General features: G+C 33.2%; 7 protein-coding genes across 9 annotated transcripts; 4 read left to right on the plus strand and 3 right to left on the minus strand.

Moving 5' to 3' along the window:
• The first annotated feature begins 4238 nt into the window (after positions 1 to 4238).
• LOC108343220 (auxin response factor 3) lies at positions 4239 to 10161 on the plus strand. The gene is made up of 11 exons (XM_017581351.2): positions 4239 to 5216; positions 5550 to 5606; positions 5934 to 6116; positions 6268 to 6352; positions 6442 to 6532; positions 6608 to 6772; positions 7245 to 7364; positions 7454 to 7529; positions 8583 to 8742; positions 8834 to 9750; positions 9822 to 10161. Exons 1-11 carry the CDS (start codon positions 4884 to 4886, stop codon positions 9837 to 9839), a joined length of 2205 nt encoding a protein of 734 aa, XP_017436840.1. The 5' UTR covers positions 4239 to 4883; the 3' UTR covers positions 9840 to 10161.
• Positions 10162 to 20652: 10491 nt separating this feature from the next.
• Positions 20653 to 21483, plus strand: LOC108342423 (glutaredoxin-C9). Its single transcript, XM_017580199.2, has one exon. The coding sequence runs from the start codon at positions 20857 to 20859 to the stop codon at positions 21256 to 21258; it is 402 nt and encodes a 133-aa protein (XP_017435688.1). The 5' UTR covers positions 20653 to 20856; the 3' UTR covers positions 21259 to 21483.
• Positions 21484 to 27638: 6155 nt separating this feature from the next.
• Positions 27639 to 40114, plus strand: LOC108343307 (uncharacterized). 2 transcript variants are annotated; one of them, XM_052879723.1, is made up of 15 exons: positions 27639 to 27728; positions 27820 to 28084; positions 29131 to 29292; positions 29491 to 29556; positions 29702 to 29845; positions 30000 to 30113; positions 31148 to 31249; positions 31334 to 31519; positions 32653 to 32742; positions 32813 to 32947; positions 35354 to 35476; positions 37247 to 37332; positions 37406 to 38018; positions 38184 to 38261; positions 38653 to 40114. In XM_052879723.1, the coding sequence occupies exons 2-15, from the start codon at positions 27845 to 27847 to the stop codon at positions 39688 to 39690; spliced, it is 3177 nt and encodes a 1058-aa protein (XP_052735683.1). In that variant the 5' UTR covers positions 27639 to 27728; positions 27820 to 27844; the 3' UTR covers positions 39691 to 40114. The 2 variants fall into 2 exon arrangements, with proteins under 2 accessions (XP_052735683.1, XP_017436992.1); XM_017581503.2 differs by lacking the exon at positions 27639 to 27728 and having other exon boundaries at positions 27764 to 28084.
• A 4228-nt stretch (positions 40115 to 44342) lies between these two features.
• LOC108342179 (NAC domain-containing protein 73) lies at positions 44343 to 47937 on the minus strand. 2 transcript variants are annotated; one of them, XM_052879724.1, is made up of 5 exons: positions 47728 to 47937; positions 47403 to 47588; positions 47063 to 47252; positions 44909 to 45244; positions 44343 to 44728 (listed from the first exon to the last, which is right to left on the minus strand). In XM_052879724.1, the coding sequence occupies exons 2-5, from the start codon at positions 47550 to 47552 to the stop codon at positions 44652 to 44654; spliced, it is 753 nt and encodes a 250-aa protein (XP_052735684.1). In that variant the 5' UTR covers positions 47553 to 47588; positions 47728 to 47937; the 3' UTR covers positions 44343 to 44651. The 2 variants fall into 2 exon arrangements, with proteins under 2 accessions (XP_052735684.1, XP_017435389.1); XM_017579900.2 differs by having other exon boundaries at positions 44343 to 45244; positions 47728 to 47935.
• A 7921-nt stretch (positions 47938 to 55858) lies between these two features.
• Positions 55859 to 57495, minus strand: LOC108342329 (serine/threonine-protein kinase-like protein ACR4). The gene has a single exon (XM_017580087.2). The coding sequence runs from the start codon at positions 57475 to 57477 to the stop codon at positions 56341 to 56343; it is 1137 nt and encodes a 378-aa protein (XP_017435576.1). The 5' UTR covers positions 57478 to 57495; the 3' UTR covers positions 55859 to 56340.
• A 2745-nt stretch (positions 57496 to 60240) lies between these two features.
• Positions 60241 to 62823, plus strand: LOC108341925 (uncharacterized). The gene is made up of 4 exons (XM_017579611.2): positions 60241 to 60488; positions 60841 to 61333; positions 61858 to 62102; positions 62218 to 62823. The coding sequence occupies exons 2-4, from the start codon at positions 60885 to 60887 to the stop codon at positions 62457 to 62459; spliced, it is 936 nt and encodes a 311-aa protein (XP_017435100.1). The 5' UTR covers positions 60241 to 60488; positions 60841 to 60884; the 3' UTR covers positions 62460 to 62823.
• Positions 62824 to 66861: 4038 nt separating this feature from the next.
• Positions 66862 to 71126, minus strand: LOC108342935 (receptor-like protein kinase HSL1). Its single transcript, XM_017580847.2, has 2 exons — positions 68316 to 71126; positions 66862 to 67955 (listed from the first exon to the last, which is right to left on the minus strand). The coding sequence occupies exons 1-2, from the start codon at positions 70924 to 70926 to the stop codon at positions 67564 to 67566; spliced, it is 3003 nt and encodes a 1000-aa protein (XP_017436336.1). The 5' UTR covers positions 70927 to 71126; the 3' UTR covers positions 66862 to 67563.
• Positions 71127 to 71270: the final 144 nt, after the last annotated feature.

Below are 71270 nucleotides of genomic sequence, written 5' to 3' on the forward strand. Positions count from 1 at the left end.
TTTTGTTGTTGTTAATTTGAATATTTTAGAATGAACTGTTGTGGTTTTATTTGCTTTTTCACACTTTAAATTTTGCTTAAATAATTTGAAATCAATTATTTAAATTATTTTATGTAATGTATTATTTACTTATACTTTAGTGTGTTTCTTTAAAGTGATTTATTATCCAAACTAATTTGGAAGTTTAGATTTTGCAATATTTAGAGGTGATGACAAGAGATAAATCACGACATTACTTCATAATTCTAATTATGTTATATGTGTGAATATTTGAGAGTGATCAATGAAGTTTTAAAAAACATTATCGTTTTAATATCATATTTCATGGATTTACAAATACAATGAAAAATGTATTTTTGCTTTCTTTTTTTCAGAGCTCAAAATGATCTATAGTATACATAGTTCACGACGAAGAACCTATAATAAAAAAGGAAGAATAATTTTCGTATTATGGAATTGTGTGAAGGAGGTAAAATTGATTTTGGAGAAAGTAAAAATTAATTTCATATAAATGCATTATGTTGGAAATTGATTCTATTATGCATAAAATCAATTTCATATAAAACTCTTATTCAATTCCCTTTTCATTCATTGATTTAATATCTTTTGTTTTTCCACCAAAGGAAGTTATGTATCACTCAATAAGAATATTTTTTTTATTAATAATTTAATGTCCAACTTTGATGTTTTTTTTCATAAAAAAGTAAAGTAAAACATTTTCATATCACTAACACATAGATATAGGTTTCATTTGAATGTGTATTAAAACTGTGTTAATGTATGTCGACTTATAAGTGGTATATCACTCTTTATGAATGTGGTTGGTGTTATAAAGTTGAATTTCAGACAAAATAATTTCATTTATTTTCTTCACACAAAATATTTTTATAATAGCGTAATGAGTTGAATTATATTCAACTTACATTCGACTTATTATCTTCACATTTTTAATAAAAATTAATCACACAAATAATCATCAATAAATAAATTATTAAAATAAAATTTAATATTCCATGTAAATAAATTATTTTCTATAAAAATTGAATATTAAATATTTAATATATTTTATACCAAATATATTGTATTTTTTATTTATTTTAATTAATATTTTTTTTTAAATCTTATTCATTAAATAAACTTTTTAAAATATTTTTAATTCGTTTAAATACCATTTTATATTATTTTTAACATTAAAGATGATTTTATAATATTAATTTTCTATTTATTAAAACTCTTTTTTTAATTAATCACGTTCACAGATTTTAATAAATCTTACTTTTAATTTTATTTATTTTCACTTTCAAATATTTAAAAAAAAATAACAAAAATTTACCTCAAATCTCTTCTTATCTATTTAGTTACTCTCCCTCACAAAAGTGTATGTTAAGAAAAGTAATATAATTTATCAAAATTAATTGATGACAGTATACTTATGAAAAAGGATTAAGATAGTATGGCAGCACATGAATGGTGTGGAAAATGAACTGTTTTTAATGACGTGAATGTTGCATTATTGCTTTTGAAGAAAAAAAAAACTGAAATAAATAAGAAATTATCGTAAGAAACAAAATAGAAAAATTAATTTTAATATCTATATTTAAAAATTTGTATAATATTATACAGGTCTACATGAGTTTTCTTAGACTTTTAATAAGATATTTTACGAGTTTGGTATTTGATTTTTTTATTATAAAACTGTAAATATTCCTTCTGTTTTTATATTTTATTCTGATTGTCTTAAACTATTCATCACAATATTAGAGCGTTATATAAATAAAAAAAGAGAGGTTAAATACATACATTAATAAAAATATATAAAATGAGTAAAACCAATTCAAATTAATTCAAAAAAAAAATTTAAGTCAAATAATTTAATAAATTTTTTATATTTAATTCAAATGCATTTTTTAATGAACAACCAGTCATAATTAGTTATTATTATTAGTTTGTTTCAAATTCATTTTCTATAATATTAATTGTAAAATAATTAAAAAATATATAGTTTGGGTTACTTAATAAAAATTGTCGATATAAATTTGTTTTATGAAACATTTTTAGTTCTTATAAATTTCGGGTTAGAAGTTGTCATTCGAGGCAAACTATCACGTTTTGTAATACTAATAGACAAACGGGTATAAAGATAAAAAGTTGAATTATAATACTATAAATAATTTTTTAGTTAAATAATCGGTTTAGTACAATATTACCTTTAGTATAACAAAAATATTATCATTTTAGTATAAAATATTTAATTCTATTAATTTTATTTGAACTTAGAAGATTTAATGTTTGTACAAAATTAATCTTAAATAAACCTTTTAATTTATTTTTATAAAATTTTAATTTAATTATACATTAAAACTAACTTTTTCATAAACAATCATATTTATATCAATATTGATATCAATAGGATCGTGGTCAGTCATGAACTCAACCATCAACCATCTTTTCGATCTCACATAAAATAATCAATGGACTGATTGGTTGAAATGCAAGCAAAATTAGCCGTAATAATAATTACACCAATTCTAAGTTAGAAATTATTATATTGATCGTAATTAAATCAACACCAATGATAAGTCTATTATAAAATGTATAAATACAAGTTTATATCGAAATAGTTAATTATTTTATTATGCATAATTTATTGCTAAAACATTTGGACAAACACTGCAGAAAGTACTCAACAGATTCATAATCTATAAATACAGATTTAATATTCAAATAATTAATTACTTTTATTATGTTTATTGCTAAAACCTATGGACAAACAAACTTTAGTATCAAAGTACTTCCTATACCAAATGATAAAAACAAAATGTTAACCTAAACTTAAAATTTAGGCTGTGTTCGTTTGGATAGATTTGGAGGAGATGATTTGAATGAATTTGAGTGGATTTGAGGGTAATTTTTTAGTTGTTTTTTTGAGTGGATTTGTGGATAATTGAGAGTGGATTTGGAAGTAAAGTTTGTGAGAATTAGTGTAGGATTTGATTGATGTGATAGATTTTAAAAATTAGTTTAATTGGTAAAAATTGAAGATTACCAAAATGCCCCTAAGTATAAAAGTAATATAAAATGTTATATTTAATTGTAAAAATGTTTATAAAAAAAAATTATGAATACTTTATAAAATTAATGTTTAAAAATTATAAAAATTAAATAATCAACTTATTTTTAATAAATTAGAAAATATAATATACCTAATTTTATTAAAATGTACATCTTTTTAAATTATAATATTAAAATAATTATAAAAAAAACTGAAAAAATATATATTGCGTAACCGGTTACACGTTGGCGTAACTAGTTACGCGTTCGCGTAATTGGTTACGAGTTCGCGTAACCGGTTTTGTGTGTGGAAGCAAAATTATTCTTCTCTGTAACCGGTTACACTCTGCAGTAACCGGTTATTAATGTGTTATTTTTGGCTGAAGCAAATGGGTATATCAGTCTTTTCCTCGTAAATCATCGCAAATCCTCACATATTTGCGAGATGAGCTGAATAGTGGAATCCCGCAAATCAGCGAATATCCATCTTACCAAATTCGCACAAATCCACCAAAACGAACGACCTTGCTTTTGGAAATCCGTCCGCGGTAATTCACGTGAATAGTATTTTTCCTCCAAACGAACACAGTCTTAGAGACTGTGTGAAGAAATACTTAACATTGAATCATTAACCGAAACATATTAATTATTTATTAAGTTAAAACAAAAACAATAAAATAATCGAGATTATAATTTTTTTTTCATTATACTAAAAAAGAAACATGTGAATATTTTACAAAATGAACTTTTTAGTGAAATATTTTTGAATGTATCTCCTAAAAGGTTTTTGCATTAAATTAAAGGACATTTAAATGATAAAATGATGTTTATGTAATAAGATAGTGAATTATTGAGTTGGATAATGATAATTGTAAAAAGTATCTGCATGCAGAAGGAAGGGTGGGAGAGAGGTGGAGTGATGAGAAAAAATGGAAAAAAGAAGAAGTAAATTTATGGCATCATGTGATGTGGAGGTAAATAGGTTAGCATAAGGGAAAAGAGTGGGGTCTGGAAAGAGAGGGAGGAATTAGAGAGAGTGAGAAGAGAAGATTAAGCAGAGATGAGAGAGGGATAGGTGTGAGATTTGGTGAAGTAGAAGAGGACAGAATAGACATCCGCCCGGAAATACAGGGATGCCGTACACTCTTAAATACTTTTTATTCACTTCCCATATTTTATTGCCTTTTAACCCACACATAACCTCACAAACTCACCCACTACCACTACTACAGTCTTTCTTCTTCTAGCCTTGTTTCTTTCTTTCTCTCTCTCTCTCTATCTCTCTGCCACACATCACACCCAACAGTCTCAGCATAGCATAGCATAGCATTGCATTGCAGCAGCGGCAACTGCACCACTGCTCCTGCTTCACCCCGCAGAACAACGGGCAAAAGGGCCCAAAAAACACATAAAATAAAACAGGATGGAATGCAAATCTACCATTTTTATATCACTCCAACTTAAATCTCACTGAAAGCTTGATTTGATGCTACCCCAAAATACACACACCTCCCTTCCCAGCCAAAACATAAAGTAAAAGAAAAGAACCCCAAAAAGAAACAAAATAGCAGAGAGAGTGATAACTCATAAAAGGTTAGTGAGAGAGAAAGAAAGATAGAGAGAGGACAGAGAAAGAGGGTCTCTTTCTTTTTGGAGTATTGGGTCACACCCTCTTTTAGCAATGCCAAAGTTACTCAACTACACCTCACGCTCTCTGAAAATGCTGCAGCAGGCATGAGACCATTCATTGAAATCTTCCCCTCCTCCCTCCTCTTCCGACCCTCTCCTTCACTTCTTAGATTTCTTAACATTGCAAACATCGCTTTCTTCCTATGGGGTTGATCGATCTGAACACCACCGAGGATGATGAAGCTCCATTATCCGCTTCTTCTTCTTCTGCCGCTTCATCTTCTTCTTCTCACTCCGGGATAAGCACTTCTGCTTCCACCTTGGTTGGTCCTCCTCCTCCTCCGCCTCCTCCTCCTTCTTCCGTCTGCTTGGAACTGTGGCACGCATGTGCGGGACCTTTGATCTCTCTGCCGAAGAAAGGAAGTGTTGTTGTGTACTTGCCACAGGGACACTTTGAGCATGTTCAGGATTTTCCGGTCACTGCTTATGATATCCCAGCCCATATCTTCTGTCGTGTTCTTGATGTCAAGCTCCATGTAAGTGTGGTTCGCTTCGTAACTTTTTTACCCTTCATCGGACAAAACAAAACCAATGTGTCGGCTAAGGAGTTTTTGTTCCTTTTTCCCTTTTCTTGAATTTGGTTTCTTTATGGGGGTTTGTATCTGGGTTTCTGTTTGTCTGCTTGCTGAGAAAGTTGATGTTTTTCCTTGTCTAGTTCAACGATTTACGAATGAAGGAGCGACCCCTTTGGTTTTGTCTCTGGTTTTGGTTCTTTTGGATGAGTCATGTGTAAAGGGAAATATGGGGTGGTCTGTTTTTGATTTTGCATATATATTTTAATGTAATATGGTTGTGCCTTTTCTGAACAGGCGGAGGAAGGGAGCGATGAAGTATATTGCCAAGTGTTGTTGGTTCCTGAAAGTGAGGTGCGGTTTCTTTATGATGTTGATTTTACTTAGGTGCAGTTTGGGTCTGGGAAGCTTGCAGAAAGAAAGGCATCTCAATCTGTCCTAGTCTTTCGGGTCAGATGAAATATGACTAGCTAGTTATGATGATTTTGTTTGATTGAGCAGAATGTCATATCTCTCGAAGCCAAGGAAGACACTGTGTTGTGTTTTGCTTTCCTTCCAAATCCATATTACTGGCCCTTTTGTTATGATAAGATGTAGTGTTATTTTATTATTAAGCGAATGGAGTGTCTTTATTGGCTGATTTTAGTTTTAATTATGCTCGAACTCGACACTTCCTTACAGCAAGTGGAGCAAAGGTTGCGTGAAGGCCAAATTGAAGCTGATGGGGAAGAGGAGGACACTGAAGCAATGGTGAAGTCAACAACTCCCCATATGTTCTGCAAGACTCTCACAGCTTCAGACACTAGCACTCATGGTGGATTTTCAGTGCCTCGCCGAGCAGCTGAAGATTGCTTTCCTCCTCTGGTAATTACTAATTACAATGCATTGTTTGTGCTCAAGAGTTTTGCGAGCTGGTCTAATTTGATTTATCATATTTAATATCCAAATTTCAAGCTTGTTTGTGTATGTATTTTTGTGGTAGCATTTTGAATTTGTACTCTACTGTTATTTTTAGGATTACAGTCAACAGAGACCTTCACAGGAGCTCGTGGCTAAGGATCTTCATGGCCTGGAGTGGAGGTTTCGTCATATATACAGGGGTATGTCACTTGTTAACATACTAGTATGCATAGCATGCTGAACACTTTGAGTTGGGGGTTTTATCTTTTATCATTATGCAAATGAACAGGCCAGCCACGAAGGCATTTGCTAACTACTGGATGGAGTGCATTTGTGAACAAAAAGAAGCTTGTTTCTGGAGATGCTGTGTTGTTTCTTAGGTATCATGACCTGAATTTGTATCTGATATGAACTTGTATTCCTAAACACAACTAACATTTTATAATATAAATCAGGGGCGACGATGGAGAACTGAGATTAGGGATTCGTAGGGCAGCCCAGTTGAAAGGTTCTGGTTCCTTTGCAGTACCTACTGGTCAGCAATTGAATCCTGGAACTTTCATGGATGTTGTTAATGCATTATCTACAAGATGTGCTTTTAGTGTTTGCTACAATCCAAGGTATTTTTCTATTAAGTCACTTGTACTTTTCCCAGGAGCTAGTCAAGGGAATCCGTAAATATTTCAGTTCTATGAGCAATTGTGGAGTGTTTTATGTTGGTATTAGATGGGGATGGGTTTCATTGCAAAATATAATGGTGAATTTCCCGATTCACTACAGCTATTCTATTTTAAGGTGCTAGAAAGGAGATTTGGTTTAATAGAAACAGAAGACCTGCATTGAATTTCCCAGAAATTCCTAATGGTTATTGAATATTTTACGCTTTAAAATTTCCATGCATTCATTTGTATATTTTAATAAGATTAAAGTAAAAACTAACAGTTCACTTGTTCCATGCACTGGAAGGTTTTTGCCAGAGCTATTCTTTAGGAATGTTATTTCTTTAATATTACTGATTCAGTACTTCTCCGTCAGTTTTCTCTCAATCTCTCTTAAGAATGTCTTGCATACTTTTTTGCTGTTCCTTTGCAGGTTTAGCTCTTCAGAATTCATCATACCTGTTCACAAATTCTTAAAGAGTCTTGATTGTTCTTATTTAGTTGGAATGAGGTTCAGGATGCGTTTTGAAACAGAAGATGCTGCAGAGCGGAGGTTTGTTAAATTATCAAATATCGTACGAGTTCATGCTACTAATGGATTACCTATCAATTCGTGATCTTGATACAATTTCTATTGAACAGGTTTACTGGATTAATTGCTGGAATCAGTGATGTCGATCCAGTTAGATGGCCTGGATCGAAATGGAGATGCCTACTGGTATGTCAGCTTTGGTCTCACGTCTTTCTTTAATTTTGTTATTGTTCACGTACACATGATTGTGTGTTGTAAGGTTTAAGGCTTGATATTGTAATGTTTTTGGTCATATCTGAGCTCATTACGAAGATTAAGTCTATACTCGTAGGATTTTCGGCTGGGGATTCTCCATAGACTACATTAGTTTTGCACTTCTACATTATTGAGCTTTTCACATTCGTTTTGGATATATAAGTGAGCAAGGTAGAAGGAGTACTAAATATGATTGCATTTTCCTCCCCGTAACTGACAGCTTTCTTATTTTTGTTTCAGTACTTTTTTTTTTTTGAAGAAGCTTTAAACAAATATCAACTCCTTTATTGTTCAATCTGTCCTTATTTGATGATTTTTGTTTTATTGATGGATATTTACACATTCGTTTCATGGATGAACGGGGTTTGTGAACTCTGCAGGATGTAAGAACTTCCATGGACCTGCCTTTAAACATATTTTTCTCAAATAAATGAAAAAAAACTTTAGAAGAAACTATACACTTGGATTTATTTAAATTACGCATGAATGTAATGAGTAGTATCCCCCCAGCCCTTTAATTGTGTTGCCTTTATTCAGGCTATCAGCTTGACAATTATCTTTTGAAATTTGAATTGTAAATGATAGTTTACCTATCTCTTTTTTTAGCCATAATTCATCGTTTATGGTATGTAAATTTCATTAGTGTGTTCCATGCCTAGCAGTGGAATACATGTTTGACATGAATCCGTCACAGCCAACGTTGGCTTGTCTTTCAATACTAATAATTTGAGTGGTTGGTTAACTTTCTCCTGCCAACTGCTAACAACATATCTGTATATTGCAGGTCAATGTTTGATATTGTTCTTTAAACTTGTTGTTTCTGCAGAAATCTCAAGCATTCCTTTGTTTTGTATGTCAATTTGTTCTATCTCAAAAGATTTGATGTTCTCGTCATTCATAATGGACACAACCTTAGTTTGCACTGTCACTACCTCATTGTTGATTATAAATTGTTGAGCCATTTGTTCTTAATGTTTTATACAGGTAAGGTGGGATGACATGGAAGCTGCTAGGCACAATAGGGTTTCCCCATGGGAAATTGAGCCATGTGGTTCTGCTTCAAGTTCCAGCAACATGATGGCAGCTGGTTTGAAGAGGACCAGGATTGGAATGACTTCAACGAAGATGGAATTTCCTTCTCCCAGTAAGTCACTAGACCAATTTTCTTGAAAGAGAAGTATATAATTGAGCCATGTTTCTCGGTGCAATAACACTGATAATTTGTTACTCGGCAGATGGGATTGGAACATCAGACTTTGGGGAATCATTAAGGTTCCGGAAGGTCTTGCAAGGTCAAGAAATTTTGGGTGTTAATCCTCCCTTTGATGGTATTAATGCTCAGAGTCCCCGGTTATATGACTTAGGGAGGTACTATATTGGTCCAAACTGTCCCGGGATTCCCCCAACGGGAAATAACATCAGAATGCAGCATGCAGCATCTGATTTTTCCTGCAATGGCACAGGCTTTAGTGAATCTTTCCGGTTCCAGAAGGTCTTGCAAGGTCAAGAAATTCTTCCAAGTCAACCATATGGAAGAGCATTGTCAATAGAGGAGGCTCGAGCTAATGGTCGCTTGGGACATTTTGATGGTTATCAGTTGCTTAACTCCAGAAATGGGTGGTCTGTACAGATGCATGACAATGCTCCGCATTTGCATGCATCCGTTACACCTTCACAGGTGTCATCTCCATCATCTGTGTTAATGTTCCAGCAAGCAGTTAATCCAGTTTCTAACAGTGATTATAATAATAAGAAACATAGTAAGATGTACCAAGGTTTATGCGCATCTGAAGTGAAAGCTAGAACATTTGCATCTCCCCCATCTGATGATCTTACTTTCTCTAGGCGAGCTCCGGAAAGGGCTAGTTCTTTAGGTATGTTTGATGTTCGTAATCAGTTGGGTAGTTCACAGTCACACAATTCTGTGTCGGCCCTGAGAAACAATCAAGAGTTGGTTTCCTCATGTAAAAGTAGTTGTAGACTCTTTGGTTTTTCATTGACTGAGAACACACATGTTGCAACCAAAGAGGTTGATGCCTCTACCATCACTTTACCAATTAATGCTGGACCTTCCTTTACTAGAATTGTTGAAGATGAGTTTCATCCTAGCAGGACACTCCAGAGCAAGGCGGTTGGAAGTAACTGCACAAAGGTATCTTATCTATGAACCTTTACCATGCAGGAGGATGTAATTGTTCATCTAATGCTTCCTACTCTATGCAGGGTGTGTTGCAGTATTGAACTGTGTGCCAGCTAATACGACTCACTGGAATTGATAAGCTGAAGAGTTGGTCCATTGTTTGCTCTGGTTATGTGCTTTGCTATAATATATCTTTGGATTTCAGTGACGAGGAAAATTGTTGTTTGCTTGATTTAGTTAATTTTATCTAATATTGGCTAATGACCAAAGTTGAAGTACTTGTGTATTTATGGTTTGTGCATAGGCAATGTGACCTGTACGAGAATGCTACTCGAGTAAAAACTATTGTGGTAATACTATGCATCTTTATCCAACCCTTTGAATGTATTTATTAAACATCTTTATCAAGATGTTGAACTTTCATATGGAAGGGAACGCATCCTTAAACATCTCCAACCGCCACTTGTCAGTGATTTCTGCTCACTGCAAAGAACAAAGTTGCATAACGCTATTTGGGTCAATCCTGTTTCCTCTCAAGTCCAAAAACAACACTTTTTTAGTGACAGGGAGATCTTTGGATACAGATGGATCATAGCCATGGACCAAACACGTTACTCTGTTTATCTCGTGTATTTATGGAAACCTAACGTGCTGGTATTTGACTAAATAGTAGCTTTCTTCGTAAAATGCATGATGAAATTGCGTTTGAAAGTAGAAAATGTCAAACTCAAGTGATATATTGAAAACTTTAGATTTTATACGGAAAGCTATAGACTTGGTAAATTAAAACATCAGAATTATTTCATTGTATAATTTTATGCTTGGGACTTTTTTTTTTTTAATTTTCTTGCCCTTTAACATGAAATTATTTACAAATAATCTATTAATCTTGAAAAGCGATTGAAGATTATTAATTTTAAATAGGTCTTGTTTTCAAATATAATTTTGCATTATTTGAATTTTGAGGAATTTCCGCTACAAACTGTTATTTTAATTCATTTTAATTATTTCCCCAAATTGGTGCACCGGTTGAAGTTCAACTCTAGTTTTTTTTTCGTTTTATATTTTTTTAGATTTAATGTACACTCGTGCTTCTAAACAAGATTTAGTGTATATTAAACCCTAAGGGGTTTGTTTACTGGCACTAGCTTTTTTTATTGTAATGATACAATTTTTATTTTATTTATTTGTTTTAATTTAGGGCGATTGCAACCGAAGTTTTTTTTTTTATGTAAATTTAAAAGGTGAGAAAATTTTATCACTAAATAATTGTATATCGAAGGGAAGTAAATATTTATTTTTGTTTCATTTAAAACAAGTTCATTCATTTTCATTATTAATAATAGTTAATTTTTTTTTATTGTTTTCTTTACATATTAGGATGTGAATAAATGTTGAAAGTGTATATGAATATCAAACAATAATTGTGATTTCAAACTGGTTGAGTGATTTAATTTCATAAACTTTGTAAATGGATTTCAATATGTAAACTTCTAAACAAACGAGAGTAACTTTCATGCATGTCTTTATTTAATTAACAATGATCTATATTTTCGAATTTGGTTTTGGTTTTGACAAAGACTCGAATCTAAGACTCGTGTTCCTCGGAAACAAAGTTAATCATTCGTGTTACACAAGATATACGGAAACTTAGTCAAATCCAAAATGAAAACTCAAACAAAAAGAAAACAAAGCTCGCATAATTTTTTCCCACTTTTGTTAACATCTTATTAATGTGCATTCAATAATATTTTGGACTTTATTTTGACAGAAATTCATTTCAATAATACATTATACTATTTAACTTTCTTTTAGTGTACAATTATTTTAAATATATCATCACACATAAACAGAGTACAAGAAAATTTTGTGTTTGTAAATAATAACTTTCTCTTTTAGTAGTGTTTCCTACTATAAATAATAACTTACGTATTTTTTTAATTTATCTATTTTAATAGATTATAGTAAAAAAATGCAGTATTTGATGTTTTTAGCATTTGAAAGTTGGTAGATATTAGTAATTAAAACATGCCAAGCTGACTTTTAATTATCTACTGTCTCCCATACGTCGTTATTTTCTCTATATACCTTCGAAGCACATTTCTTCTTTCCAATTGAGTTTCTTCAGATATTAGCTTTGGATTCTCTTGTTTTTAGTAAGTTTGCGAATGCTGATTCGTTAGTTTCGATTCTGCGTGGTTAAATTTGCCATTGTTGATATGCTGTGACTTCTGTAACTTGCTAGCATTTTGTGCAAGTGTTGTTGGACATTTTCTCTGAGTGAGCCTTTGTAAAAAACAATAGACCAAATTTAAAAATCAGTTTAATATATTTATTAAACTTTGTTTAAATATAATTGCACTTATGAATATGATGTTTGATGATATTCAGTAGTTTTTTTTTTCAAGTCCATACCTTCACGAATTTTCCTTTTCTGTGTCGTCACAGATAAAAATCTGACTCCAATAAGAAAATGTCTTGGTTATAGAGCTTCTTCAAGCCATCACTTTCAACTTTAGAGTGACATAATTTACTTACCTTAAAGTTTATGAACCGAACAGTAAAAGAAAGTGAACGTAACAATTCTGGTCAAAAACAGCGAACCTTCCAACATCTCTAATTGCTAACAACTCAACGTTCCATTGCTCCTGAAACAACAGTCTTCTATAGAGTGGTTAATTTGCCCTCCTGTCTTGGGGTTCAAAAAGTCCCTACTAAAAAACCTCACAAAACTGAAAAATTTACAAAAATTCTATGGTGAGATTCAGAATATGGATTTTCTTCTTAATCATAAAAAAAAATTATTATACTTAAATATATTATTAAACTTTAGATATAGATATGTTTGTCACGACCTTAACTAAATTGATGAAAAATAACTTTCAGTTTCGACAGGTCAATCTTGATCTTTGAATCAAGTTGACTCATTTCAAACTTCATCATCATAGATTAATCCTAAACAACATTCAACATGAATTGGGTCAATTTGATCGAATTCAAACAAATTTCAATCAATGTAAACTTGACGGAATTCCACCAAATTTTGATAGAAACTGACTTTGCAGAAATTAGGTTTGTAGAAATTAGGTTGGACCAACTAGGTCCAATTTGATTGAATTTCGTATAAGACATACACGGTCAAATTTAACAAAAATTTGATCATGACCAAAATTTTGACCGATTTGGTGGTTACCAAAATTTAACAAATTTTAACCAAGTTTGAAATTTAGTTAAATTTTATGAAGTTAAGTCAACCAAAATTTGATTAAATTTGACTAAGAGAACCTGTTTCGACAATCGACCTAGACCAACAAGTGTCAACCTTTGCCTAGGCTAATCCATCATGACTTTTGGTCCGATCAGGTATGTTGCGGCATAAGCCAAACCCATTTCAATCTTTGGAACAGGACAATCCATCGTAGACTATGTCCAGGCCGTCCTTTCTCAACAACCAATTTGAACCTATCTCTTCGATTTGAGCTGGGACTCTGTCTTAGTCTTAATAAAGTGTAGACTAAGATTGGTTCATGGACCGTTAGTCAAATTATATACCTCCACTTATACGCCATATACGAAGTATCAAACCTTTGAGCAAACCTTCGTAAAAACATAACTAGTGTCAAACCTTCGTAAAAACAGTATTGTTGGGTTAGATAGTATAAAAAAAATGTCACATGTCAAGTTATTTTGGGGACAACATACTGGTGAGAAAAGGTGATTTACTTCCTAAAAAATTACATTCTTAACTTTCAGTTGGGACTTGGGACCATATGTTATTAATTTATTTTTTATATATATACAGGACCACATGTAATAAATGTTGCACTGATATCCCTTTTTTTCCTCTTGTTTTTACCTGTAGTCAAATTTCTCATTCTTACCATAAATGTTAAAGTATTTATGGCCTTTAAAATATAGATGTCTTCTTAGAGTTAGAGATATAAGGTTGTTAAAGTATTAAAATAAAGAATTATGTAATCCATTTATTTTAAAAATAAACAGTTGCATTATTACTTTAATAAGCAAAACGTATCTACTTCCTGCATAAGTGATTTTTCATTTATTTTAGCTAATAATTAATCAATCTCCCACCGTCTTTATTGAGTGCATTTTCTCAGACAATTTCATAAACTGTCTCCAAGGTTGATTATTTCACTCTTAGTCATGGATTCAATGGTGATGCAAACTGTCTGATAAACAAGTTAAGATTCATGTAATAATTTTTTTTGGATACAGCACTTGTTACTTAAAATCTAATCAGTACACATATTACAATTCAATTGTGATTCAACCTAGGATGCCACTTGAAATACTTTCCAGTAAGATTGCTATCATAAAAATGGAAAATCTAATAATTACATTTTGTTGCTATATATATACTGTTATTCTATGCCCGTTTTGCAGAAGGAAGTAACTTTGACTTACAAAGGTATATAAAAGGGGCTCTGGAAAAAGAATTCAGAGTGGTAGTGGGATTAAGGTACTTCAATGAAAGCGACTGAATATTATATCATCCCTTCTCTTTTTGCAGTGCCAAAAATTTATCAAAAATATAGTTGCATTCTGTGAGCACACTATTGCAGCTGCTGGATTTGCATCTTCTCTGTACTTTACATATATTATTCTTCAATTCAAATGGTAACAATTAAACTAGATGATTATGCTAAAAGAACTTGTATTTTCTTTTCTCCCTTTTTTCCTTTCTGCAGCATTCCACACCCATCTCTGGCTTCCTTTTATTCCTCTAATGTAAAGTCCTTTTTTTTTCTATGGCACTTTTGGGATATAATAATAAGTGATATTTGGTTTTATGTTGTATAGCTGCTTTTATTGGTGGGAACAAAGCTACAAAGCATTTTAACAGACATATGTTTGGACAGTCATGACATGACAAATCCCAAATCATTAAAGGGACTTTTCCTGTGAGGCCCAGTGACCACTTTTTCTGGCTTGGATGACGGAAATTTCTTTATTTGAAAGACATTTTAAAATACAAATTACATAACATATACAATTTGTAAAATAAATTTACATTTTATATTATATAATTCATAATACAAATTTAAATAAAATTTATGGTGTAAATTTTGTTTTAAATTGTCTTGCAATATAAAGTTATATTTCAGATTGTAAATTGGGAAGTAACATGAAAGTGTAAAATTTTTAACTAACTCATTTCACTAAGACTATGGGGTTCAGGAAGAAATTCCCTTGGAAGAGCTACTTTTCGGCTCCAATTTAACCGGCCCATCTTCTAAGCTCGCAAATAGTGTATACAAATAGGCCCATCTCAGCAGCATATCAAAAGTCTCGTTAGTGCTCTCAAAACGGGTTATTCAACCTGACTCACCACAGGCTGGTCACTTAGTGAGTCAATTTAACTCGGCTTATTCATTAACGAAAAATTCGAATTCGGTTCAACCCATCACAGGTTGGTGGATTAAACAAGTTGACTCATTGACTCACTTAATTACAATTTTTTAAAATAAAAAAAAAATTGTAAATTTTTTGTAATTCAAATTTAAATAAATTTCACTTCTAAAATGATGTTAAACTCAAGACAATTCAAAATAAAAAAAAAGTAAAACACAATCCTAATATAATAAGTCAGATGATATTTTTTAGGGTTCCATAAGATAATAAATTAATAAAATAAAATTAGATGTATTAGTGAATCAACCCAGCTCCTCACAGGTTCAAACCAGATGAGCCGAGTTTAAATGAGCCGGGTTGAAAATTGACCAACATAAAAATATATATTTTTGTTTCAAACTCAGCCAGCTCGTGATGAATCATATTAACCCATGGATTATTAAAATAGCTTCTTCCTTTAATTAAAACATTTTTGTAAAGAAATATTCAATGCATTAAACATTTTGGATTGGTTTTCAGAAAAGAGATAAAGTCAAACTTTTAATTTGATTCTTTTAAAAATGAAGAGGGAATGAAGTATCAGCAAGTTTACTCATAAATGTAACTGTTATATAAGTTTTAATAAATAAATATCAAATATCTAAGAAAGAGAAAATCATCTTCTCTTTCTCTTTTCGGTGCAATTAGAATTATACCAAATTGTCTGACACGACAAGAGAGTAAAGTTCTTTTCGGGTCAATTTTCTAACTGATACTAAAATATCAAATAATTTAGAACAAATAAATCATGGTACCAAATGAACTTGTGAACTCACCAATAGACCTTTTTCTTTCAAATATAAAACAGCAATAGAACACGAATTGGTCGAAGTTCATAATCTTGGACATTTCTCTGTAGTTGTTCAATTTGGCTAATGAAGTACGAGAAAAGAAAAGATTGTTACATAAATAAATAAATAAGACGTGAAAAGTACGTGTATAGTGATAGGAAGGTATTAATTATTTGGGAAGAAATATTGAAATGATATATTATATATGATTTATAAGTTTGGTTGGAGTAGTAAAATATTAGACGTATAAGATGAGAGTTTCGTCACTACTTACGTTGCAAGGGTCCATTAAAATGACGTGCATAAAATGTGGAGAGTGTGTGGGAGATGATTTATAGTGATTACCCAATACTCATCTAAAACCATTGGAAAAGTCAAATTTTGCGTACAAAGGAAGTGTGGAATAATGCCGATACTGGATCGTGTGGTCCCTCTCAAGATTCTATATAATAAAAACTATGGTAGTTGATGGAGTACATGGTTTTAACCTTACATGGGGCGAAAGTGACAATGGAGAAAAACCATGAAATCCATACATAGACTCGGAAAGATTACAAGTGTGTGCCACCTTTGCAATTCTCACTATGCAATGGTCAAAAAAGAAAGATATTTATACATACACACTACACTTGTATGGCTTTGAATAATACAATTTTGGTTAAAAATTAATCAATACGTAATTATTTAAGTCGTACATTGTATTTTTTTTTCTTTCAATTTGAATATTCAAAATGTAATCTACCAACAGCAGGCGTGTAACATGCACACAATGCGATGCTATAATTAATATCCATCACCTTTAGACTAAATAGAGATGTATATGAGTTGCTTCCGGTTCCATCGTTTTCCTTTTTGGTGGGCGCGGGTGTTTATTGCAAAAGGAAAATAGAATACTGGCTTTTTCTGACAAAATATAAATGTACCCAAAATCTAGTGTTTGCTTATTTTTGCCATTGTGTACAAAATAGGAATCTTTTTTGAAGTTATAATTAGAAAAAAACAGAATGTGAATTTCTTTATGTGGTAAAAGAGTGTTCCACGTTGAATTCAATAACATATCCTCTCCAAGCTAATACTTGTTGACAAGCTGTCTAAGCTCAATAATACCCAACACTGCATTCGAAGTACTTTTTTTTTGGAAAAAAATTGTTCATTGTTTTTTTTTTACTTTAATTATGTTGAAATTCGTAAAAAATAACAAGTGTACTGAAAATGATATATGATGGATTAAGGAATGTCATTCCATGAATGGTGTGTTAGAGAATTGTTTTGTGACCGCGTTTCGGTTGTAGGGTTAAGAATCTCTATAAAATACTCGTATACACATAAGACTCTACATTGATAAAATATTGTTTATTTTGGATCAAATTCTCATAAATTTATTTTTGGTACTATTTCAAAATATCTCTTACTAAAAAAAATATTATATATATATATAAATTCATATCCTCTTATTTTATCTAATGTGAAATTTTGTTTGTATCCTATAGTATATACAGATAACATTACAATTAAATGACAGTATATAATATCTGAAAGTATTAGAACTCGGTATAAATAAATAAAAAAATCCTTATGTCTTAAAGTTTCTATAGTCACTAGCTACGGAAGTACTATGTTAACTCTGCGAGAAGCCTAATTGGTCTTGTTCCCATGAGAATTTTCGAAGGCATCGCTGTCCACCTCCATCATCATCCAATATTGGTTGTTTGCTTATTTTAATGTCATAATGATGGAGATCCCTTCAAACTTTATCGTGCATGTACATATTTCGAAGACTGGTTGTTCACTACACAAAATGCTATCATACTTACCTGTCAAAACACTTTATCACAATCCTCTACCAGCCTTCTTAACTTTCCAATGATTTAATTTTAGCCATGGTGAAAACCTTGAAACTGTGTGAGAAAGACACGTAACTTCATAAAAAAACGCATTTCGTTTTTAAATTTGAAGAATTGAATTCTGTTAGTGTTAAATATAGCACTGCCTCGTTACTAATGACTCTGTAACTTTAAACCCGTACCGTACTTAATTCGCGAACAGCATCAAGATGTATATACATTGAATGGGACAACGTAAAGAGGTATATATATAAAGTGCATGTGCAACCTAGCCCAAACAAAAATCACGTTCAATTCTGTATTAAAAGATATCGACAGAACACGATGCACCTAACAAAATGTTTGTGTTAGATTCATCTCCAATTATGTATCTCATTTAGAGGGAAAATAAATAAATACAATGGAAATAAATAAGAAATAAGTAATGTAGAAATGTGAAGGAAAGAAGTAACTAACATGGGTGAAATTAAAACTAAAATTTATGTTTAAAGCGATGAGAAGTGACAGAAGTAGATGGGTTTGAGTTCAGGACCCCATAACACGTTATAATTGATGGGTTTGATTTAATGTTTTTTTCGAAAAGCAAATGAATCTTGTCAGGTCAACCACCTGTGAGAGAGCGTTCTATTTTATTATATGGTATTAAAAAAATAAAAGAAACTCAAGGAAAACGTGTAGTGGGGCTGAACCACCCACACTCACTCGCTACACTCAGATTTCGAAAAACGACAGCTCCTGAACATGTGGACGGTGAAGATGGTTGTGCTTCCCACAAGCACGTGGCCAGCCAATGGAGTTCCTTCAAATGGATAACGACGTCATCGCAACGTTGTCGTTTTCGCTGCACCGTCCTTTACTGTGTCTCACTACAACAACGCTTCTCGCTCTTCTGCACTATTATATTACTGCCCTCAAGGTGTGCCTCTGGACGGTGCCACGTCACCCTGTTTATGCATTCACCATTTAAAAAATAAAATAAAAAACTTTATTTTACTAAATTATTGCTCTCCTCACCAAATTATTTGATTTCACCACCATCAATCATTTCATCACTTTTAATTATTCCACTTACCGTATTTCCCCTTCAATTTCATTAAAATATTCATGCTTTACAAATATTTATATTCTATTTTTTTCTTTTTAATTCTTATATATTCTTCATTATATATTTGTTTGGTCAGTTTCGGGGTAAGAAAAATACAACTGCTAAAATTAAACAGAAATATTTGTCAAAATTAGGAAGGAAAAAAGTCGTTGAAATTTGAAACTGTAAATGATCTAATTTTTTCTTTTCCCTTCCAAGAAAATTACAATCTTTTTCTTTTTAAAACTCAGTTAGATAAATTTTTTATTGAATATTATAAGATTAATATAAATGACAACAAAAATAATATGAGCTGAGGAATGGTGGTGTACTTGTAATTAAATTGTTGGAAGATGTTTATCAAGTTAAAATGAATAAATATTATTTTAAGTCATGTCACCTGATGGTTGCGGGTCCTTCAGGAGATATTTTTTTCATGAGGTAAGTACAGCCCGTTACTATATAAAATTAAACAGTAACGCATTATTAATTACTGTTGAAAATACAACCGTAACTGTCTGATTTTTTATTTATTTATTAGGATATTTTATAACTTTTTATGAAAAATATTAGTTTTATTTTATATAACTTTTTAATATATGAAAACAGAATAATTAAATATTATTTATTGTGTATCATATTAACGTTGGAAGAAAATGGTTTAATTATATATTATTAAATATTTTAAATACTTACCTTAAGTATACACAGAATGTGATTTTATTTTAAATTAGGAGTGAATCTCTTACTACTATTCATTAATTTAACTTTTGTTCTCATCTCTAATTTTTTATTGCTATATTTTTCTTCTTTGCTTACAAAATGTTGAGGAAATTGAAGAATATGAGAAGAGGGTGTTTTTATTGCATAAGAGAGATAAGAAAGATGATATTTAAGCTTTTTTACTAAAATGACCTTTTATGCAATTCCGTGATTAATCCGAAAATGTCATCTTACATGCTATTGATTTTTGTTTTTAACATCATCTACACATATTTTGTGGAGACGGACTTTGTTGATGTATCTTTGTTGATGTATCTTAGTTGCTTCTAGATGTCCAAGACCCAACGGAGGGGGAAGGTACTTGCGAAAATACTCCGACACTCAAGTCAGAGTTATGGAGCCTTAGCTCTCAAGAGAGTATAGAATATTATCTAGTGCATAGGTGGAACGTACTTGAACTTTGACCGTGTCATTGTATTTATAGGCCAAATAAAAATCATCTTACCTGAAAATCGGGTCAGTTACTCATAAATATCTTAACCGCTTAAAATATCTTTAATCAGATATTTTATCTAATAAATATCTTTAATCGTACTATACAATTATTAACTTGCTACCAGAACAAAACTCAAATATAAAATAAAGTTAAAATGCATCAACAATAATTAATAAAAACAAATATCTTGTTTACCTACACAATTTTGTCTATAATTATATTTAAATAAAGTATTATTTTTTCCTTATCGTATGAAGCCTCCAATATCATTAAAAATGTCTAATAAAATTATATTAACAACTTTTTGAAACCAGCCATTTTTATCCTAAATACATTATCACTCCAAGGTATATGGTCTATTCATTTCACCTAAATAAATTATTGATATATATACATTGATAATATAAAACAAGAAAAAAACATCAACATTGAATTATTAACACGTAAGAAGTTGCGTATGCAAAGACGGAAGTTAAGTACTGATATACAAAATGAGAAGAAGTTAGTAGGAAAGAAGGTGAGTGATTTACTGGGACAATGAAAAACATTTCTCAGCGTTTCATTAGGTCATGAATGTATCTTCCGGGAATGTGTTGACCGTGTTGGTGACGTAATAGCGCGTCACCCACAACAGCGGTGACGTACAATTATGTAACTGCCGTTGACGTTACAGTCCCCCCTCCCTTCACTTTCTTTATATTTCCATCTCTGCCCCCTTTACTCCTCCCTCTTCCACACCTTTCTCTCCTCCTCTTTTCTCTCTCTACCATGCACCAAGCCATTCCCTACAGAACTTGCATCCCTACCGGCGCACGTGACCGGTCACACGCCGGAGGGACCGCGGGATCCAATGGCGCTGATCCAGCCAGCGTGGCCACAATGGTTTCAGAAAACGCCGTCGTCATCATTGGGAGACGGGGCTGCTGCATGTGCCACGTGGTCAAAAGGTTGTTACAAGGCCTTGGAGTCAACCCTCCCGTTTATGAGGTCCACGAGGACCACGAGGCTGCCGTTGCTCGCCACCTCTCCCCTCACACCGCCGAAGCACTCCAGTTTCCGGCGGTCTTCCTCGCCGGCAAGCTATTCGGGGGCTTGGAACGAGTCATGGCCACTCATATATCAGGTGAATTGGTTCCCATATTAAAGGACGCTGGTGCCTTGTGGCTCTGACTAATTTACCTCTTTTTTTCTTTAATTTCTTGAGAGGGAAATTAATCACATATAGAAATTTTTTCTTAGATTGATTTCCCTTATTTCTTTCTTCTTTCTCTAAGTCTCTTGGATTGGCGAGAGAAACTCCGTTGTGTTGTGAATAACTGCGTCGTGTTGAGAAGCGAAGAAATTCTGTACATTATGTTTCAGTTAGTTAAATTTGACGTACAAGTTCATCTTGAATCTTGAGAATCTCTTACAAAACCATATTCTAACTGTTCTCGAGTCACCTATTTATTCTAGAGGGAAACAAATGACGAGAATAACTAAGAGGTAAATGTGCTGCGTTAACTGGTTGTATTATGAATATAATTTGATTTTTTTTTAATTAGAGTAGTTTTCTTGTTTTAGAATTTTAATTAATATGTGTTTTTCTCAAATGAGGTGCCGGATCTATTATTTTTTGGTTTTTGGGATGAGAGAAGGAGATGTCGTGAAAATATTAGTTTTGAATGTTACGGGGACATGAAGTTGATGATATTGGATCCGAATGAATTGGACAGATAGATAGGAGAAAAGGAGACCAGGTCAATCGAACCCAGTATTGCATATAAGAAGTACCAAATTTACATCTTTTTTTTATTTTATTATGGGTCAGGAGAAGGAGACGTCTTCTCTTTCTAACCGTGCATTATTAAGAAAATTAATTTTTATTAACAGAGAGCGTTGAAGATTTATTAAGGTTGAGTTACAAATTCTCTTACGAAGATGGTATTCAAAGAGTTTTTCGTATCACCTGAAATCGAAACATCATCCATGTTTACTTTCATACGAAAAATTGTTAAATTTTAATTTTAATCATAATTAATGATATTGGTCAATGAAAATTTTCAAATAAAATTTCATCTACCGTTGACGAAAGATGGTTGAAATTTTCATTTTTACTTACCAATTAGTGTTGATCAGATCTCAACAAGAATAATAGTAATCTGAGTTGCAATTAGTTGTTAATTTTGGAAATAATATTATAAGGTTATCAATGTATAGAATTTAAAACAGGAACTTATTAGTACGTGACAAAAACTAAATAACAGAAACTTAATAACTTAACATTCCGTCCCGTAAGCTAAATGGCTGCATTTAGCTTATTTCAATTATATGTCGGATTTTTTCAAACTGGCTTCAATGCTTTAGTCATTATGTCAGCTACTTGCTCATTGGAACAACAGTACGTTAAACGAACTACTTGATCATTAACCAAGTCTCTTAGAAAATGAAATCTTACTCCTATATGCTTGCTCCTCCCATGAAAGACATAATTTTTGGATAATTGAATGGTAGAACTGTTATCACATAGAATTTCAATTGCTTAAGATGCTCCAAAATTCTTTGAATCCAAATACACTAGCAGGCACAAGATGTTGCGGCAATGTATTTAGCCTCGATGGTGGATAGGCTTACCACAGGCTGTTTTTAAGATATCCACGAAACTGCTCCATTTCCAATTAGAAAAACTGCTCCAGATGTGCTTCTTCTATCATCTAAGTCACCTGCATAGTTGCTATCACTATAAGCTATGAGACCAATTTTTGTTTTCTTTTGATAGAATATACCATATTCAAGAGTTCCTTTGAGGTATCTTAATAGTCGTTTTGCTGCAGCCCAATGTGACTCTTTTGGATTTGCCATGTATCGACTAATTAAACTTACTTCAAACATTAAATCTGGTCAGGTCACTATTAGATACATGAGGCTCCCAACGACTTGTTTGAATTTAGTAGCGTCTACTGTAGCACCTTCAATATCCTTGGAGAGTATTGTGCCTTGAACCATTGGATTTCGCACAAAGTTGCTTTCAGTCATGTTGAATCGAGCTAGTACATCATGAGCATATTGTCTTTGACAAATGAAGATTCCTGTGTTTCTTTGTATAACTTCGATTCCAAGGAAGTGTCTCATTTTGCCGTGAGTCATTTTTGTGAACAAGGTGTGTTCACTCGAGCATCGTTCAAAGTGTTCTTTTGCAAAGTAAGCTTCGATCTTGCTATACCAAGCTCTTGGAGCTTGTTTAAGCCCATATAGTGCTTTCTTGAGACGATAGATGTGATCTTCTTTTCCTTTCTTGACGAAACATTCAGGTTGTTGGACATATACTTCTTCCAGGAGCTCACCATGTAAGAAGGCGCTTTTGACATCAAGTTGCATTACTTCCCATGCATTTTGAGTTGCTAGAGCTAATATCAGTCTCACGGTGTCAAGTCTTGCCACTAGAGCGAAGACTTCAGTGTAATCTATTCCAAAATGTTGTGCATATGCTTTGGCCACTAGTCTAGCCTTATACTTCTCTATGTGGCCACTTTCATTAAACTTGGTCTTAAAAATCCACTTGACACCAATGGGTGTTACTCCCTCTGGTGGATTCACAAGTTCCCATGTATGATTCTTTTCTATTGCCGTCATCTCTGCATCCATAGCCTCTCTCCATTGTTGATTTGTGCACACCTCTTTGAATGACTGGGGATCTCTAGACTCAGTCATCATCAGTGCCAGTAAATTTTCCTCTTCTACTGAAAATGTGGTCTCGTAATCAGACAACCATGCTGGTTGTCTTCGTGATCTTGGGCCCAAGACTTCTGTCGAGGAATCAATGTGTTCTGAATTGGAAGCTGGTCTGTGCACTTCGTTATTACTAGTTGGTATTTCATCTGATGTAGACTCTGCATGTTCATTTACTGGGTCTACTGTGACTGGTTCATTTTCCCAATCTAGAACTGTAGTTTTGCTTCTTTCTGTGTTCTCGTTCCAATTCCAGCTTTTATCTTCTTCGAACACTACGTCTCTACTCACGATCACACGCTTCATGATAGGATCAAATAGTTTGTATGCTTTAGATTCGTCACTTACACCCGGCAGAATACACGGGTGGCTTTTATCATCAAGCTTGCTTCTCTTTTGATATGGAATGTGCACATGAGCAATGCAACCAAATGTTCGAAAATAGTCAACTCATGGTTTGATTCCACTCCATATCTCCTATGGGGTTCCCTGATCAAGGGCAGAAGTGGGACTTTTGTTTTGAACATGTATGCACCAACGCACTGCTTCAGGCCAAAAGGATTTTGGGACCTGTTTGTCGTGTAACACAGCTCGTACAGCGTTCATGATGGTGCGATTCTTGCGTTCTGCAGCTCCATTTTGTTGAGGAGTGTAGGCAGTTGTCAATTGCCTAGTGATGCCTTGTTGAGTGCAAAAATTCTCAAACTCCTAGGATGTGAATTCACCACCACGATCTGTTCTGAGACAAGTGATGTGGGTGTTGGCTTCCTTCTCAACACAGGCTTTAAAGCTCTTAAATGCAGTGAAAGTCTCAGATTTTTCATGTAAGAAATAAACTCAAGTTTTTCTTGAGTAATCATCAATGAAATTTAATATGTACCTTTTGTTGTTGTGTGAAGCAGGCGACACCGGACCATAAACATCGGCATGAATTAACTGAAGTTTTGCTGAAGCTCTCCATGAGCTTTGCTTTGGTATATTATCTTTATGTTACTTGCCCACAAGACAGGTAGTGCACAGAGTTTGAGGAAGTTTCATTTGTGGCAAACCGATCACCATTTGCTTACTCACAAGTATGTTTAATGCTTTAAAATGAAGATGCCCAAAACGTCTGTGCCATAGTTGTGTCTCCTTGTCTGAAGCGTCCTCAGTCCGAAGGCACCTGAGAGGTTGAGTAATCATTGAAGTTGTCAGATAAAACATTCGGTTACCTTTCATGTTGGTGTGAAGAATCAGTCCTCGATCTGGATGGTATATTTTGCACGTATCATTTTGAAATAGAACAGCTAAACCTTTCTCTTGAAGTTGCCCTAGACTTAAGAGATTTGTCTTAAGCTCTGGGACATAGTAAACGTCAGTGATGACATGAGAGGTGCCATTAATTTGAATCCGAATGCTACCTTTCACAGTGACAACCATTGTTGTGTTGTTTTCGAGTTTAACAGACCGATTAAATTCCTCTTCTCTCACTTCTAAAAACCAAAGCTTGTTTCCGGTCATGTGGTTTCTGCAGCCGGAATCCAAGAACCAATCTTCCTCTTGGACAGGTTGTGGCATCTCCTCATATGTTGCTAGTAATAGCTCATGTTCTGCTTCTTTTGATTCTTTAAATGTTGCGTAGTGGGCCTTGTTTCCAGATTCGGGACATTCATACTGAAAATGGCCGAGCTTGTGACAGTGAAAGCATTCAATGAGTGCTCGATTTAATGGTTGTCGTCCTCTACCTCTCCCACGACCACGACCACGGCCTATTCCAGATCGGTCATCATGAGTTATTTTCAATACTTGTTCCTCTGGTTAAAGACTTTGCATTCTTTGTTCATGGACAAGCAAACTGCCATGAAGTTCATCAATGCTGAGAGCGCTTAAATCGTTAGACTCCTCAATGGAACACACCACATAGTTGAATTTTGCAGTTAGCGATCGGAGTATCTTGCTAACCACTGTGTTAGAATATACTTTCTCACCGTTTGATTTCATTTTGTTAACTATATTGAGTGTGCGTCCTAGATACACATCCACTTTCTCCCCTTCTTTCATGCTTAAAATCTCGAACTCACGACGTAGTGCTTGAAGCTGAGCATGTTTCACTATCGTTGAGCCTTTATATTTCTTCTGCATGGATTGCCAAATTGCCTACGACCTACTTTTGTCTAATATGGTTTCCAAGATCTCCCGATCAATAGCTTGGAATAGGTAATTTTTTACCTTCAGATCCCTTAGATTTTCCTTAGCCACACTCTTACGTTGTTCCTCAGTGGATGTGGCTTCAATCACTGGTATGCCCTCTTCTACAAGCTGCCACAATTCTTTGCTTCGTAAGAAGTTCTCCATCATCATGGACTAAAAATCATAATGGCCATCAAACCTTGGTATGGCCGGTTGCATGAACTTCTCTGCAGACATCCTTTTACACGTAGTGTACTCTCACACTTGAATGTTTTGTGGTTCTCGCACAGCACTCTAGACTCACACTCCGTACCAGGCCCCTTACGGAGCTCTGATACCAATTGTAAATACTCAGGGTATACAATATACAATATGATGCAAAATGAGAAAAAGGTATATCTATTCAATAAATAGAGGTGGCTTATATAAGCCTTTACACTAACTGTAAAACTGAAAATGTCATACTGCAATGCACTAAAATAGGCACGCACGTAACCACCTAAGACTATTTCACTCCTATAAAACAGGAACTTATTAGTACGTGACAGAAATTAAGTAACAGAAACTTAATAACTTAACATAAACGTGGTCCTCTACAACCAACAATATTAGTTTTTTTTTTAAATTAATAACCGTGTGTCATATGATTAGCTACCCATAATAACATGTGACTACCACATTTTATTTGATGAGGTGAGAATTGTCCAAAAAGAGACGGTCACATTATAGTTTTTCTTATTCACTAAAGATTAAGATTTTTGAAGATTAGTGTTTTCATGCTTGTAGAGGAGAATGGTTTGGGATGGTTCGACATAATGACTGGCTTTGGAGTTTTCGTCTTCATGTAGATTCTGATTGCATGCTTTGGGTGACTTAGTCTATAATTAGTACGATGTTAAAGATGGTAAAGACACAACGCTGTTGTTCAAGATTAAGATTTTAATTTAGAAGTTGTTTAATGTTGGTGGACACACATGTTTGAATTTTGTATTGTTATAATTAAAAAAAAATGAAGTAAATTAATGAAATTAATTTCAACTTTTAACTATAATAATTTAATATTTAAATTCTAAAAATCATATTTTTTTAATAAAATATGATTAAATATATATGTAGTTCTTGAATTTTGAAATAAAATTAAAATTCGTTTTAACATATTTTTATTTTAAAATTTTAAAATTAGTATATATATATATAGTTCTTTTGCGAACATATTTAAGATATTTTCCAATAAATATTAAAGTATAAATAGTTCAAATGATACTTAATTTATATTTCAAAATACCATTAAAATTTTAATTTTGTGCTGATAAAGAAAGAGTTAATTAAGAAAATTACATCAGTTCATACATTTTCATGGTGTCAAAATCTTTACATATAACTATTTAAGAATGTTAACTTGTTCATTCAATTTATTTTTTACATTTTTAACCCAACCAAGTAAAAAGACAACATTTTTAACACTGTCCAAAAATGAAAAAGTCTACATCACAATCAATATATCGAAGTCTCAAACTATATTAAATTATATACATTTAATAAAATAATATTATTTTCAAACTATTTTAAATTATGATTGTTGTGCCGCCTAAATCGATTTAGAGATGAATTAAACTTAAATTTAGTCCATTTTACGGAATTCTTGTACCGCGAGGCTGTGAATCTTGCCGCTGAGATTTCGACCATTTGAACGAGACAGCAAAAACTATGTTAGGATACAAATGACTATGCGGTCCTGGCGTTTATTGGTTTCATCACAAGAAGTACAGGGTTAAAAAAGTCTTTTTAAAGTCTTTCTCTCCAAGTTTAAACCTTGGTCCTTTTGAATTTGCCTGTTTTCTCAACACATGACAGGTATCTGAGAAAGAACTTGACGAAGATGATGAACTTTTTCAGTCGAAGAAGGGACAATGCGGCCGATTCCTCACCGTTGGTGACTCCTTCTTCGTCGCCGGTGACGGGTCCGGCGAGGCCAATTCGCCTTGTCTATTGCGACGAGAACGGACGGTTTCGCATGGACCCGGAAGCGGTAGCCACACTCCAGCTCGTCAAGGAGCCCGTCGGCGTGGTCTCTGTGTGTGGTCGCGCGCGCCAGGGCAAGAGTTTCATTCTAAACCAGGTGAACTTTCAAGTGAGGTCAATAAATGATTTTTCCTTTGGGGTTTAGGGATTAATACCTTGTAGTTTACAGGCATTTTACGTAACCATTGGTAAGGGCGTTCCGTGCTGTTAGAGATGCTGTATAGGTTTAATAACTGGGGTTTTTAAGTTTTACCTACGCATGGATGTAATTTTAAGTTAATTGGCTTTTTTAAAAGACTTGGATTTCATAGGGTGTCCAAGCCCTATCTATGAGATGCTCGTTAGAGTGGGTTCTCTAAGTAAGCCACACTTAGCAATAGTTCTTAGATTGTGTGACGTTTCTAGAATTATTGAAATGCTCATATCACTTTGTTAGTAGGTGAATCGGGAACTGTTTTTGTCTGCCTAATGAGACGCTGTCTGTTGTGTCTGCTGTGTTTTATGGATTGTAAGTATGGACGAGAAAAAGTCGTGAACCACTTTTCTTGCTAGGTAAACTCTCTGGCTTTGATTTTAAAGTGAAGGAAAAGGGTGATGGATTCTATACATAAGGTTTGAAGCTCATGCTATACGATCAATGAAAACACCCCGTCGAAAAACCATTTTATTGTTGTTTTTAATTACATATTTTGCCTCTTAACAAAATGTTATTAGCTCTAATGCTTGTATGTTTATCAGTAAGAATGGGGAATGTTTTTTGGCTTTGCGTTTCCTCTCCCCTTCTTGGATGTGATTTATCAGAGTGGAATGCGATTGAAAGAAACTACCTAGTATAGAGAGAAAGTGAGAAAACAGAAGAAAACATCGGAGATAATTTCAGAATGAAATGTGTTTGAGCTTATTCATCTGAAAAGTTTTCCTTACAATGTTCCTATTTTATACATCTGAGAGATTACTTTTCCTTATTATGCAATCTAACAGGTCAGTTACAGTTGGCATGCTAGCCAGCTTTCATGCTAACTCTCCATGTAGTAATTACCTGCTTGCATGAGATGAGACTCAGTCATTCTGAGTAACTACTTTTTACACAACTTCTTTATCAGTCTCGTTGTAAAAATTCAGAATTTGCTCATTATATCGTAGCTTCTTGGGAGGACTAGTGGATTTCATGTAGCATCAACGCATCGTCCATGTACCAAAGGGCTTTGGTTGTGGAGTACACCGTTGAAGAGGACTTCCCTTGATGGAACAGAGTACAATCTCCTGCTATTAGACAGTGAAGGAATAGATGCTTATGACCAAACGGTTAGCTTGGATTACACATGCTTGTTAATAGTTTCTGTCTGTTTGGTGTTCCAATCACTGGATTTTGGATATATATGCTAACTATTGTAGTATTACGTTAATGCCTTTTGTATTCAGTTTCTTGTGTATACGTAGGTAGCCATTTCCATCCGTTGTGATGTTCTTTCCTTCTTTTTCTCTGTTTTTCTTAATGTACAGGGAACATATAGCACCCAGATCTTCTCATTGGCTGTCCTTTTGTCTAGCATGTTTATTTATAACCAGGTTGGGTTAACTTATAAAATCTTATATTTACGTATAATTGAGTGTGCTTTTACTTCTGCATACTTTTTGATTTTGATAATTTAGTGACCAGTTTGTTGATCCACTCGTGAAGATACAAATTCATTCCCTATTTTCTCTTTTGTAGATGGGTGGTATCGATGAGGCTGCTCTTGATCGACTTTCTCTTGTCACTCAGATGACAAAGCACATTCGTGTTAGAGCATCTGGAGGGAGGAGTTCTGTGTCTGAACTGGGTCAATTTTCCCCTATTTTTGTCTGGCTTCTAAGAGTGAGTTGTTTACAAACCTTTTGTCATTGTTTCACCTCATATTTTGGGAAACTTGAAATTCTTAATTTCTGACCCTGTGTCCTTATGTCATTTTAGCCTACTTCTGTTGTCTTGTTTCTGTCTTTACCTTATTTCTCTTTCCTCTTGCTGGCAGGACTTTTATTTGGACCTAGTAGAAGATAACAGAAAAATAACACCCCGTGACTATCTGGAAATTGCTTTGAGGCCTGTCCAAGGGAGTGGAAGAGATATAACTGCCAAGAATGAGGCATCTTTCTACTTCCTTTTTTTTTTATTAATTTTCTTCAGGAATTATTAATGACTTACAAGGCTTACCTGTCTGAACATGATCCTTAAATAAATTGGAAATACTTGGCTTGGTATGAAATGAAATTGGTAGAGACATGCAAAGGATGAATAATTTTATTGAATGCTTAAGAATAGAAGAAATATTTTTCTCCTTCACAAAGGGTTTCTGCTTTCTTACGAACTTTCTGATTATCTGAATGAAATGAATCTATCAGTTCAAGATTTAGTTTTGATGAATTACTAGAGCAAAAAATGCACTCAGCAGGACATATGCTTTATATACATTTCAGAAATAATTACATTTATGTAGAGTAAATGTATGGTAAGTGGAATCTTATGAGGACAATATAAGCAATATTCATGAATCTCAATATTCATGAATCTAGACTTTAGTGCAGCAATTCCCAATGGATAAAGACCTGTTTCCAATCTTCCATCTGTAATATTTATTTAATTGATGTGCTCTAACTTCCCCTAACTGTTCTAACTGCCCCTATTCCTCTTCTGTGCTATCAACTTGAAAACTGACTGTCCTTACCAACCAATACAGAACGCACTTGGTTTTTTCTGCATCTAAAAAATACATGAGAAAATATGGGAAATAAAATAATCGGATAGAGATGCATTTAGAACAAAAACTTGGAGGTTGTTTTATAGGTACTTTTAGTTTCATTTCCCAATGAAAACTCATGTAACAATTACAACAAATTTTATGTTTTCATCAATTAACTGTTACACATGAGTTTTCATTACAAAAATAGAACAAATGTAGGAGTACCTATAAAACATCGCTTGACTTTTGTCCATGAATTTTGGTATTGACTTATCTACTTTCCATTTGCTTATTTTATTTTATTGTAGTGCATGCTCTCAATATTGTTGTGCACTATCATTTTAAACCTACTGCATTTCATAAGCTTTTAAGCCTGTGGAAATTATGAACTTGGTTTGCTTTGCTGGAAGTGCTAATTTTCTTACAATATCAATTAGTAGATTCGAGATTCTGTTCGGGCTTTATTCCCGGATAGGGAATGCTTCACTCTTGTGCGACCTCTGAACAATGAAAATGACCTACAGCGACTTGATCAGATAACGGTTGGTGACTTACCAGCTACCATATTCTTTTGTCATTCATTTTATTACTTCTTATTTTGTGAAAATTTTATCTTCGATGTGCAGTTGCAAAATTTACGGCCTGAATTTCGATCTGGCCTAGATGCTTTGGCAAAGTTTGTTTTCGAGAGAACAAGGCCAAAACAAGTTGGGGCAACTATGATGACAGGTCCTCTTTTGATCGGGATCACTGAATCTTATCTGGATGCTCTCAATCATGGTGCTGTGCCTACAATTTCTTCCTCCTGGCAGGTTAGTGTGTCCATCATTAAATAAAGGCTGCACGTGAAAAAAGAACGAGAGTAACACTTGTCATATCATAAAATGAATTTTTCCCTCCATTCATTCTTGCTGTCGTTGAAAAGTAATAAAGAAGTTAGTGAATAAAAAACTTTTACTAAATCGTTCGGACAATCTTTATAAATAATTAAAATACTAAGTAGCTCTTCTCTCTAATTGGTTATTCTCTCCAACCTATTTGGTTTATGGTTAACAATGAAAGAATTAGATTTGTTTAAGCATTTTTTGTTATGAATTCTTTTAACAGAAAAGAATAGTATTATGAAAATGTAAATCGGAAGCTTAGACTATACATATTACAATAGATGGGCCACCTGACTAAAAGCTCAATAAGCTAAGTAACTCCTATCACGATAAAATAAAAGAGAGCACAACTGCTTGGTAATTCTACTATACTCTATCACTTCCTCTACGATGTTTGGAACCAAGAATGTTTTTTATTTATTGAATAGAATGAAAATAAAAAGAAAAAGAGATCCCTCACTCCTCCAAGGGTTTTTCCTTTACAAAAGATTTCTCCTTTAACATAGAGCTAATTCTCAATCTACAAAATGAACATCCTTCCTCTCTCCTACCCTTCTTCCTCTATTTATATCTAACACATCAAGCAACAAACTCATCAATATTTTAAATATCTTAACTAACTTTTCCTTCTCCTTATACCCTAACATATGATGTCTTTCCTCTACTTATAACAGCCCTTTACTAATTATCTATTCTGAATAACTATAGGGCCAACTATGAAGTCTCAACTGACAATGCCTAATTAACAGAGGCCATCCTAACATGAACATTGTTTAAATAGCTTGATATTGTGACATAATGTTCATTATTTTCACAACCACCAAAAATCAGGAAATTTCTTCACATAAGTGTGTGTACTGTATTCTTCTATGCCCTTCTAATATAAACGAGTTTTAATTTTCTGGCTTGTGAACTTGTACCTGTGAGGATTTCCACTTGTGCTTCTTAACGTGTATATGTAATGGATTCATTAATGGATGTAAAAGAAGTTGGGAGAAAAATGTTTCTATTCAAGCATAAATTCCTTAAGTTTTGTTTGTTTATGTCATTGTTACTTGCAGAGTGTTGAAGAAGCTGAGTGTCAGAAGGCATATGATTCTGCTGCCAAAATTTATATGTCCTCTTTTGACCGAACTAAGCCGCCTGAGGAAGTGAGTTATTCAAGTTGAATGTTGATTATATGTTTCATATATTTCCCTATTTAAATTGCAATGCTTGTAGGTTGCTTTTAGGGAAGCACATGAAAAAGCAGTTCGGATTTCAATGGGAGCTTTTACTGCTAGTGCTGTTGGGCTTGGTGTAGTACGAACAAAATATGAAGGCATGCTGCAGAAGTTTTTCAAAAAGGAGTTTGAGGTATGGAATATTTGAAATTATTTGAGTGCAATTAGCTGATTAAACTTTATTTGGTAAAAGTTATTTGCTTATGAAAGGAAACATGAAACTTTTTATTTATTCAGGAGGTATGTTACAAACCCAAGAATTTAGTCTGAAGTAATTCTGGATAGAGAGAAAACGGAATTGAGAAGTAAGATCATTTATGTAATATACACTGAATGACAAAGAAAAGAAGAGAATTCACCTTCCAGGGGTTTCCCTTTCAAATAGTTTGGCCTTTTATAATTGAGCTGCTACTTAGTTCCCTTAAATGTTTACAAACCCAAGAATTTAGTCTGAAGTAATTCTGGATAGAGAGAAAACGGAATTGAGAAGTAAGATCATTTATGTAATATACACTGAATGACAAAGAAAAGAAGAGAATTCACCTTCCAGGGGTTTCCCTTTCAAATAGTTTGGCCTTTTATAATTGAGCTGCTACTTAGTTCCCTTAAATGTTACCAATTCGAAATAAAAGCTCTTCTAATCTGTCTATTATTTGAGCTAACTAAATATCCTCACAATGCTAACCAAAATCAATTTTTTTAGCTACTCTTAACGATGTGTCTATTTTTTTTTGACTACTACAACTACTTTGGCTAATCTGTCTTTTATTCTTCTACCATATTTTGTACTAAGGGTTGAAATTGGGATTCCACCCTGTTTGAGAACTTTTTTTGTCCATCTTACGTAATTTTGCAAATTGAGTTTTGATAATCCCCTTGTTATCATCTGCCTGTTCATCTTCTACTATTACCTAGATTGTAACCATCATACTTCTTTTTCGGGCATTTGTGTGTGGGATCAAATGTCTGTTCACATTGAAAAAATCTACCTTCTCTTTTGATATTATTGATATTGAAGCTTTTGAGTTCCTGTGTTTCTCTTGGGAATGTGCTAGCGGTGGGGCGGTGGACCTTTTTTTCTGACAAATTTGATGTTCTTTGTCCTTCTACACCCCTGTCTGAATTGTGTGTTGGTATGAAGGTACTCCTGACAGGGGCCAATGATGCTTGTATTTGTATAGGTTTGGATAATCCCATGGGGCTGCACAGATGTGCTTTCTTTCAATTCTAATGCTTTCTTTATTCATTCATTCTGTGATTGCTGAGGTCCTTCAATATTGTCGTTGTTCTTTTTTATATTACCTCATTTGACTCCATATAGCATGACTACATTATTCTTGTTGGTTGTCTTTCTCAGAAACTCCACTGAGCTATCTAATGCATATTTGTTCCATCTCTTCCTCAGTAAGAGTTCTGTACGCAGCCAGGTCAATTGTTGTTTACTGAAAACAATTTTATTATTTCAAGGAAAGTAATACTGGAACAGAAAATAGTGAAAATGGAATGAACATTTCCATGTAGATTGAATGACAAACTGAAAAAAGGAGATAACTCCGAAAGTCTGCCACTGACAAAGGCTTTCCTTTTTATAACTGAGTCGCCAGTTCCTCAATGTGAATATTTCTCTCCGTGAAGCCTCCTCTACAACCTCTAACTGTTTATATGCTAATCCCTTGTCCCTTCAACCCCAACCACCCAGCTAGGCCTGTAACTACAGCTAATTAGTCTCATCTTTAATTCTTCTGTCTTGAATCTTATTAAGTTGGGTAACAATTTTTTCCCATTATAAAGGAGTGGACAGGCCTGTTATCATTTACTTATAATGCTAAACAGAATCATTTGTTTTCTGTTGGCAGCATATTATGTGCAAATAGAAATCAGGATATTTGATTTCTACTCTCTGCTTTTGTTGAGAGAATAAACCGGGTTGTATTATTTTGAGAAGTTTTAATCACTTCAAACTCAAAAGCCACTTGTGCACATCTCCTTGCTAAACTCTTGTGTGCTGCAGCTTCTCATTGTTGGATTAATTTCAAAGGATTTATTGGAATCCTGGCAGGGTTTATTCTAGCTTGCAATTAGAACCTTGAAATAAATATGCATGGTGTTACATAGTATCAGTTGTGTGGTTTCTGTTCCAAATAGAATATTTCTTATAAGGTGGCTAAAGTTGTTTTTGGCTATATAATCCCTTTCATTATTAGTTTATATATATTTTTTAATCCCTTGGTAAGAAAATTCTCTTCTTTTCTGTCAATGTATCACTCGATCAAATTAGATTTGACCTTCCTTGTGGGCCTGTGACAGATGCTTAGACTTATTTTCTTCTTTTTTATTGGCAAGCATCATGTGGTGCTTGTCAAGCACCATATGATACTGCGTTCAAATTTTAAAAAAATGAATTCTGCTTTTTGATCTTTGACTAATCTAACACGACTAAAATTCTTACACTATATATTTGCAACGGGCTTACTTTTTCCCTGTTTGGGTTGTGGGTTAATATTGTATGTTGTGGTTCTAATTTATTGGCTTCGAGCAGGATTTTAAACGGAATGCATATATAGAAGCTGATCTACAATGCTCTAATGCCATTCAGTCTATGGAAAAGAGGCTGAGGGCGGCTTGTAATTCATCTGATGCAAAGATAGATAATGTTGCAAAGGTAATTGTTGTTTAGCTAACTGCAAATATTTATTAATCTAGTTTTAGTGCTCTGTTTGTTGGTTCCAGTTTAGTGATTTCTTTTGGTTTTAATTTGGAGACATCTTATGAGCATTGTTGAATATATTTAGGCTGCATATTAGCTTTATGCATGATGGCTTTGAGAAGGTGGGATAGTGAATATCTAAAATTTATTTCTTCTGAGTTTCTTCCACCTCATCTTTCTGTATCACTTAAATGTGCTATATATATGAATTAGGATATTTGTTTCTGGTTTCTAGATGAGTTCTTTTTCTTTTTTTTTTGGTTTGACTTTGTTGGTGTACAACGGTTGCTTATAAGCCACCAATAAGGAGCTGTACATGAAACATACTTTTAGCAAGTTAGAAGTCTTGTGAACAGATAAGCAGGTTTTCTTTCAATTAAACACAGCATATTCGGATTTGATTTTTGTGGGTAAATATTCATATTTTCTTTCAAAAGCTCTCCTATGAAGCTGGAATAAAATTTATTATTTCTCTAAAGCAAGGTAAACTAAACATGATTTGTATCAATTGTGATAACATATTGGAAGCACAACTTTTATTAATTATATTACAGCATAGAAGATAAAACCAACTTTACATAGTGCTGTACTGCTATTTTCTTCTGTACTTCACTATATTTCGGACATGTATTTTGAAACAATTTTTTGAAGGAGGCAATTATTCTAGATCGAATGGAAAAGCTTGAGTGAAAATGAACTCTGCCTCAGGATAGTTATAATAACATGATGCTTACAAACTAGTAAATTCACAATGCAATTTACAAGATTAGAATAATTAATTCTAACTCTACTTCCTAAGTCACAATATACTCGGGCTAATTTGGTAAGTGCAACAGTTATTATTGTGCAATTTCAAATGCTCAACCCTTCCTTCTTCTCTATGATATCTGTTGAGGTTTAACCAAAATCGTTTTGGTGGTGCTGCCACTGCTTTGATCACATTGTTGATTATGAACTTATTAGTGACATGGTTATAAAATTAGCACATCCTTTGCACCACCAGTGTGTCCCCCATATAGAAACCTTAAATGAGAAAAGGGAAACAAACATATGACGGTACTTTGTAAAATTGCTTTTCCCATAATATTTGCTTTCAGGATGCATTTTTATATGCTTGGTTTTTGTCTTGTCCAAATCGAGTGGTTCACTTTGCAGTGAATGTGCAAAATCAATGGGATTCTTATAAGATTCATGTAGATATATAAGAAGTCATGAAGTAGTTAGTTTCTTAGATTTTCTAATCATTGGCTGTAACTCTACACTATTCTCCACTTCTCTGTTACGTGCACTCCCCCCTCACTATAGAGAGTTGAAATCCATGTGGTTCAAAATTGTTGTCAACCTGCGTAAAATGTTTTCGTGTACACATCTTTTAGATTTCTTGATGTGAATGCTCTTTCATTTTTTAAGTTAAATACTTCATTGCTTCTGCTCTCATGAAAACAGAAACAGTTATCAAGTGACGTATTCATTCTTTTGGCCTATCAGCTTTTTTCATGAAAAGAAAACAACTATTTAGCTGTAGACGATGTGTTCATTTATTTAAGGTTATCATTTTTCTCTTCAATTGGTGTATAATGCAGCACAAATGTAATCTCTCACCTGACGGTTTGCAATTGCAATTCAAGGCAATTCATTTTATGTAATATGGCGATCCTAAAGTAGAAATTTGAAAAGAACTTATTGAAATGTCAAATTGACTTGATTATTTATCTCTTTTTGCAGGTTTTTGATGCTCTTTTATGTGAATATGAAAAATCCATTCAAGCTCCAGGGAAGTGGCAAAAACTTGCAGTCTTCTTACATCAAAGGTTTGTCTGCAGAGGCTTTTTTAAATTGTTCCTTAAAATTGACTTTTAATAATTTACTTGTTGGTGGCACTAGTTTTGAAGGCCCCGTACTGGACCTGACCAGGAGATTAATAGATAAAGTTGAATCTGACAAGAGTTCTCTCAGTTTAAACTGTCGACTGATTGAAAATAAGATGACCCTGCTTTATAAGCGGCTGGAAACCAGTGAAAATGAAAAGTCTGAGTATATTAAACGCTATGAGGATGCCATCAATGATAAGAAGGAACTAACCGATCAATATATGAATAGCATAACTGATTTGCGGGCAAGCTGTTGCTCGCTGGATGAGAGATATTCTAGCTTATCAAAAACGTTGGATTCTACCAAGCAAGGATCCATAGACTGGAAAAGAAAATATGAACAAGTTTTATCTAGACAGAAATCTGAGGAGGACCAAGCTAGTTCTGAAATAGATGCTCTCAAGTCACATAGCAGTGCTGCTGAAACAAGGTTGGCTGCAGCGAGGGAGCAATCTCAGTCTGCTCAAGAGGAGGCTGCAGAGTGGAAGCGGAAGTATGACATTGCTGTTAGAGAAGTAAAAGCTGCTCTAGAGAAGGCAGCAATTGTGCAGGATTACACAAATAATCAAACACAATTGAGGGAAGATGCTTTAAGAGAAGAGTTTTCTTGCACTTTGGTTGAAAAGGTAAGCTAAGCTCTCTGATGTCCTCACTTCACTTCTGTAAATCTCTGGTTACCTGGAATTGCTATGTAGCATAAAGTTCACAGTGAAACATTACCTTATCAATGTTGTATGTGATGAATGGGATGGAGAATGAACTTCTTATTCATATCTCCTTCATTTATACAGGAAGATAGACTAAAGGAGAAAACTGCTAAAATTGAGCACGCGGAGCGTTGTTTAACAACTTTGAAGTTGGAATTGAAGGTAAGGTTTATGCCCGTTTAGTTAATTCAAAAAAACTGTTCTATAAACTATTCTCCTTTCACATCCGTCTTCATAACATTTATCTTATGTATGTTTATTGACGAATTACATTATTTATTTAATAGTCCGACCTTCCCTTTTACATTCCTATTAACGCAAAATAAAACAAAAAACGAAAAGATTGTTGGAGTTGATAGTTTCTGTGAACTCTGTGCCACGGTTAGTATTTTAACCGAGTATCACTTAATTTAAACAACGATGTACAACAGAGAATCATTTTTGAAACATGAATACAATTTGTATGCTTTTGTAATCGACTTTTGTTTTGTCCATTGAACACAAGTTGACCTTATGGGTCTAAATACCATGTCTGACCTAGAAATGTGTGCAGGCTGCAGAGTCAAAAATAAGAAACTATGAATCAGAAATATCGCCACAGAGGCTTGAAATTATTAAGTTGACTGAGAGATTGAAAGCTGAAAATGCGAGGGCTCTGTCATATGAGAAGGATATGATGGTAATGCAACAGGGGATTAGCCATCTAAAGGAGAAGTACAAATCTGAGTGCAAAACATTTGAGGAAGTCAAGGAAATTTGTCAAAATGCTGAAAAAGAAGCTGTAAGGGTTACTGAAGTAGCTGACAAAGCTCGGGCCGAAGCTGCCTTGGCTCAGAAGGAGAAGAGCGAGATGCAAAGGCTTGCAATGGAGAGACTCACACATATAGAAAGAGCTAAGAGGAAAATTGAAAATTTGGAGAGGGAGAAAGGTAATTTGGAAAATGAATTGCGAAGAGTGGGGGATTCAGAGAGAGATGCACTTCTTAGGGTTTCAACACTAGAGGAAAAGGTGGAACAGAGAGAAAAGGATATAGATTTACTGTTGGAGAAAGATGGAACACACAGACGAAATAGTACACAAATTCTTGATCAACTCTTGGAAACAGAACGTGAAGCATGTGCTCAGGCAATTAGCAGGGCTGATTCTCTCTCTCTCCAGTTACAGTCCGCACAAGTAAAAATTGATTCTATGCATCAAGAACTGACCAAGTTTCGACTGAATGAAACAATACTGGACAGTGAACTAAAAACTGCCTCTCGTGGAAAGCGTTTGAGGGTAGATGATGATGTGGATGCAGAATCTGTTCAGGACATGGATTCCAGCCCTAGAATTTTAAGGGGGACTAAGAGATCTAAGACTACATCTAATCCGCCTAAGTTTACAAGTCCGGAAGATATTGGTTCCATTGGGGGTGATGAAGACATCCAGAGTCAGCATAGTAACGTGGATGATTATAAGAAATTTACTGTCCAGAAGCTCAGACAAGAGCTGACAAAAAATAACTACGGTGATCAGCTGCTTGAGTTGAGGAATCCCAACAAGAAAGCTGTCCTTACCCTGTACGAGAAATGTGTTCTTCAAAAGTCATAGCTTTTCTTAAAGAACTTGTTGCTACAACGAATATGTGTCCGACATCAGTATAGGCGTCTAGCATAGTTGTGGGCCATATATCTATGCCATGGTGGTTCGCATGTCTACGAGAGATGTTTAGTTTGCTTGCTAACAATGACAACCCGTTGGCGAAAGGTACGAGGGTCTGATCTCTCATTGTTAAATTAAATGCTCAAGTTAGCTGTATTGAATAGATATTGTATAATAGTAGTATTCGGTGTTTATTTGTAAGCCAACACCACTAACAGTGGATATTATTAGATTAGTTATAAAACATATATTTAGATTGGCCTTTTAGTTTGATAAATGTTTTCTACTAACAGTCGTATGCTTGATTTGTCGAATGCAGTAATTTACAGTAGTTTCAAATCAAATATATAGTCTGGTTGGTTTTTCGTTCTAACTGTGAAAACGCATGTAAAAGACTCCAAAACTAAGCTATTTCATATTGTTTCTTGCTTGATGTCTGGATTAGATGTAATTTTTGATATATATGCAACGCAATACCACTTTGATTGTACATCCCTTTTATTCTTGAACAACGGATTAAAAAGATTTAGAATATATTTGTAGTATCCAATTCGTTAACTGGTTTCAGTTTAGTTTCTTAAATTTATAAAAGTTCGTTTTAGATTTTTAATATTTCTCTAAATAAATGGTTTTTGGGATCTTTTTTGAGGGAACAAATTGGTGTTTTCATCCAATTTGTTATATTAATTTTCTTAATTCTGGTTGATCTAATAATGTCTTATTTACTGAGATATATCTTTCATGTTCGGTGATGATCAAATTGATGTGCTAAATTATTAAGGATTTGTTTATTTGAATGAATTTGAGGGAGACTCATTGAATGGATTTGAGAAGATTTGAAAATAATTTTTTTTATTGTTTATTTGTGTGAGATTTAGAGGTAGGTGAGAGTGGATTTGGAAGTAAAATTTTTTAATCTGTGACATTAATCAAATCCTACACTAATTCTCACAAACTTGTTTCCAAATTCACTCTCATTTACTTCCAAATTCACTCAAATAAACGATAAAAAAATTTATCTTCAAATCTTCTCAAATTCACTCAATTACTCTTCCTCAAATCCATTCAGGTGAACAAAGGGTAAAGGATTAAACTTTCCTTTTAAATATTTGGATGGCGTGAGAGTATTAAACCATCATTTGGACAATTATATAAAGGTGTAAATACTATCATTTTATTGAACTATAATCTAGAAGAAAGATTAATACGAAATAGTTGGTAAGAGTCAAAATACTCATTAAAAGCAAAATGGCAAGAGTCAATATTTTTAGAAAAAAAAACTAATTATGATCAATATAGTTTGTTTTGGCAAAGATGAAATGTTTTTTATTCTTATGGTAAAATTAATTTTTGACATGGTACTCAAATTATATTTTATCAAGATAATAAAATCAACTCAACTACTCAATATACTTGTATTATTTTTAAATTAAAACATGGTTATCATAGATTACTCGTTTTGAATTAATTGTTTTACAAAAGCATTAATTAGCTTTTAATTATAAATTTCCCAATAAAATAATCAACTTTTAATTAATTTATATTAATAAATACTATGATCTATCATAAGAAGGTCTAAATAAAAAATATATATATAAGTAATAATGAATTGTTTTGAGTTGTTTAAAACTTTGTCGATTAAAATTGAGTATGAGTTTCTAGGGTGACTACTTTGTATGAACATCGAAATTTCTTAGTAGAACATCTTTCAAAATCATTTTTCCATTATTATATTTTGTTTTTTTATTAAATTTTTATTATATTAATACAAAACTATTTTGCTTGCATTATACTCGTGGTTACTCAGAAGCTGAATCGCAACGAAAAGGTTCACAAAAACAGCAATGGCAAAGAATGAGGGCAAAGACTAATTATAATATTGAAAAAAAATTACGTATGCAAATGCTGAATATAAGAAAGGTTTTTATTTTTGGAAAAGCAAAAACGTTTGGTCTTAATAACTTATAATCAACCTACTTTCCAAAAATAAAATAGACAGCTAATGACAACCCAATAACAAAACCAAATCAGGGCATGTTTTGTAGCAATCTAAGTTTGATTATTGAGTAAACATCCAACTTAAGAAAGAGAAATTATATTTCTACAAGCAACAAATAATTAGAAATAGATTAATATCACATTGAAAAAACATTATGTAAAATTATTTTATACCTGGTATAATTTATTAAGAAAATTTTGTTACATATAACTTCATAACTTTAAGAAATTTTAAATATATTAAATTTTAAAAAATTGTAGAAAAATATTATACTTCTCAATTTTTAATTTTCTTACTTTAATATATATTTCTTTTATCTCGAAATACAAAAAATATTACTTCAATTCTGAAGACATCAATTAACAATAATCAGGATAAACTTTAACCAAAAAACTTTTAAAAAATTATCCTATGTCAAATGACACCTACACATTATTTGAACTTAGTTATATTAGTATTAAAATTGAGATTTTTTTTATGTAACTAGGATAAATTTGCAAAAATAAACAAATTTTAAAAAAGTTAAAATACTTATTTGGACTAAGTCGTGTGGTTGACATACCAACACTTCAAAAACAAAACCTTGACAAAAATATTTGTAATTGTAAATTTGTTACCGATAGCTTATAAATGGATTATGTATTATATTATTCGTATAACATATATCTATTATTTTAAAAAAATTAAAATAAAATAAAATTTATATTTAATTAAGTTAAACTTAATTAAAATTAAAATTAATTTATATTTTTTAGGTTACATTTAATTAAAATTAAATTATTTTTACAAAGTTTTAATTTTTTTATAAAATATAAATTATTTTCTAAATCTTCCCCGTTCAAACATAAGACAAATGAAAACTTTTCCCATGAATGTTTTTCTTTTGGTATTTTGTTTGCACATAATTTTGTAATTTCCTTTCTTCTGAATACAGAATACTTAGAATAGATGAGTTTTGCTGTAAAAAAAAAATGCATAAGATGTACCGTTTCCAATTTCTGTCGTTAAAAGAGTACATCCTACGTCTTATCTTTTGTGTAACTCATTGGTAATTGACCTTAGTCAATAAGTCAGCGCACAATGATTTTATATTATAACTAAACAATTTGTATTATCAATAAATATATATTAATTTTGAAATCATATCATTTTAAAAATAAAAATAAAATATATATGTTTTAATTTTATTTTATTAGATAATTAAATAATTAAAAATTACAAAAAAATTAAAAAAAAGAATAAAAAATAGTATAAAAAATTTACTACTTTAAATGTAAATTATTTTATTTAACTTTTTTATACTCGTTTAATGTTTAAAGATGAAATTAAAAATATCAAATGATTTAAAAATTAACTTTTGAAACATTTATCAATTAAACAAATAAATAATAAGATAAATTTACTAGTATTTTTATTTTATATTATAATAAATAATTTTCCTACACAAATGACAGTAAAAATAAATATAAATAAAAAATATCAAATGATTAAAAAACTAATTTTTGAAACACTTAAAAACAAAATAAAATAAATTTGTTAATATTTTATTTTCTTCTATTGTAATATAATAGATGTAACTTTCTTATTATTAAGTCCATTTAATACAACTATGTAGAATATATATTTTTTACAATAAATGAGATAAGTAAATTTTTTATAAATTAAAAATATTTATAAACATCCAAAAAAATGTTCATGATTGACATAAACATATTGAATATGAATTATTATAAGCATATTTTTAGCCTATTTTTAGAATGATGAAATTGAATATAAATTTGTTTTATCGAACGCATTTTAAAGAGTTAAATAACATTTGGTCCAAAAATCATTTAAAAAAACTACGGCATCCTGCCTCGTATTTTCTAGATTATTTAATATTGTATAAGTTACCCTCAATGAAAATATGTTCCTATTTTATAGGGAAGGAATTATGTATAATTTCCATATCCATTCTTTTGACTCGAAATTAGTTTAAAATAGTTACTTACACAAACCACATGTATCTAATATGTTATCTTTACTATATAAATTTAACAACATAAGAAAATAAATTATTTATTTTGTGAATAGAAAAAGAATATATTGATAATTGAGGTCAATCCATAAATAAACTGCATGTAATTATATACATAGAGATAAAGATATAGATAGATAAAAAGTACTAAATTTAAGGTAACAGAGAGTTGTAAAAAGTCTTTCATGATAAACTCATGGAACAAGTAACAACGAATCTACGACTTTGAGATTATTTCATCATCCCATTAAAAGAAAAAGAAGGTTCTATTGCATAAACTTCCCAGAAAAGTTGCTCAGATGTATTGTATATCATTGAAACATCTCACCAATTTATTTAGGATTGAGGGGTGAGAACTCGATTATGGACAAAAATGAAATATATAAATACATGAGATAGTTCTCTTAAGTAGTCAAAACTCAATAACTTGTCAAAACAATTTAAGATTGAATTGAAAGTTTATAAAAATAAAACCCACAGATATTAAAGTCTTATGTTTTATGTGTGATTTATAATAGTAGACAAATTAAGTTTTAATATTTTATGTTAAAAATGATGTCAAATCTTTTATATAAACAACTCATATTTTAGAGTTACATAATCTCCAATGTATTTCGGTAAAAATATTGTAACAAATCCTGCTACTACATCATAGTATCTATAAACACATTCTAGGAAAGTACGTGTTCCCTAAAGTTAAAAATCAAACTAGAGTAGTCCAAATACATATATATACCTAGCCTGGCTCTAAACTTCTACTCCATATGTATCTCAACAAGGAAGCCAACTTACTAGTCCAACTCTGTAATTTCTTCATCCTATAACTGGTCATATAATAAATACTATAACTAAATTAGAATGGAAAACCCTATATCAAGCACTTCTACTCTTTACCTAGAAACTCTTCCCAGTGTTAGTTTCAAATCTTGCTTTCTTTGCATCCATTGCATAGCGAATGTAAGAGTCATCAGCTGCAACAACCGAGCTGGGAATAATTAGTTGTGAATGGACATCATCATAATTTATGTAAGGAACATTGTAGCAATCCACCATAGTTGTAGTTTTAGGTATTGATGTATTGTTGTTGTGGCCCCTAAAATCAGCATTCAACATTTTCTCGTACGGCTCCTCTATGATATTGGGATTATTACCGGATTGTCTGGGTTGTGTCTGATAGAAGATCTTTGAAACAACTAATTCTCCATCTTTCTCTTCTTCAGTGCTGCCAAGATGATATTGATGCATCACCCAATTAGTCTTCTCAGGCTTCCTTTTCCTGCCATAGTTGGTGTAGAGTACTAGTATTTTTTTAAAGCCCTTCACAGCACCACCAGCTGCAAAAACAGCTCTAGTTTTTCCCGTTTTGTGCCATCTTGTTTCACTTCCTTCTTCATCTGTGTGAACCTTTCTTCTTTTCCTTGTTCCAGTTGTGTATGCTTTTGATGGCCTGTGAAAGAAGTGGCGGATCTGTCCATCTTTGCCCACTCCTGCATTTGGTCATATAAACTAGATTTTTATATATGCATTACACCGTAACATATATATTATTTTCTATACATAATATAACACATATACAGTGAAAGAATGTTGTTCTCTAAAGGAAACATAGCAAAATCATGACAATACGAACGGTCAATTTTCTAAGGAATTCATAATTTAATAGACGTGTGCACTAATTGAAAATCATCATTCATATTCTCATCAATTGAGATTAGTCACTTTATTATCTTACGTGACTTGCTCAAAGGATCAGCTAGATTAATAATGAAAGACAGTAATAGTGTAATAAGAAATGAAACATTATATTGATGAATGTTATTAAGGAATAGAAAAATGATAGACATCCATGGTAAATACATACATAGATATAGAGCTGATATGACACGATGAAGAAACATATAAACAGAGAAAAAATAATAAAATGTGTAATTTCATTACCATATAGCTAATTTAATGATAAGGTTATTTAGAATATGAGAATTGAAGCATAAGGTATGAATAACAGAAGTAGAGGTCATATTAGGTGAGACAAATAGAGTTTCGTGTGTTATGATTTTTTTCCAGGACAAAATTGTAGTTAAGAAATGAATAAAATGAGGAAGGATGATTGTTTCGACATCGTGTAGGCTAATTTTGTTTTTCCAAGTGTACAAGTGATTTATAGATGAAAACAAAAGTTACATCTACCCGAAATACATACATATACTCATACCACGAATGAATGGCTAACAATAGTTTTGTAGTTTATATATATACATATTGGTTGATAAAGTATGCGTATATTTATATGTATCAATACTCATGAATCGTTAGCTCTACTTCAATTAGATTAAGGGTGTGGTTGAAGCATCATAAAAAAGAAAAGAAAATTACTCGCTTTAGTTCTTAAATTTCAGGATATATTCTTTTAATTAACAGTTACATAAATGTCATTGTAAAAAAAAACTAAGATTTTAGTAATTATACATTTATAAAAAGTTTTACATTATGAATCACTACTAATACAATTTTTAAGATAATTATAATAAAAATTCAATAAAATCATTATGAATTACATTTTATAATTAAATAATCAATACAAAGATTTAAATATGACATGAAATAAAATTAAAAATTCTCATAATTATGGGCTGATTTTCATTTACGGATCTTGTTACATGGCTAATTAGTGTAAGATAGAATGCCACTTTTGAGTTAGGTAGTCATTGCTAACTTAAGAACTTTCTTGCAACATACTTGAACAAGAAGTTAGTTATATAGAAAAGGTGCGTCATTCTAATATTTTTCTTTGTTTCAACATAAATCATCTTAAGAACGACACAATCTGGACGGAAAGTTTTCTTTGCCACGTTACAATAGCAAAAACAACGAATCAAGAAAGACACAATTTGTTCAGGCTGTCCAACTTTCATTTATATGTATATATGCCAGAATTTCCAACTCATCTGAATTTTGACTAAATAAGATGAATGTTTAGAAAGACCATTTTTAAACCAAAAAAAAAATTATTACAATGTTAATATCTTAGATCTGATTTCATACTGAGAACATAAAATATTTTGCTGTCATATTCAACCGCCTTATGATTATAGATCTTTTTTCAAAGAAAAAATCATTTCATTACTAAAACAATTAATTTCATGCATGCGGTGTCGTGTCCGGCAATACGTGTGTCTCTCAATAAATGAGAATTTCAATGATGCATACACAACATATATTCAATAGGTTTAAAACACCAAACTATACTACTAATTATAGAAAAAATGATATTAATTAAAAATAAAATAAAGTAAAACATGGAGCACCTGGTAGTTTTTCTGGGTGTGTAGAACAAATCCCATTCTCCCCTTCAAGAGTTGGTATGAACTCATCAATAAGAGGATGAAGCTTGCATGCATCCGATCCCACTTTTGCCTCTAAATGCTCTAGTATTTCTTGGTCATTTGGGTCAAATTTCACTCCAGCTGGTAACCCCGGCAAGTCATGAATTCCACCCTAACAGTTCATCGCACGTACAATACAAAAGTGATTAAAGGCGGTTCTTAAAACAACAACTTTAAAAGATGAAAGAACAATCATATATAGGTTAAGGAAAGATACGTATTTAAGGATTTGAAATAGAAACGTTGAAGTATATGGTAATACCTGATCTTTGAATTCAATGTTATGGCCGCAGGAGGGGCATGTTACAGTTCGAATTTCTTCGTGGAGTTTTATGTCAGTGACACTGGTCTTTTGGGTAACAATCATTGATTCAATCCTCTTCTCCTCATCAGAGTCATTACACCATGTCATCTTTGTGTTAGTTTCCTTTTGCACATGCACGTATATCTGAAAAAGCAAAAACTTTTTAATTTTCTTCCAAACCCTCCTACAATATGAGCTCCTTAAAAAAACTAGATGAAAAAGGGTTAAGAAAGGTAAAGCTAGTTGATTCTGAATCAACTTGAAAGAGAGAATTTAATCGTACCGGGATTCCAGATTTGCTTCTTCTGTACGTAGTCTCTACGATTCAATTATTGAACTGAGTTTGATTTCCCTAACTGGTTGGTTCTTGTTCGGAGAGAGAAAGAGAAAGAGGATATAGAGATTATAAAAGAGGCAGAAATATAGGGTGGGTCTAGATATTGGGAAAGGTTGCTTGGAGACCACGTTTGGCTACGCTCTCGTATATACGCTTGTATCAAGGAATAAGTGCGGTCGAGTTAAGTACACTTTTTAAGGCGGTAAGTTTCAAAATAACTAAGTGCACTTTACCTAATTAAGCAATTTTAAAAGGGTATCTCATTAAGCAACTTTAAAAGGTATCTCATTGGACATGAAAACTAAAACCTTTCAAATAAAAAGAAGCGTAAGCCCCGTGTTTACTTTTTAAAGAAATTATACTTTGTTTAAATATTTTTTTCTGACATTTAGAAAATAACATTTGTAACTTAAACTTAGTTTTTTTTAAATTAAGTTAAGAAAACTTTTCATAACTTTATGTTTTTTTAAATAATTTAATTATTTGTTGTCTTGTTCAAAATATGTGATTATAAGATGTACAAGAGGTGCGTACGTAGCCCATTCTTCCTTAGACCTTTCACCGCTCTAAAAGGGGTTTGTTGTTTGAATTTCATCAGGTGCAGTGTCAAATTATTTAATTGGAGTGCATTAAAAGATATGTAAAATATCATACACGTCATACATGTAATAAGAACAGATAAAGAATGTCGATGAAGAATATCAAGACAGATCCTGTACATTCCAATTATTTGCCTTGTTGAAATAGGCTTCACATTAATTAAAAAAGAAAAATACTTTTTTACACACCTAAATATTTTTTTTATATTTTTTTACATTTATATTACATTACTTTTATTTACTTTTTTTTAAATATAAAAATTTACATTTTATAATTATTTTACTCTTATATTTTATATCAAATGAATATAAAATTTTGTAATGATACTATTATTTTAATTAAAATAGTCAATATATCTCGCAGCACTTTTAATTTCCCTTCACACTCATACCATACCCGTCATTCGTCCTCGTATATTGTCTACTGGACACAGCGAAAATGTGTTCAAAGTTTCATGCAAAACGTGTTAACCATTGTCTTAGAGATATACAACGTTAATAACGAATTATGTTGAGGGAGTAATTTGATGTTAAATAGGTGTTGATGTAGTTTCACTTCATAGTGTTATATTACGTACGAAGACATGCAACGCTTATTGAATTTTTGCCTTCCGATAATTCTTGCTGTGTCTGGCTTAGGCATCTTATTATTATTCCATTAGAAAATAGATTATGCTATGGTACAGGACAGTTGCTGCCAAAGTGATGGACGTTGTTTGGATGTTTGGTGGGATGAAGCGGTGACAGGTCACGTTCTAAGGGATGTTTTTGTCAATTTGCATTGAAGGTGAAATTGATTTGGAATTATATGATTTGTTTAAGATGTTGAATTCAAAGTAGGAAGAATAGACGCGGTGACAGAGGAGTATAGCCATCGATATTATAATTTTCCACTTGGCATCCGCCGACACGTCTTTGTGAGCTTCTCCGAGAAGCCACGCAACAGCAAGACTAGCTTAAGCCTTAAGTTTTTTTTTTTTTTGTTGCTTTTTTAACGAGGATTTTTCCGCGGAATACGTATAGTATACGCACAAGGAATTGTGAACCAGTGCCTACGAATCTTTTCGAGTTTTTTTTTTATGTTCTCTCTGTTTTGCTAAGAGTGTGTTAATCTCGTCTCTAAAAAAGTTTTAATTATATCGTAAGTTTTGGAATAAAATGTTTCAATTAAGTTTTCGATTATTTTTTATGATAAAATTTTAGGTTTTAGTGGTACAGGTAATCTTAAGTATTAAATTGTTGGATCTAACAAACATAAGGTTGGTCAGAAATACATAAACATTATTAAGATATGAGCTTAATTATTTAATTATATAAAAAATTGATATGACTTTCTCATTTTTATTTAATATGAGACTTAAACTCACACTTAAATTTCTAACATAAATATCATTATCTTAATTTTAATTTAGCTTATATATATATATATATATTTAATTTAATTTAGTTTTAATTTTTAAAATAAAATAATATTATTCATCTTCCAACTAAAACAAAATTTATTATTCGTTATACTGATTATTTTATTAAAATGGTTTTTTAACATTACATAATATTAATTAATATTTTTATTTTAATAATTTTAACATAAATAAAAAATGAATTCATAATATATTAATTGTAAAGACTTATGTTTTAAAAAATATTTATTTTTAATTAGTTTTAATCTTATAAACAACCATAAACAATTAAAATAATATACAATAATATAATAGGTTAAAAAATCAATTTTAATAAAAGTATTTGTATAACATTTATATAAGTAATAACTTTTATTTCAATGAGAAAGATGATATTATTTCATTTTAAAAAAAAAATTGATACTAAATTAAATCAAAGAAATATTAAATTGAAATTAAAACAATAACTAACATACGACATATCGCGATCACTATTTTTTTCCTTAAGAAATTTAATTGAGACACCTTTTAAACAATTAAGACAATCAAATTTTTTTAAAAAATAAAACAAGTTCCCACTAAAGTACAGTAATTAATCTTTTTCATCTTTTATGCATTATTGTTATATTTTCTTAGTACAATAAGAAAAATTATAATAATTTTAGTTAGTATAAGATTTTTTAAATTTTGTTCATATTATATTAATAATTAAAGCAACTAAACATATATTTATTCTTTAATAATTGTTAGATGTATTTATTAAAAGAAAAATTAACGTTAATAAGTAATTAATAAAAACTTCTTATAATTATTCTGTTTCCTAAATATAAAATTTGTAATGTTTAGCTATGATTAATTATATATCAATATTAATTTTTTCTTTAATAAATATAAATGACAATAATTAAAGACGGAATGTCTATTAAATTATATTACTTGTAGATGAAGTTGTTAGGAAAGGAAGAAGTGTAACATCCCGATTATATAATAACCAATATTATATAATAAAGACGTTAACATCTAAATATAGAGAACAGTCGGAGTATGACGTGTAATTAAATGTGAAATTACAGTCATCCAGAAATAAAAGAAAGAGAAAATTTAAACTTGAACAGTTGAAAGGATTAAACACTACAAGTGTTCAATCAGGAAATTTTAAGAAGACTACTCCGCAACATCAGTAACCTCCAGCTCTTGCTCCAAGGGAATCTCCGCGACAACATCTGCTCTTATCCAAGTGGATGATCATCGCCAAATAAACATACCCAAACAGCACACAACACAGACAATGCAAGGGTGAGCTAACATGCAATAAATCATTTATAAAACATGCATAATTACTTCAGTACAAACGTCATATAATAGTTAAGTCAGACACCCTCATACCATCGTACCACAATTCCTATTGGACACTCGTCCCACAGTACCCAATAAACGCCACAGTACCCAATAGACACTCATCCGGATGATACGTTGATGAACGGTCACGGGAGGTTATGCACTTGTAATGACTTCTACTTTTTCTTACAATTACACTTCCAAAATACTTCATACCATTCACAAGGTTAGTCCCCTCACTATGTCCAAAACCGGCACATAGACCAGGACCTCCTGCTCCTCTCACCACATAATTCATCCTTCTCTACTTGAGACTGGATGATTATTAGAGTATCAGGATAACCTCCGACTACAGGACCCTCAACATCAACATATACACTAATACCATAACATTACAGAATCTCTCCATGAGATTCATACCATACTCATATTCTTCAACTCACATTATACCATTACAAAATCTCCCCATAATACTCATATCATGATCAGATACATAAATTCAATTGCAATATAATAAAATACAATCATTACAATTATAAATTATCAGAAACTACCATATTACCACAGTAAATCCAACATATCTCTTCCATTCACATAAATCACATCACAGTATATATATTCCAAACATTTCACATGCATAAAAATCTGTTAAGCAAACAACATTAATCAATCCAATACACATTACTAAACCGTAACAGTCTCAAGAGAACCACTAAACAACACAAATTCCCGTAACTCATACTTAGACAAAGAAAATGGCTTTGAAACCATCACCAACAGTCCCGGAAGGGTCCAAAACCTCCAAAACGACTTAAGAAACGTCCAAAACGGACACCCGGAACCCGAAAAACTATCAAAAACAAAGACCAAGCCACTTTCTGCGAACAACTCGCGCCGGGCGCGAGATGAGGGGCGCCGGGCGCGAGATGAGGGGCGCCGGGCGCGACTTTTCCCGATAGTCTCGCGCCTGGGCGCCACTGGGGGCGCCGGGCGCGAACCAGAAGTCGTCCAGCCCCATACCAGTTCACAGCAACTATTTTGCACCTGTTTTGATCAGTTTGATGACTCTAACAAGTCACAAATGACTTATCTAAGATATACCAATAGCCCAAATGTACTCAAAATCCTTACTTCCCAAAATCACTACCTCACTTCCTCTCAAAGTGACCCAAAACTCTATCAGCTTGTTCAAAACAGTGTATACTTTCCTTACCTTCCACTTGATCACCCCTCCAACAGAATACATACATCAACATACCAATCTCAAATATCATTTCAACCCAACCACATCCACAGTCACGAATTTCCAGCATACAGTTCATACAAAGATCAACACATGTATTTTTCATACAACTCATAGAAAAGATTTAGCTCCCCTTACCTCTTGAAGACTTCCTTTGTAGACCTTGAATCAATCTTCACAAGACTTGCAACACCTTGGCCTCCTTGCAACTCCAGAAACTCTCAACTTCACCTCTCTCACGAATTTTCCAGCAAAGGCTTCACTCCCACAAGTGCAGAACCCCTTTCTCCTTCTCCCCACACTTCCAGATCTGCCCCCTAGAGATATCATGCTCCTTAATCCACTAAGAAGCACTAATCATTGGAAAGGAGGTATGTCCATGCTCCCCTATGACCCAAGGAACCAATCATTTTCAGTCTGGAGCATATTCCCCTAACTTTCCACGCAATCCCCACTCATTTCAGATCTTAAACTGTAAAAAAAACTGATACCGCTCGCGCCGGGCGCCCCAGAGGAAAGGGCGCTGGGCGCAAGTCTCCCAGCAGCACCACTGTTGCAACTTTGACAGTCCGGTTGACCCCCTTCCCGAAGTCGAAAATACGCGTATGAGTACTCAAATCGAAGCTCTTTGAGTCTACTATCCAATAAAAGAAGAATCAACTCAATTCATATTATCTACAAAAATTTATGATTAAAATAGTAAACCATGTCAAACTTGACAACATTCCATTTTTACATTATAACTTGAACTTTTTACAACTTAATAAATTCTTGAGGTTCTAGGTCTTACAAGAAGAGAGAAAGATTATTATTATTATTATTCACAGTTGATGATATAATCAAGTCATACTATATATTCAAGCGAAAGTTAAGTGGGCTTTTGGCATATTCCTATATAAACTAAGATAAGTTTAAACAAAATAAATAAAATTAAAGCTTTTGTTTTGAAAATATATTTTACTTTTTTATATTTTAAATGAAATATATAATTTTTTGCTGTACTCAACGAAATATTTATCCTATTAATTTATTAAGTGTAAACTTTGTTTACTTTCGAAAATCTAATTATGCCAATTTTTGTTTGTTTATCAAGTTTTGAAATATGATTAAGTGTGATTTTTTAGTTGGATTTTGAAAATTGTTTATGTGTATATTTAATTCTTTAGTCGGATTTTGAAATTGGGTTAAATTTGAATTGTTTTTTATTTGTTAATCAAAATTAAAAAATCAATTATTTTTATCCACTAGAATTTAAAATTAGATTATGTGTGAATTTTTGTTTTTTCACTCAATTTCAAAATTCAAAATTCGATTATGTAAATTTGTGTTTATTCACAAAATTTTAAAATCGTGTTAAACGTGAACCTTTTTTTACAGGATTTTGAAATCTTATTAAGTATGAATTTGTTTTTTATTAGATGAATTTCGAAATTTAGGTTAAGTGTGATTCTTTTGTTTGCTGAATTTGGAAACACTAAGTTTGAAAAAAAAAATTCTCACAAAATTTTGAAATTAGGTTGTGATTCCACCCGATTTCAATTTCGAAATCTATTTATAGGTGAAGTTTTTTTGTTTATCAAATTTCAAGATCTTGTTAAGTTTAATTTTTTTTTGTTCACTGTATTTCTAAACCAGTTATGTGAAATTTTGTTCGTTCACCAAATTTTATAAATTCGTTTATATGTAAATTTTTTTTATACATGAAATTTTGAAATCTAATTAAATTTATTTATTTTTCATGAAATTTTGAAATCTAATTATATGTGAACTTTTATTTACTCACCACGTTTCGAAATCCGATTGTTTTTTTCACTGAATAATCTTTTTTATGTTAATTTTTTAGAAATAACATAAAAATGATAATCTTTCTCTAAAATATTTTTATATTATTTTTACATTCAATATAAGGTTAAACCTTTCGTATAGAGTGTCAAATCTTTAGAATTGATTATACCGTAATTTTTTTAATTAATTCTAAGATTACAATGCAATAATTAGGTTGTTTTTTTAATTATTTTTTTAATTTATTTCTTTTTATATTCTTTGCGCACAACTTTAATATTTTAAAATGTTCGTAAAAGTAAAAATAAGATAGGTGAAGATAGATATAATAATTAATTACTTATTTAATATACATTTTGTTTTTGTAGGGATAGAACGGGAACTCTAGCAAAAGTTGGAGGTTTAGGAATAAAACAATATTGTAGACAAATATAATTAACTGTGAATAAATAATGACTAGTTTATACCATTATATAAATATTTTTTTTTCTGTTCTCAATTATTTTTCTATTTTATCCTTTAAGTAATACTATTTTAAATCAATTTTACCAAATTTATCTTTTAAATAATTTGTTTAGTTTTATAATTTTTTAAATTAAAAACAATTTATAATGAAAAATATGCTGAATAAATAAAATTAACTACAATTAAATTATAAAATTGAATTATATATTATTTTTGTCATCATATAAAAAGTTAATACATATATGCATGTTTTCATCAGTATGTATAGAGTGTTTCCTCAACCCATGGTTGATTTTCATTGCTTAAATTATGTTGGGTCAAACATATAGCCAAGGCCTAAAATATTGGGTCTCATTTTAACTTTCAACTTTCGGAGTGTTTCTCCTGCACCATCTCACCTTTCTTTTCGAATCTCCACATTCCAACACTATCATTTTTTAACGAATTTCAAAACTAATTAAAACTTTTGAAAAATCCATTGACAAATTTTAAAATTCATTAAAATAATTGTTCAACAAATTTTAAAATTTATTAAAAATAATTTCATCAAATTTCAAAATTTATTGAAAGATTTTGAAAAAACTACAATAAATTTTGAAATTTGTTGAAGACTTGAAAAATCTTTCATCGAATTTCATAATTGATTGAATATTTTCTTTCCGATGGATTTTAAAATTCGTTGAAAAAAAAATGAAATATAGGATTTTTTGAAATATAAAATATAGTTTAAAAATTAAAAACAAAATGTGAGAGTACAAATAGAAATGTGAGATGGTACAGAGAGAAACCTTCTAACTTTCGAGGTGGAAGACCCAATGACTGATATTGTTGGGCCCAAACTAGTTGTATCTAACTACTCCTGCCATCATTAACTAAGCATAAGCATGTGCGAAGCAACCTGGTAATTATATTTTAAATTCCTATTCTTTTGTTTATTTTGTATAAAGAGTTTTAAGCAAGATTAGGATTAAATTATACCTACACCCACTGTAAAACATATCTATGATGGGTTTCATAATCAAGATGTGGATATGAGTATTTTTAATAAAAACTGCGTGTAAAATAGATATTTTAAAATAAAATTGATATTCCGTCTACATCTCTGTAACTCAGTAGTTACAACTCAATTTATTTAGATCAAAACATGCGTTACGGAGAGGATTGTTATTATGTTATTATCACTTATCTTTCATACAGTATACTATATGTTTCTTATTATTTTCCTTTTTGGGTAATAGCTGTATATAAACTAAAAGAAAACAGCGATATTAATTTATAAAAATGTACAACGTTGCATATGGGTACCTAATTACAAGCTGGAAAAAATAGGTACATATGCAGACATTAAAAGTTTGGAGAAACTAAGAATTAAATAAATACAAAAATAGGTCACTTTCATGACCAAAAGGATCCCCATGCTACACGGAAGCTGAGATTAATACTCACCGCCCTAAGGACAACGGCACCGTCCCACCTTTCTATTTCAAAATTCCCCAACAAAAAATTATTCGATATGACCCTCTTCCCTCCTCAAAATTCCACCAATTTTCTCACCAATCACTCGCATCCGATGAATCTCAACCTCACGAAACTCATCACACTTTTTCTCCTCTTCATTTCAATAAATTCATTAACTAATCATAAGAGAAGACTAAGATTTTTTTTATGCCATTTGCATTCCAATTCCTTGGTACAAAACTGAAGGCAAATTGGTCAATCATGATCATGGGGATCAGAGACACACTTCAGTCTCTAAATTGTTCAAAATGGTAGCCACTTGAGCGACAGAAGGCCTACATTTCCGTGAGTTACCGACACATGCTGAAGCAACTTTGGCTAATCTAACCAGAGGCTTGGTGTCAGAAGGAATCACCAACCTAGGATCTAAAAGTTCACTAAAACTTGTTTCTCTAATTAAAGGCAATGCCCACTTCACCAACAACCCTCCCTCACACCCTTTCCCAGTTAAAAGCTCCAGCAGGACTACTCCTAAACCATAAACATCACTCTCTTTGGTAGCTCCACCACCCCTTCTTTCACTCCAATATTCATCATCCACATACCCCACCACTCCTCTCTTTTCCACAGGTGCCAAAAAGTTAAGCCCATAATCACAAATCCTAGCACAGAAGTTCACATCGATCAGGATATTAGACGACTTAACACACCCATGTACAATGTTTGGTGCCACCACTTCATGCAGGTATTGAAGCCCTCTGCCTGCTCCAGCTGCAATCCTCAACCTCTTGTTCCAATCCAAAAGTGAAGCCCCGTCTTGGTTTTTATGCAAGTAGAAGTCCAAGCTCGCCATGTGCACAAACTCCATCAGAATAACTCTCTCACCCGGTGCTTCTGAGAACCCTATGATCGGAACTACGTTCGGGTGTTGTGCCAAGGAGAGCCATTTCAACACGGATGAGAAACCAAAACCTGCATTGCTCAACACGAGAACGGGGTGAATCCTTTTAACGGCTACCAGCTCTTCTTTCTCCAGTGTACCCGCATATACGGTTCCCAAGCGACCCTGCCCGATGATTCTCCTGTGGTTGAAGCCGTCGGTGGCGGCATCAACTTCCGTCAAGGGGTATGCACGAGCACACAACTTCACGGGAAGTGTTTCTTCGGATTCAACGGGTTTCTTCTTGCAAGCCAGGAAGAGGATGATGGCAAGAACGATGAGAGATATGGATAGAGTGATCATGACCGTGTCATAAGCGATATGCTCCGCAGCGTTCATTTTGAGTGTTTTGAATGGGTTGGTTTGAAGGGTATGGTGTGGTTTGTGATTGGCAGTGATAGTGGTTGAAGGAAGAAGGTGAGATTGGATGGTTCGTGGAAGAGGTGTGTGTGAAAAGAAGCTTATATACATATGAGTTTGATGGGGAGATATCAAACAGTTGGAAGATAAGTTGAAAAGGAAAAAAGAGAGAATATGCTTGACAAAATGGGTGGATGGATAGATGGATCGGTCGGATTAGTTGTGGTAGTTGATAGCTGGCAACCCTACCTCTCATATTATCAACAAATTGTATAATTTTTTAACTAATTAACATACAACATCAACTTAATCAAATATACAATGAATTGTATGGACTGATCGCCAACCATATAAGAAATTACTCTAGCAAAAATTATTATTAGATAAAGAGTCGAATACTCATTCATGGGCCTGAATAACTCATTTGTTAATTAATATTTTTAGATGATATTGGACTGTAATTAGACCAGCTTTAATTAAAAGTTTATTTTAAAACTTATAAATACATAGATAAGACAAAAAAGATAAATGATTGTATTTATTGAATATTTAAGATTTAATTGTAATAATCGATATATAATTGAAAACTAATTTGAGCATCAAAGTGTCAGCATGTATCCATCACTCGGATTTGAAGTCTGCAAAAAAGACAATTAACATGCCAAAAAAAGGAAAAATGAAATTAAGAAAAGAAATAAGATTAAATTGTGAAAGGGTAATTCTCTAACGAAAAAATAAAATTAAACTGTGTAAGCGTAATTCTCTATCCTTCCTTACGGACAGACATTGTAAAACTATTATAAGATAACTAAAGTAATTTAACACTCTGTGAGCAAGCCTTTAAATGCTCAATTAAAACCGTTCGATTATTGAAACAACCTAATGTTATTTTTATCTTACCGATTGTATGTGTACGTGGGACAATCTATGGGCTGTGTAATACTTTTAAATTATATTATCTCCACCAAAGTTTGTTCACTGCATACAAATTTCTTCTCTTTTGTTTTACATTTTGTCTCCTACTACGTATTGTTTATACCTTTTTGTGTACGGAGATTGTTATTCGCCTGGAAAATAGGAGGTTTGGTCGTGTGGTGCGTAGAGCAATATCTGAAGACAATCCAATTAGAGACAGCTTACACAATTGTGTGTTTCCATTTGGGTAGGTACAAGTTTAGAAAATTGTTGATTTAAAACATTAAAGTATTGTTCTCATTTAAAACTAAACATTTTAAATTAAAAAATAGAGAAACTAATGACATATTTTATTTTCGAGGAAACAAATTCATTTAAAAAAACACATGCATTCAATGTATAAAATTATGTTGTAAATAAATCAACTTATGGCCATAAGCGATTAACCATTTAAAAAAAAAGAATATATAAACTATTTAAAAATAAATAATCATGAGTTCTTTAAATGGGGAAACTGATTTAAATGGTAAAGATATTGAAGAAAAATCGGTGTTTTTAATTATTAGAAAAACAGTATATTGAAAAAATCTTTTCACTTTCAAGAACAAGGATCTGTATTATTATTATTATACACAAAGAAAGGTACGAGAATGAAATATCTGAACTCTCTTTCAAATTGAACAGTAATAATAATAATCGACAGAGATAATAGTAAAAAAAAATAACAACAAAAGAAGATGCTTTATCAAAAGGTATAATTGAAAGAAAGTGATAATAATAGAATAACAATAGTATGAAGTGAAGCAGAGAAAATTAAGAAGTGTAGTGGAATGAAGCAATTTCCCGCCAGAAACATAGCTATAAGGCTACAGGCCTGTAATGGAAACCACAAAATTGGTGAGAAACCTAGGTTGGGGCCCATTGTGTCTTCATGATGATGTTGGGCTTGGCTCGTAGCTCCGATAAGGCCCACCAATTAATGGTGTGAGATGTAATGAATCTCTCATGATGCTTCTTCTTCAGCTTGTATTATTTTTGTAATCAGACAACCCGGAATCTGGTTGTTGGATTTGGTGGAAGGATATGTTGAGTGAGGTTATGAGAAAGAAAGAAGCGATAAAGTGGTAGTAATAATATTAATAGTAACAGTATTAGTATTGCCCTGGTAGCTGTCATCACATCATGCTCTATCTTCGAAACTAAAATCCAACATGTTCGATAATGAGTGCATGATATAAGGTCAGATCAGACATGTATCATCAAAGTTGAAGGAGGAATCTGAAGTGTGCAACAGGTGGCCATACATGGAACCTCTGATTCATGCTCCTATGAATCACTTTAGATATTATTATAATTGCTCTAACCAAATATAATAACATAAAAACTGAAGGACTCAATTAAGTAAAATAATTTTATTAAAAAAATAAAATGAGTTAATTGAAAATCCGAAACCAATTAAACCAGTCAATCAGAACCCAAAAACAATTAACAAAATCTTAAAGAACCAAAAATGAATTTTATGAAAAGATAACAAAAAGAAAAATAAAATTTACCCCAATTATTACACGCTACCATCACATTAAATCCCTAATCCACTTATAGTGATCGTGATTATCACCTGACGTGATCTCTAATAACGTGGAGTAAAAAATATTAACAGATAAAGTTCTAAAACCTAAAGCTCAATAAAAGTTGGTTTAGTAGCTAAAGTATAAATATTTCAAAAGATACAAATGACAATACAGAACCAAATATAAACCTAAAGCTCAATAAAAAAATTAGATCATTTTTTTATAAACCAAATATGGGCCGGGCCAAAACAGAATTACTCAGCCCACATTGTCGTCATCTCTCCAAGTTGAGAAATTGACACTATATTTTGTAAAAAGAAAACTAAATCACTTTCGTTTTGGTAGAATTTAAACCAAAAATAACATATTAATCAAATAAATTGTAGGCTCTTTAAATTGAATTGGATGGGAGGGTTTATTATGATGTCTGTGCCATCAGATGAACAGCAAAAGGTTTTATTATTTTGATGATTGGGCCCTTAGGTTAAATTAAAACCCTTGGTATAACTCAGTGGCTTTATCGGCTCATGAAACACAGGGAAAGCTTCGAAACTGTCATCGGTGGCGTAACCAATTTCTTCAAAGTTTTCTACTTTGCGAACAAAGATTAAACCGCTTCCTGAACTCACATACCTGGTTCGTTCCAGCCCCCATTCATTCTCGCTGTTTCTACTTGCTACATGCCAATCAATGTGTCGCAATTCTTGTCACTTATATTTGCCTCTTCTTTTATCCTAAATTTCTCTATGTCAAAGTTATGTTTGGAAAACACAGGTTTTTATTTATTTTTTTGTTCAGGGTTGGTCAAGTTTTCATCGTTGTCTTTTACTTTAATAAGTTTTGTGCTGCAGTTTTCTTTTCTGTGTATTGTTTTGGGCCTAATATAATGCATAGGATTTTCGTTGATGTTGTCTTCAACATTGATTTTAGTGCTAAAACTTTCACTACAGATGACATATGTTATTGGTTCTTTCTTTTTGGTTATCAGATAATTGTGTTTTTTGACTACTTCAAGACTTGAAGACTTCTAAGATGCTGGCCTGTCATCCTGAAAAAAAGTTATCATTTAACCGATCAATTAGTGATGGCGATTTGGTTATTGTTTATGAAAAGCATGAAAGCATGAAGGCTGTTACTGTGTGTGAAGGTTCAGTCCTGCAGAATCGTTTTGGTGTTTTTAAACATTCAGATTGGATAGGAAAACAGTTTGGGTCTAAAGTATTCAGTAGTAAGGGTGGTTTTGTGTACTTGTTAGCTCCCACACCAGAATTGTGGACTCTGGTATTAAACCACAGGACTCAGATTCTCTATATTGCGGATATTAGTTTTGTTATCACATACTTGGAGATTGTTCCTGGTTGTGTGGTTCTTGAATCTGGGACTGGTAGCGGATCTTTGACTACTTCACTTGCAAGAGCAGTTGCTCCCTCAGGACACGTCAATACCTTTGATTTCCATGAGCAAAGGGCCGAATCAGCTAGGTAAAAAAATAATTAAGAAGTAATGTGATTTTCGATATAGAAATTGACATAATATCATGTTTGGTATTAGCATATTTGCGTGTTGCTTTCTCCTGCTTCTTCTGGCTTTCTTCTATGGGTCTATTTTCACTATCATCCAAAATGGTGTGCTGACATGTAATGAGATGATAGCAATTAAAACATTACTTTGGCCGTGGATGAAATTTAAACTTGTTTTATTAACTTTGCACCGTGGTTTTATTATTCTTATGAAATTGTGGGCAAGATATTCGATGTTCAGAGACTCTATAGTTCATAATTCAAAATGCTATCTTTTGATTCTACTTGATATTCCGGTACTCTGGTATGCTCTTAGACCTTACCATGATTCTTGTCAGCAGGATCTAGCTTTGTAGGATGCCTACCTAGAAACCAATCTATAATTTTGCCCTGTAAATTACTCTTTTCTTTTTTTTTATCGAAGAGGTTATGTTGAATATTTCCTGTATCATAATATATTCACTTAATTTTTGTCATCCTGGTAGGGCTGATTTTGAGAAAACAGGTCTAAGCAGCTTAGTCACGGTGAAGGTTAGGGACATTCAGGGTGAAGGATTCCCTGATGATTTTACAGGCATGGCTGACTCTGTATTTTTGGATCTACCTCAACCTTGGCTTACCATTCCTTCAGCTGCAAAAGTGTTGAGACATGATGGCACATTGTGCTCTTTCTCTCCTTGTATCGAGCAAGTACAACGAACATGCGAAACACTCCGAACCCGCTTCACAGGTAGTTTTGCATTTTCTTCTCTCTGTCCCCCTCTATATTTCCCTAACTTCATAATCTTTGTGTGCTTGAATTAGACTGATAGAATACCCATGTAAATTTTTTCCTGTGTACAAAGACATAAGGACATTTGAGGTGCTTTTACGCACGTATGAAGTTCGGGAAGAGAAAATGCAAAGCCTAAGTGGGGATGGGGATGATTCTAATGGTTCTGTTCCTAGGAAGAGGAGACAATGCTCTGATGGAAGCTATCTAGTCAGCGGCAGTCCTTCTATTTCTTCTGTCATGGCCAGACCTTGTGGTGAAGCTCGAGGTCACACAGGCTATTTGACATTTGCAAGAGTCAAATGCGTCTCATGAAGAGTGTTCTCATGTCCATCACAATTTTGTATCTCCTTTCATATAGAGCCTCATGCAGAGATTGTTTTTGTTCGTTATAGTAGGGTATGCTCATCGTCCATGCCTTGCTACAAGAAGTAAGGCCTACCTCTTTGCAGACTAGTAATCATTAGTGGCTATTTTGTGCTTCTTCATATTCTTTACAGATATTTAGATGGATCAAGTTTCTTAACATATTAACATTGCTTCAGCAAAGTGGCAAAAGACTTGTCACTATTGATTGATTTGCTCACTCCTATTGCGTGAGAATTTCATGTTTAGACATTGTCTTTATGTAGCAGTATACAGTATGCTGAAAGTAAAAAACTGAACACTTTTCCCTTTACTCTTTTAAGATAACACTTTCTATTAGAGTTTTGAGCTTGCAGAATTAGGAATAGCAATCAGAATAATGTTGTGACGTTTTATAGTTAGAATGCATTATATATCTAATTAAAAGATTTGAAAGAGAAAAAGGCAAGATGTTATGAATTCAATTCTTTCCACTAAAAATATATTAATAATTCATATTTGTTAATAAAAAAAAACCTTCTTGAACTTCACAATCACGATTCTTGAACTTTTCCTTCTCTCCATCTTCTCATTCCTCTATCATAGAAGTGGCTGTGTTCTCATTCATTTTCCATTGTAGTAGATGCATTCTCCTTCTTCACCCATAGCAGCAGTCACATTCTCTTTCTTCTCCAATTATTGTATCCGCATTCTCCTTCCTCTCCCATAGCAGCAGCCGCATCCCTTGCACCCTAGTGGCTGCTGTTTAAAAGTATACATTCTGGACTATGCATTTCGGAATTCGGGATGTATTTTCATATCCTGAAAGTATATTCTGAAATATGCAATGCCTATTTTACAGGTTTCCTCCAACAGAAAAAAAGAAGCAAAGATAACAGATGTTGGATAATTCTTCCCTTTATTTTATAAAGAGACTCTTGTAAGAATAGTAATGTCAATAGTCCTAAGGCATACGTCACACAACTGAGAAGCAGATGTTAGAGAAATTCTAATAACTTGAGAAAATACTACTTTTCCCTTATCCTTATCATTGTTTACTTCATTATGTTTTTAACACTGCAATCATAGTTATTAATGTATTTAGGTTTGGTATTGTGACGTTTTGGTCCTGATCTTACTACTGAGCTTGAGCTGTTCACTTGTTTAATTTTACAGAGGTTATAAGATTGACTTAATTGTAAAAGTAAAAAATAGAGAAAAATGGTGAGTTCAATTCTTTCATTAATATTTAAAAGATATAAGAGTAATTGGAAAGATTTAAAAAAAAGGACGAAAGATTTTATGATTTCAATTCTTTTCACTAACCAAGTACTCATAATTAATATTTGTGAATAAAAAAAATTGTTGAACTTCAAAATCACGATTATGTCCCTTCTTAGCCATGACAAAAGAAAAATGAGTCATTCTCCCTGTACCTCACTGTCTTCGTCCTGCACCTCCAAAATATATTTTAATTCCAAAGTATATCCCTCAGCACAGTCAACAAGAATATTTTGAATTTTTAAAAGGCTGACTAATTTTGAAACTTGAACTCTGCCGCATCTCACCCTTAAACCTTACACCCCCTTCTAAATCACTCCTCCCTCCTCCGCCCTCCCTCCTCTCCCATTGTTCTCTCCGGTCTCTTTTGCCCCTCTTTTCTCCTCCCTCCTGTGCCAAGCTATTTGTGTTTCTCCTCCGTGCTTGATTTCTCACAAATCTCAGGTGCTTCCTGGCGTCCAGGTTAGTATCTTGATAAAATGTAGGTATTTGCTGTCATACAAATATATGCATGTGCTTTTCGAGTTCTCTGGGTGTTGGTGTTGGTCGCCGGAGAGCAGCTGCTTAAACGCCAGTGGTTGCAGACTTCCACAGTTGGAAGTGAGGAAAGTAGGGAAACCGCATATCAATATGCGGAGGGTTTCCCAGGCGGCTCACATTAACCGCACATCCATGTGCGTTAGTTGTCGCCGCATTTCGAATAGCGTTTAGGTTTGATTTCTAGGTTTTTTAATTTTTTTTATTAGGTTAGTATATATTTATTTTATTAGGTTAATTTTTTATTAGGTTAGTATATATTCATTTTATTAGGTTTATTTTTTATTAGGTTAGTATAATAAATTTAACTTTTTTTGTTAGTTGATAAATAAAATGTTTTCTTAATATATTTTTATTTATTTTATTTGTTTGTTAAATTTTGTTGAATTTGTTGAATTTATTTTTTTTAACATTTTATTAGGTTAATATAATAAACTTATATTTTTAGAACTACAAATTATGTCCCGAACTAGATAGAGTATCTTTCTCTCGTAAGTGGACATTAAGTTGATGGATAAGGCAAGAGAATAATATTGAGTTGCTGGATAAGGCAAGAGAATAATACTGAGTCTGGTGGGATCTTAACTTCCATATTCATCTTTTCAACATAAAAATTAACTAACCTAAATATTGTTAAAAATTAATTAACCTAAATATTATTAAAAATTAACTAACCTAAATATTATTAAAAATTAACTAACCTAAGTATTATTAACAATTAACTAACCTAAATATTATTAAAGAGGTTTTTGGCAGACTAATAATACACTGCCTACTAACTAAACATAATCCATAAACAAAAAATTTAAAATAAAAATTCATAAAATTCGTAGCATAAAACATAACGAAAGAAAAACAGCATGTGCACATATAAGAAACGCACTTCAAAGTGCGACAGAAACATATAAGAAACACACTTCAAAGTGCGACCACTAGGAAACGCACTTCGAAGTGCGGTTAGGATTCCACGAATAACATACCTCTCTTCTTCCTCTCGCCCAACAATGCCACAGCACCACCAGATCTTCCAGCACACCCAGCACAGTCAGGGAATGATAACCACCAACTCAATACAGTAAAGGAGTGAAAACAAAAAAACAAAAGCAGTGAACAGAGAATGCTATGCTATAGTGGAACAGTGGAAACGAAGAAGATGGCTGCAACTTAGGGTTTATACCAAAAAAAAAATTAGTTGTTGGCAGTTACAAAAAATGGTTGGTGGTTAAGAAACATTAATTGATTAATTAAGTTTTGACTTTTTATTAAATGAAGGATAAAGAAGTAAAATTGGAAATGCAGGGATAAAGGTAATAAGGTGTAGGAAGAATCACTCAAGAAAAATCCGGAACATGTTAAATTATTTTTTAATACATTCCGTAACGTATTTCTACTTTTCCGTTGAAAAAACAACTAAATCAGAGTGTATAGGGATGGATGGGGCGTATGGGGGTGTGGCAACTACTATGGTAGAGAAAGGAGAACCATGTCGGTGAGAAGAAGGAAAAAGTAGTATTATGATTAATTTTCAATAAAGACAAAAATGTCTTTTCACTAGACTCACCTCCATGCATTTACTTCTTCACCCATATAAAATTAATTTCCCATTTTACCCTTTGGGAATGATGTAAATACTTGCATGATTTTGTAAACTAACAACACCTAAAGATATTAATAAATATATTAAAATAATATTATCTTATGTGCAAATCCAATTTTAAATATTTCTATTTTTTAATAGCCTCTAACCTTGCTAAATTCTGAAGTAAAACAAACATTTTAACACTGTTTCAACACATTTTATTATTTAAAAAAAAATAGTTTCTGTTCCATACATTAATTGCTTGCTAACTAATTACTTTCCAAAATGAATTTATATTCTTTCTTAATTTGCGTTTTGATAAATTATTGTGTAATATAATTAATTTTCTTTTCTTTCCTTTATCCAATGGAAACATATGATAAACAATGAGTAGCCAAATAAAACTTATAATAACTGCTTCACTTGATCCTTGAATGGACAGGTGGCTTGCTTCTAGGCCAACCATTTATGACTCATCACTTGTCTTGCATTTACCACTCATTTATTAGTATTACCCACGGTCAACACAAAGCAGTCGCAGCTTTGAGGAGCCACTGAACTCATGTTATGTTCGGAGGATTATTATATAAATAATAATAATTAACATGATATAATTTAAATTAACTAATTTAACTTATAATTTTAAATTTTTTATTTTAGTTCTTTATTTCATTACACTATAAAAAAAATAAGAAAGCAATTAATTATTTATTAAGTTAAAATAAATTTTAGTTTTTTTAATTGTCTATTTTTATAATGTAGAAAGGGGTGTGTGAATCGCGTTGCATTTGGTACCAACTTCCGCACAACTAAAAAGAAACAAAAGGCCTGCATACAATGGAAACGCATAATCGGAAAAGCTTAAAAACTGAGTTATCCAGCGTTGTATCTTAGTGTAGGTTAGTACAACTCTTTTTACAGACAACTGAAGAGTGTAGTACCCGATGCTGCTGAATTGATGAGCTAAAAGATCAGTATTGTAATGCAGTGATGATTATACAAATTGGTACCCTTCTGCTACATTCATAGCCCATCATCATTTATCTTATGTACTGGTGGTAGGCATGACAAATAGATGGAACCTGCAATTAAACAAGATGGCCCACGAAGGACAAGGTCTGTCCAGCCACCTCATTAACTCAACTCCCATAGCTGTACTCTGCTCATACTTCACACCACTGCCACCACAAGTAAATCTTATTATGCGGGAACATCCACACAATTACAAACATTTAAGAATGATTTAGATACAGATTCCCCCAATCCGGTGATAATTTTTCCATCACGTGATTGAAGTTAACCCAAATTACTACAGAGCTGATTTTCTACTACAATTTTGACCCACTACTGATTTTACCATTCAAACATTCACCTGACCCACACCAGACCGGTCACGTCTATTCTAATCTTTAACAGTCAGAATATGGTTTCTGAATATACAAGAGAAATTAATGCAGACACCAATTTGAACCTTGTAGGGACGCGCCTCGATGTCAAGCAACTTCAGAGGGCAAAAACTTGAACTTACTCTTCTTTCAACCCCCACAAAAATTTATGTCCCCTTTTGTAGCCAACGTTGTGAAGCAAAACCATGGCCGAAAAAACAGCAGGGGGAATTTGGCTCTGTTAAGTTAAAGAAAAGATTAGACCTTTCCGCTCCCGCTCCAAGAACTTGAACTAAGCAAGACTTCCATGATCAGACCCATCGTCATAGTAATATGGGGACAACTTTCCATCTTTCTTGGCTGGTTTCGTTAGGTTCTCTATGCCCACCTCTTGTAACATCTTCACCACTCTTCTCATCGCAGGCCGGTTGATTGGAAGAGGACTGGTGCACATGAGGCCAATGTTGAGGACCTTGCAAATTTCTTCTTTGAAACAAGAATCAAGCCTCGAGTCAATCACATGCTCCACGCCTTTCTGGTCCAAGGTGGTGCACGCCCACATAACCAAGTCTTTTTCCCCAAATTCAGGGTCAATGGGTCTCCTTCCCGTAACCAACTCAAGTACGACAACACCAAAGCTATATATATCACTCTTCTCATTAACTCTGAGTGTGTATGCATATTCTGCAGAAGGAAAGAATCGTATCAGTTTGACTCCATTAAGACTATGAAACTGATCGCTATTGTAAAAAATAAAATAACGAAATGACAACTTCCTAAGCAAAACAAACCATTTGATACAAAGCATAATTTTCTGATTAAAATTGGTATAATTCATTCACATTGTTTCTGTGGGCATAAATCTTCTCCGTATACTTATAGACGATTATCTTTAGATTTAAAGGTTTCTCAAATTAATATATGATAGCAGTGATTAGTGTGTGTTAAGCTGAACTGGCACCATACTTAATTGTGTCACATATCTATCAAAATATGATTGAACGTCAAGAAAAACTGGAAATAAATGACAAAAATTCTGCAAACCTGGTGCTATGTATCCACAAGACCCAGCTATAACAGACATGGATTTAGTTCCTTTCCCGGTGGCATCAACTACCTTAGCTACTCCAAAATCTGCCACCCTTGCACCGAAGTCCCCATCTAACAAGATGTTATTAGATTTCACATCTCTATGAACAATTGAAGGAACACAGTCGTGATGCAAATAAGAGAGGCCTTCTGCAGCATCAACAGCTATCTTATACCTAGTTGGCCAGTCCAACAACCCTCCTTTATTGCTATGCAGTAAATCACCCAGGCTACCATTCGGCATATACTCATAAACCAATAGCTTGCTATCCCTAGTAGTGCAGCAACACCACAGTTTGACAATGTTCTTGTGCCTAATTTTGCCCAAAGTTTCAACCTCTGCGTCAAAAGCACTGTCTTGATGAAATTGACCCCTCTCCACATCTCCGCTGTCTATATCCTTCTTGACGCCGCCCCATATCTTCTTCACAGCAACCACTTCCCCGCTGGTCAACACAACCTTGTAAACCTTACCGGAAGACCCACTTCCTATCACATTATCTTCATCCAGGCAATTCAAGATCTCATCTTCGCTGAAACCCAGTTTATGAAACGACATCAAAGTCCACTTTGATTTATCAACAGATCTCTCAGCATTCTTGAAATTCTTGTACCTTAAGTAAAACCAGACAACACCGATGACAAACACCAAAGTGGCAACTATAAAAATAGCTCGCAGAATCCACACAAAACCCTTACCCTTATCCCCATTTTTGCCATCACACAAACCTTTGAAATCCTCGCACAAGCCAGGATTGCCAATAAAACTAGCCCTGTACATATCCTTGGCCAGCAGTGGGGGTAGCTTTCCAGTAAGCTTATTATAAGACAGATTGAGCTGATTGAGCTTCAAATTCTGCAACGCCGTAGGAACATTCCCCGAGAATTGATTGTTGGAAAGATCAAGAAAATTCAACACAGCCAAACTGCCTATTCCATCAGGAATCACCCCACCAATCTCATTATTAGCCAAATTCAAGTCATTCAGTTTCTTCCACGACTGAATCTCCTTGGGGAGCTCCCCGGATAACATATTGTTATGAAGATCAAGAGTGCCAAGCTGCCCGAGATTCACAATACTCCCAGGCAACGACCCACTGAGCCTGTTATCACCACCAGAAAACTCTTGAAGATTTTCCAACCACCCAATCTCCTCGGGGATCACACCCGAGAAATTGTTCTTCGTCAGAATCAACGACGACAAATTCCTCGCCCCACCAATGGTCCTCGCAATCGAGCCACTAAACGAGTTACCCATCAGTTCAAGCAAATACACATGCGGAAGGCCCCACATACCCGCCGGAACCTCGCCGGACAACCGGTTCGTACCCAACCTCACACGCGCCAAGCTCCGACACGAGCCCAAACTCGCCGGTATCTCCCCGGAGAACTGGTTCCCGAGCATCAACATCTCCTCCAACTCGCCGTGATCACAGAGGCTCGCCGGAATCCCACCGAAGAAACGGTTGGTGGAAACGTCAAGCCATCTCAAAGGACCGGACTTCCCTAAATTGTCCGGCAATGACCCGGTGAGTTTGTTCCCGAACAACCTCAGCTCATAAAGGTTGGGCGAGTTAGCAATACTGGGCGGCAACTCCCCGGTGAAACCGTTCTCATAGAGGTTGAGACTCTCGAGAGGCAGACGACACAGCTCATCAGGAATGCTCCCACTCAAATGGTTCATGGAAACATCAAAGAGCCGCAACGAAGTGAGGTTGGAGATTCCTCTAGGCAATTCGCCGGAGAGCGAGTTGTTGTACAACTCAATCTGCTTGACAGTGGTGATGCGAGTGAGCGAACTAGGGATGGGTCCATAGAGGTTGTTGAAGGTCAAATCCAAGACGCGAAGGTTTCTGAGGTTCCCGACGGAGTCGGGAATGGGGCCCACGAGATTGCAAGCGCTGAGCCAGAGCGTCTCTAGATTGGTGAGGTTGCCGATGGAGTGAGGAATGGGGGAAGGGTGGAAGGGGTTATAGGAGAGGTTGAGAGTTTTAAGGGAGGTGATATTGAAGAGAGAAGGCGGAAAGACGTCGTCAAGGAGGTTGAATACGAGGGAGAGGGTTTGGAGGTTCTGGAAGGTTCCAAAGGAGGGGGGAACGGGGCCGGAGAAGTTGTTGCCGGTGAGGTCAAGGTAGCGGAGGCTGGGGAGGAGGGGGAGTGTATGGGGGAGGGTGCCGGTGAGGAGGTTCTGGGAAAGGTCAAGGTGGAGGAGAGGGGTGCAGAGGGATATTTGGAGAGGGAGGGTTTGGTTGATGGAGTTGTTGAAGAGGATGATGGAGGTGAGGTTGGGGAGGCGGCAGAGGAAGTTGGCGGAGAATGGGCCTGCAACGTTGAAGTTGGAGAGGTCGAGTGAAGTGACGGCGCTGCTATTTGGGCCGCATGTGACGCCGGCCCAGTTGCATGGGGTGGTGTCGCGGTTGTTCCAGGACGCCAGAGACAAGTCAGGGTCGTCGAGGGATTGCTTCCACTGGTACAGATATAAACCGTCTTGGTTGAGAGCAGAGATGAAAAAGTGATTTTGGAGGAGAAGCACGGTGAAGAGGAAGAACAGAGGAAGCAGGGACATTTTGTTGTTTGGTTTTGTTTTCAGTTCACCAACACTTACAATGCTGCTTTCGTCTTCGTCTCCTTGCGCTGCTGCTAATGCAACTTCCAACTCAACTCCTTTGTGGTTGCTACTACTGCTGCTCACTATCTTTCCTTGCCTTTCCTTCAGCTCACAGGGACCATTTTGCCTCTTCTTTCTCTATAACCCACCTAGCATCAATGTACCCATTATATAATACTCTTTAAAAAATATTTTTTTTATACAAAAATACATTAAAAGAAGTATTCCATTTTCTTTCAAAGAGGCACTAAGCCAAAGCAGCATTTAGTTCTGCAAATTTGGTTGGAGATATTAAAACTAAT

Source organism: Vigna angularis, chromosome 6 (assembly GCF_016808095.1).
Source record: "Vigna angularis cultivar LongXiaoDou No.4 chromosome 6, ASM1680809v1, whole genome shotgun sequence".
In the NCBI taxonomy this organism is placed as follows: Eukaryota; Viridiplantae; Streptophyta; class Magnoliopsida; order Fabales; family Fabaceae; genus Vigna; species Vigna angularis.

Excerpts from the sequence above, each read along its gene's own strand:
- LOC108343220 (XM_017581351.2), top strand. The coding sequence starts at position 4,884 with ATGGGGTTGATCGATCTGAACACCACCGAGGATGATGAAGCTCCATTA. Across the intron at positions 5,217-5,549 it reads TTCTTGATGTCAAGCTCCAT|GCGGAGGAAGGGAGCGATGA; the intron begins GTAAGTGTGGTT and ends TTTTCTGAACAG. Across the intron at positions 8,743-8,833 it reads GATGGAATTTCCTTCTCCCA|ATGGGATTGGAACATCAGAC; the intron begins GTAAGTCACTAG and ends GTTACTCGGCAG.
- LOC108342423 (XM_017580199.2), top strand. The coding sequence starts at position 20,857 with ATGCACCAAGCCATTCCCTACAGAACTTGCATCCCTACCGGCGCACGT.
- LOC108343307 (XM_052879723.1), top strand. The coding sequence starts at position 27,845 with ATGATGAACTTTTTCAGTCGAAGAAGGGACAATGCGGCCGATTCCTCA. Across the intron at positions 28,085-29,130 it reads AGAGTTTCATTCTAAACCAG|CTTCTTGGGAGGACTAGTGG; the intron begins GTGAACTTTCAA and ends ATTATATCGTAG. Across the intron at positions 35,477-37,246 it reads AGATAGATAATGTTGCAAAG|GTTTTTGATGCTCTTTTATG; the intron begins GTAATTGTTGTT and ends CTCTTTTTGCAG.
- LOC108342179 (XM_017579900.2), bottom strand. The coding sequence starts at position 47,552 with ATGACATGGTGTAATGACTCTGATGAGGAGAAGAGGATTGAATCAATG. Across the intron at positions 47,253-47,402 it reads ACATTGAATTCAAAGATCAG|GGTGGAATTCATGACTTGCC; the intron begins GTATTACCATAT and ends ATGAACTGTTAG. Across the intron at positions 45,245-47,062 it reads ACACCCAGAAAAACTACCAG|GAGTGGGCAAAGATGGACAG; the intron begins GTGCTCCATGTT and ends GACCAAATGCAG.
- LOC108342329 (XM_017580087.2), bottom strand. The coding sequence starts at position 57,477 with ATGTATATAAGCTTCTTTTCACACACACCTCTTCCACGAACCATCCAA.
- LOC108341925 (XM_017579611.2), top strand. The coding sequence starts at position 60,885 with ATGCTGGCCTGTCATCCTGAAAAAAAGTTATCATTTAACCGATCAATT. Across the intron at positions 61,334-61,857 it reads CAAAGGGCCGAATCAGCTAG|GGCTGATTTTGAGAAAACAG; the intron begins GTAAAAAAATAA and ends TCATCCTGGTAG. Across the intron at positions 62,103-62,217 it reads ACTCCGAACCCGCTTCACAG|ACATAAGGACATTTGAGGTG; the intron begins GTAGTTTTGCAT and ends CTGTGTACAAAG.
- LOC108342935 (XM_017580847.2), bottom strand. The coding sequence starts at position 70,926 with ATGTCCCTGCTTCCTCTGTTCTTCCTCTTCACCGTGCTTCTCCTCCAA. Across the intron at positions 67,956-68,315 it reads TTGTGGATACATAGCACCAG|AATATGCATACACACTCAGA; the intron begins GTTTGCAGAATT and ends TTCCTTCTGCAG.